Source organism: Dromiciops gliroides, chromosome X (assembly GCF_019393635.1).
Source record: "Dromiciops gliroides isolate mDroGli1 chromosome X, mDroGli1.pri, whole genome shotgun sequence".
Classification (NCBI taxonomy): Eukaryota; Metazoa; Chordata; class Mammalia; order Microbiotheria; family Microbiotheriidae; genus Dromiciops; species Dromiciops gliroides.
The window spans coordinates 17,850,204-17,922,292 of record NC_057867.1 but is presented as its reverse complement, the minus strand read 5'-3'; the positions used below and the strand labels follow the sequence as shown (position 1 = coordinate 17,922,292).

The 72,089-nt window shown below is 39.2% G+C and overlaps 1 protein-coding gene and 1 pseudogene across 1 annotated transcript; one reads left to right on the top strand and one right to left on the bottom strand.

Moving 5' to 3' along the window:
• Nucleotides 1-12,749: 12,749 nt before the first annotated feature.
• Nucleotides 12,750-13,156, top strand: LOC122733783 (annotated as a pseudogene).
• Nucleotides 13,157-18,607: 5,451 nt separating this feature from the next.
• On the bottom strand, nt 18,608-47,392 carry LOC122733856 (E3 ubiquitin-protein ligase DTX3L-like). Its single transcript, XM_043974583.1, has 2 exons — nt 47,265-47,392; nt 18,608-23,138 (listed from the first exon to the last, which is right to left on the bottom strand). The coding sequence occupies exon 2, from the start codon at nt 23,066-23,068 to the stop codon at nt 20,693-20,695; it is 2,376 nt and encodes a 791-aa protein (XP_043830518.1). The 5' UTR covers nt 23,069-23,138; nt 47,265-47,392; the 3' UTR covers nt 18,608-20,692.
• Nucleotides 47,393-72,089: the final 24,697 nt, after the last annotated feature.

Below are 72,089 nucleotides of genomic sequence, written 5' to 3'. Positions count from 1 at the left end.
CACCAATTTTAATGGCAGTAGGAGTTGTCAATAATACCTGAAAAGGTCCTTCCCAGGCAGGTTGGGTTCCACTGGTTCTCTGAAAATTCTTTACATATATTTTATCTCCTGGGTTGAAGTTATGCAATGAAAAGTCTAATGGGCCTGCCTGGACCACAGCTCCTGCCTCATGGAGTTCATGTAGCCTGGTTTGTAATTCCTGTATATAGGAGGCAACAGAAGTATCACCTCCCACCAGTGATGTATAAACTGGGGAAAAAGTTTTAGCTTGGATAGGAGGGTGACCAAAAAGCATTTCATAAGGAGATATATGAAGTTCTCCCCTTGGTCTACTTTGTAGATAGAATAATGCCAATGGTAGAACATCAGGCCATTTCAAATGGGTTTCAGTACATAATTTGCCAATCATGCTCTTAAGCTCTTTATTCATACGTTCAACTTGGCCTGAACTTTGTGGATGGTAGGGCGTGTGGAATTTTGGAGTCACTCCCAAGAAAGAGTAGATTTGGGATAAAATTGAATCAGTGAAATGTGTGCCTTTGTCAGAATCGATGCGGGCTGGTGGGCCAAAACAAGGTACTATCTCTTTAAGAAGAATTTTGGCAACAAATGCAGCTGTGGCCCGGGGGCTGGGAAAGGCCTCCACCCACGAGTGAGCTGATCAACTATAACAAAGCAAAATTTATAATGTCCTGCTTTTGGCATAGTAATATAATCAATTTGTAAGTGCTCAAAAGGTGTATATGCTAGGGGATGCCCTCCATAAGCTTTGGCCTTAAAAGCATACTGATTATAAGATTGACATGTCGAACAGCCCGAGCAGATTCGAGATGCTGTATTAGTTACACCTGGTGCTATCCAGGTTCTCTTAATAGAGTCTACAATGCCTTGTGTACCAAAATGGCCTTTTCTGTGAACAGAGAGGCATACCTGGTGGTAGAATTTCCAGGGAAGAAATGGCTTACCTTCCGGAGACACCCAGATGCCATTGATCTGTTTCGCCTTAAATTTCTTTTTCCACTTTTCTACTTCAGAATCGTCATAGGTTAGATTGGAAGGAATATCCTCAGAAGGTGAAAGGTTAAATAACATGTTCAGGAGCTTCTAATGCAGCAAGCCTGGCTGCAGAATCGGCTTGTGCATTTCCCTTTGAAACAGGATCACTATTCCCTGTGTGGGCAGGGCAATGTACAACGGCTAGGGAAGAAGGTAGTTTCAGGGCATCTAAGAGGTCCTTAATAAGGTTCCCATTGGCAATAGCCTTGCCCGAGGATGTTAGGAAGCCTCGTTGATGCCAAATCATACCAATAAAGTGGCATATGCCAAAGCCATATTTCGAGTCAGTAAAAATAGTGGCACTCTTACCTTTGGCTATATTACAGGCCTGTGTAAGAGCCACAAGTTCAGCAGCCTGTGCACTAAAATGGGAAGGCAGAGAAGCTGCCCAGAGGGTGTCATAATCAGAAACTACAGCAGCTCCAGTAAAACGGGTTCCCTCTCTCATAAATGAGGAACCATCTGTATAGAGGACAAGATCAGGATTTTCTAAAGGTGTATCAAAAAGATCATCACGGGGTTTTTCAGCCATATCAACTAAACTGTGTAATTTAAGATTCTAAATGTGGATTCTAATCTGTTCCCCTAGTTTTGGGGGAAACTGACTAAAAATCACTGATAAAACGAGTTTAGGTTTTTAAGGGTTTATTGGAAAATAGAAAGAAAAAGATTGAGAACAGAATTCTAACAGCCTGGCATTCCTATCTTTCCTCAAATTTCCTGTGAAGTCCTCTGCCGCCACCACCATCAAGTCAGGAAGCCAAAAAGCCCCAGCGCTCTCTGCGCAGGCTCCCTTTCCTCCTTCCTGTCTCCTTCCAGACCATAGGAGGCTCCTCAAGTTGATTGGCTGGTAGCCTTGATAGACAGCACCCATGAGCAAACGTCATTTCCTGACGCCAAGGAAAAGCCACAATGCCTCTGAGGCATTTTCCTCATGGTGGAGCTTTCCCACAGTAAGTCTCCAGTAGGTGGCATCATTCCAGTCATTATACCTGGTATGCTTTAATAAATGCTTAATGCCGAAAGACTGGTGCTAAAACTTCTAATTTAAGGCAAACACACAATTTAGATTTTAAACATCACACTAGATATGTCCCAGCCTCCATGTCAATAACTTCCATATTGAGAGAAAGACAATTCAGATATATCCATATCAGCCCAAAGGGATAGGACCTTGCATCTTAGCTCCACCCAAGTTGTCAGTAGATGCTGGCTAGCAGATAGTAGGTGATCTATTACTTGAGGGATAGCAGGAAATACAAAATCTACAGACTAGGTGATACCTCCCCAAACAGAGCTTTCATTAAAAGAGCCTCCCCAGTAGTGACTGATGAAGCAGGAGTATAAACATAAGGAAAAATACTCTAAATCATTATTGATTAGGGAAATGCAAATTAAAAGAACTCTGAAGAACCTTACATCTATCAGATTGGCTAATATGACAGCAAAGGGAAATGACAAAAGTTGGAAAGGATGTGGGAAAATAGAGACACTAAAGCACTGATGGTGGAGTTGTGAACCTATCCAACCATTCTGGAGAACTATTTGGAACTATGCCCAAATTGCTATAAAGCTATTTATGAACAGCTATGAACTATGGTCGTTGACACAGTAATACCACTGCTAAGTTCATATCCCAAAGACATTTTTAAAAAGGTGAAGAAATGAATGATTTGTACAAAAATATTTATAGCAGTTCTTTTTGTGGTGCCAAAGAATTGGAAATTGATGGAATGTCCATCAAGTGGGAGAGGCTAAACAATTTGAGATATGATTGTAAAGGAATCCTACTGTGCCATAAGAAATCTAAAATATGATGCTATCAGAAAAACCTGGATATTGTTGAAGGGTCCTTGAAGCCTACCTCAGCCACATTCTATTCATTACATCTTTGAAAACCCTGACGGCCTTACTTCCCTAACTTGTCTGATTAAGAGGTTTTCAAGCAAAGGGCGCCTGAAAAAGATCTAGATTTATAGCTATTTGTACAATGAATTTCAGGGTAATGTAAGATGGCAAGAATGTATATGTGATAGATGGGGAAGAAGAAATGGCTGACCAATAGGGGCCCTAGTCTCTAAGAGGCAATATCATGAACTGCATGATCAGGAAGCCTTCACTTCCCATCTCAACTCATCCACTTACTAGATATGTCAAGAGGACCAAGTTACATGACCTCACTCCTCCTTAGCTCCCTGACCTGCAAAATCAGAGCAAAAAAACCACCAATCTGACAGTTGGCTCTGAGGCTCAAAAGGCACACAAAATGTAGACTTTGTTACATACAAGCAAGTGCTCCTTTTTTGTCACTGATGCACATGAGCATTTCGAAGGCAAGATATGTTAGGAGTGCAAGGCAACTGTTTCAAAGGTCCACCAGAAGGTCAACTCCCTGGCTTTGCCTGACTTTGGCCCCCAGATCTTCCAATTTCTGAAACAAAAGTAAATCTGGAAACTCAACTTTGAAAAGAACCAGTGAGCTCATCAAACAGTAAGTTTGTTCAAAAGAGGAAGATTGATCAGCTCTTTTGGGGAATAAACCTAGAACAAATCAATAGAGAAATGGGGTTAACTGAAAGGCATCAAGAGACCAAAAGTAAAAGAAACTAGCTCTGTGGGAGGCCCCAGAGTTTTATCCCAACTTGCAAAAAAATTTGCCCTAGGAAACATCCTCCAATTTTGCCATCCTTGAGTATACATAGAATGAAGTAACATTAAATGGCATCAGGAAAATACAAAATGGATAGGAAAAACCATATGCACATGTCCATCCCTTTGGTGTCAATAGATGAAGACCTGGGGTCTTGGGGAAGATGAACACCCAAGCAAGCCAAGGATGATGGCATGGGGAAAGGAAATGAAATATGGGAACAAAAATGATGGCAGAAAGCCAAAGTTAGTAGAGCTTTGGACTCAGAGCCAGGAAAGTCCAACTAGCAATCCTGCCTCAGCCTCATATGAAGTATTTACTCTTACTCATCACCTGAGTAAATTCCCAGTCACTTAATTCTCTAATTGAATCAAAAAGACCATGGAATCAAAGGTCTGCTGCTGGGTCAAAGGAGATAACACACACACTGTACTCCTTCAATGATATTTGCTGTTCTTGTTTCTGATTTTGTTGTTGGAATTATTATTATGGCTGTTTTTTGTTGCTGATGATATTGTGATTAATCTTGAATAGAAAGAAAAAGACAAGGCACAATGTATTGAGGACAACAAGAAAGAATAAAACATGACTGGAGTAGAAGTACATTCAAGGCAGTAGCCAGTGGAAAGCATCTGGAGTCAGCCAAGCGGGGGAGCCAATCATATGTTAGATACATTCTTTCAATACTTATGGAAATGCTTGTTTTATTCCATGAATTTATAATATATACATACATACATTTATTTATTTATTAAAGTCTTCTATTTCAGAAGGAATAGTTTACCTCTCAGATCTATGGAGAGGAAAACAATTTATGTCCAAAGAAGAGCTAGAAAATATTATGAAATGCAAGATGGAAGACTTTGATTACATTAAATTAGAAGGTTTTTGTACAAACAGAAGCAATGCAGCCAAAATTAGAAGGGATGCAGAGAACTGGGAAACAACCTTTACAGCCAGTATTTCTCATAAATGCCTCATTTCTAAAATATATTGAGAACTAAATCAAATTTATAAGAATGTAAGTCATTCCCCAATTGAGAAATGGTCAAAGAATAGGAACAGGAAGTTTTCTGATGAACAAATCAAAGCTATCTATTGCCATATGAAAATATGCTCTAAATCACTATTGATCAAAGAAATGCAAGCTAAAACAACTCTGAGGTACCACCTGACACCTATCAGATTGGCTAATATGACAAAAAAGGAAAATAATAAATGTCGGAGAAGCTGTGGAAAAATTGGAACACTAATGCATTGTTGGTGGAGCTATGAACTGATCTAACCATTCTGGAGAGCAATTTGGAACTATGCTCAAAGGGATATGGGACTGTTCATACCCTTTGACTCAGTGGTACCACTGCTAGGTCTGTATCTCAAAGAGATTATAGAAGAGGGAAAAGGACCCACATGTACAAAAATATTTGGTGGCAAAGAATTGGAAATCGGGGGAATGCCCATCTACTGGGGAATGGCTAAATAAGTTGTGGTATATGAATGTAATGGAATACTGTTGTGCTGTAAGAAATGATGACCAAGAGGAGTTCAGAGAAACCTGGAAGGACTTGCATGAACTGATGCTGACTGAGAGGAGCAGAACCAGGAAAACATTGTACACTGTAACAGCAACATTGTGTGAAGAACAAAGGTGATAGACTTGACTCTTATCAGCAGTGAAATGATACAAAACAGTTTCAAGGAAATAAAGATAGAAAATGTTCTCAACATCCAGAAAAAAGAACTGTGTATCATGAATGCAGATTGAACCATACTGTTTCTACCTTTGGGCTGTGTTTTCCCTTCTTTTCTGAGGTTTATCCCTTGTGCTCAGATTCTTCTTTCACAAGATGACTAATGCAGAAATATGTTTAATGTGATCATACATATATAACCTATATCATACTGCTTTCCATTTGGGGAGGAGGGAGGGAAGAAAAAATTGGAACTAAAAATCCTATGGAAACAAATGTTGAAAACTATCCTTACATGTAAATGGAAATAATAAAATATTTTTAAAAGGCCTCTATTTGTAGCTGGGTGGATCATGAATTTTTAAGGAACTGAACAATGGCAAGAATAAATACATAAGGGGCAGCTAGGTGGCACAGTGGAGTTTACTTGCATTTCCTTTCATCCTAAATCATTTCCTCTCCCACTCCTTCCATATATAGGTTATTAATGAAGCCTTGATACTCCCAGATGACACTCTCCCTTGTCACCCATCCCATTACTGACTTTTCCTTCTCTCACTCTCAGTTCAAGGATTGAAATAGAGTTAAAATACTCCTTGTTCCTCATTGCTACTTCCAAAGTTTTCCCTTACCTCCATCACTCAGCAACCTTTCTTCCCCTGATGCTATTCATATCTACCACCCAATAAAACCCTGGTAGCTGTTGTCTTCAGATTCCCAGATAACTCCCCTTTCATCCTCAATCAGGTTGGTACATGGCTCACATTTATTATTTCCTCTTCAACTCCTGCCCTCATTCTAAGGCACCTCAACACACATATTGATTCTTTCTCCCTAACCACTCAGTTCCTCAATCTACTTTGTTCTCATGCCACCACACCTCAGCCACATACAAACTTGATCTTACCCCTTGATCTTGTCATCACTCACAAATGTACCACTTCCAAAATTAAGAATGCCAAAGTCCCCTTATCCAACCATAACTTTTTGGATTTTCACCTCATCTTCTGACGTTGCTTACTGAATTCTATTTTTCAACACCATTTGTATCCACTCCCTTGATGCCTCAATTCTGTTCTGGGCCTTCACCCCTAAGCTAGCCACCCTTTCCCCCATTCATTTTATTTTGCAGGGCAATGGGGGTTAAGTGACTTGCCCAGGGTCACACAGCTGGTAAGTATGAAGTGCCTGAGGCCAGATTTGAACTCAGGTCCTCCTGAATCCAGGGCCGGTGCTTTATCCACTGTGCCACCTAGCCGCCCCCTCCCCCATTCATCTTGACCCCTTGTTGAGCCAATTCAATTCTACCCTGTTCTCCACTCTTGAATGCCTAGATCTCTTATATTTCCAATTTTATCCTACCCAAGTCTCAGCCTTGGAATACTCACACAAAGAATTGCCTTAACTCCTCCACTTGTGCTGCTCAATTAAGGTAGAGAAAATCATACAACTGTTCTGACTTGGTCGCGAAGTTCCACAGCCTGAAGTGGGCCTTCTCTGCTGCTAGGCAGTCTGTTTATGGCTCCTATCAACTCCCTATTCCCCCTCCATGGCAGGTCATCCAAACCTTTTCACCTCTCCTCAAACCTCTCATGGCACCTCCTTCTACCACCCTCTCGACTGACTTTCTTCCTCATCTGTAATCACTCAGATTGCTTCTTCCACTCTCTCCTCCTTCACTGAAGTATTGGGTGGCTTTACCCCTTACCAAGGTTACTTACCCTTTACCATTGCTCTAGCAATACCCATGTCCTTCCCATGTACTCCAACAGACTGCTACCTGTAGTCCCTCTGCTTTCATTTATTTTCAATCTCTCCCTGTTTATTGCGTATAAATAGGCTCATGTCTCCCCCATTCTCAAAAAACTCTCATTTGACCTTTCCATTGCTACTATTACCTATATCTCTTCTGAATTTTGTAGCTAAACTCCTCATAAAAGCCCTCTTCTACAAAAATATTTATAGCTGCTCTTTACGTGGTAGCAAGGAATTGGAAGTTGAGGGGGTGCCCATCAATTGGGGAATGGCTGGACAAGTTGTGGTATATGAATACAATGGAATACTATTGTGCTGTAAGAAATGATGAGCAGGAGGAGTTCAGAGAAACCTGGAGGGTCTTACGTGAGCTGATGATGAGTGAGATGAGCAGAACCAGAAGAACGTTGTACACAGTATCATCAACATTGAGTGTTGACCTACTGTGATGGACTATATTTTTCTCACCAATGCAATGGCACAGAAGAGTTCCAGGGAACTCGTGATAGAAGAGGATCTCCAAATCCAAGAAAAAAAAAAAAGAACTGTGGAGTATAGATGCTGATTGAACCATACTATTTCTTTTGTTTTGGGCGCTGTTGGTTTTTTTTTCTATTTTGAGGTTTTGCATTACTGCTCTGATTTTTTCTCTTATAACAGGATTAATGCAGAAATAGGATTAATGTTATTGTGTGTATATATATGTTTGTGTGTATATATATATATATGTCTATGTATATAGATATATAGATATATAGATATAACCTATATCAGATTACCTGCTGTCTAGGGGAGGGGGGAGGGAGGGGAGGGAGGGAGAAAAATCTGAAATTGTAAAGCTTGTATAAACAAAAGTTGAGAACTATCTTTACATGTAACGGAAAAAATAAAATACCTTATATGTTAAAAAAAAAGCCCTCTTCAATAAGTGCCTCCTCTTTCTATCCTTTAACTCTCTTAACCCCTTACATTCCAGCTTTAAAACTTATTCCACTAAAACTGCTCTCTCCAAAGTTACCAATGATCTCTTAATTGCAAAATTTAATGACCTTTTTTCAATCCTTATTCTTCTTCTCCTCTCTGCAGTCTTTGACACTGATGATTTCCCTCACCTCCTTGATACTCTCTTCTCTCTAGGTTTTTCAGATAGCATTCTCTCCTGACCACTCCTTCTTAGTATCTTTTCCTGGATCATCCTCCAAATCTCCTCTAACTGTAGTGGTGCCTAAGGATTCTATCCTGGACCCTCTTCTTTTCTCCCTCTATACTCATCAGCTCTCATGGATTTAATTACCATCTCTATGCTGATGATTCTCAATCTACCTTTCCTGCCCCAAGCTCTGCTGACTTCCAATCTTGCATTTCTAACTGATTTCAGACATCTTGAATAGGATGTCCTGTAGATATTTGAAATTTAATATGTCTTAAACAGAACCCATCATTTCCCCCCTGAAACCAACCCGCTCTCTCTTACCTTCCCTTTTACTATAGGAGGCAAACACCATCCTCCCAGTCCCTCAGGCTCCCAAACTAAGGGATATACTCAATCCCTTACAATCTCTCACCCCTCATCTCCAATCTGTTGCCCAGGCCTGTTGACTTCACCTCTATAATATCTCTTGAATATGCCCACTTCTCTTCTCTGACACTGTGATCACTCTGGTGCAAGCCTTCATCACCCCATGCCTGTGTGTGAGACAATTATGGATTTGAGTCAGATTAAACTCTGAGGATGGAGTCTGAAAGATACCTAGCCCCCCCCAGAATAGCCATCCTCTTGCTTTGCCTAAAAGTTAATTGCTTGTCAAATTCTCACTGTCTCCTTTAAGTTTTATTGTTGAGATAATGGACTTGGGACAGTTCTGTAAACTTTGGGGATGGGGTCTGGGAGATATCCAGTCCCCCAGTAAGTTTTATTACTTGTCACAGTTCTACCAATTAGCACTATTTACTTTACTTCTGCTTAGTTCCCACATGCCAGCTACACCTTAGTTTATGGCCTGTAATAAAAAACTCCCCTGTCACATGTCAGAATCCCAGTCCCTGTCATGATAAATTGCAGTCAGATAAGGGAGTGATTTCTGCCTCCCTCTTTCTTTGACATTCCTCAGACTTATACCCCTTCCCCTTCTCCCCTTTTTACTATGGATCATGAGCTGGGTACGCATCTTGGGTGAGACAGGATTGGATGTTAGATTGTGAGCTCATCCACCCCAGGTGTACGTGGGGATAGTCCTTTTCAAGATTACTATAAAAACCTAGAGGATTGGGCATATCTTTGCAAGACTTTCAATGTGTAATTGGGTTTTGCCCGTCCTCATGAGGATATAATAAATCTGTCTCTGCTTGACTTGGTGGTCTCCTAGAGTTATTTGGATAAACTGAGGCAGTTTGTCCCAAACACCTGGAAAACTGCAAGTCTCTCCCAACTCCAATCTATCCTCCTGAGAAAGTGGGTACCTTGATTTGCTTTAGTCTCCCAATTATCCAGGAAACCTGGACTGTATAAAGGACTGGATTCATTGGTTAACACACCAACAATTTTTTCCTTGATTGAGAGTAAACCTAGCTGGACATGCAAGGAATCAGTAATCCTGAAACCAATCAAATACTTATTTGACTGCAGGTTATATGACTATGGATATGGACCTTATCTTTAGCTATTCCCCAACTTTGGAATAATCTTTTTTTTTTTCCTTTTGAAGAGATGTCCTCATGAAGACCTTGAAAAGAACTGTCTTATCACCAAGAATGCCTTCTAATTTGTGTATCAAAGGCCATATCCTCCACCCCTGAAATTCCTCACAAACACACCCTCCTTTTGGAGTGGACCTTTCTAAACCCATCTTTCTTCCAAATTACTTACTTGCCTTTATTTAAACTGTATATAAACTCTTATCTATTGCATGGTGTCCTATTAGGCAATAGGCTGAATAGCACCCATGATCATGCTAGATTTTCTTCCCTTTATTTTAATTTTACAGGCATTGTCTTTCCCTGGTTTCCTTCCCTTTTAGAAAGAAGGGAATTTGAATCTCAAGAAGTGGTCTTTGCATTCTCTAGGAGAACTGGCCTGAATGTTCTCCAGTCTTCCCCTTTGGGGAAAGAGAGACCGAAATTCCATTAAGAGAGGATTTGCCTCAGTTTACATTCTATTCATCCACTAAATTAATTTTTCTAAAGAGTAGGTCCTATTGTAGTGGGATGCGAGACCCTAAGAAACCCAAAGACCCTAATCCCTAAGGAATCCTTAAACTTTAGACACTAAAACCAAAGATTCCAGAAATGAAAAACAACTGTTTCCCACCTCAGGAATGTGATATTGCCAGGGCATGCAGACCCTGGGATATTTAGAGATAGTTCCATCTATGATGTAAGCACTGATAAGCATATCAATGTCTGCAAAGATGATATGCAAATTCTATACATTTGAGATTTGGATTTCTTGTACATCAACAGGATGTGTGACTAATAGCTCATCACTCATCCCCTCCCCCAAACACCGCTTCCACAGTTATTTTGCATTTTCCTCACTTGGCATGAAGCCTTCTTTGTCTGAAACTGTATAGGTCAACTATTCAGAGAGGCAGTCTTCATCTTAACTGTCTCCTGACCATGTATTCCTCTTTCCTAATAAGTCTCTCTATTTTACAAGATTTGTAGTGAGCTCCAAATTCTTTGGATGAGATAGGTCCATTCCACCCCTCTACCCCCAACCTGCTCCCACATTTGGTGCCAAAACTTGGGATGAGTATATGTAAGGTGGGCTGTTCTTTTAGGGTCCCAGATTCCCTGGGTGTGGTGTGCACTGTGCTTTCTCCTCTGTCAGGAGCCTCAGTCATGTTGGGTAGGCGCCCAAGGTCTGAGGTTGGATTAGGCAGACTATTATCATGGGGTGCAGAGCACCCCAGAAGTTCTCTGGGGCACATCAAGGAACCTTCTCCTTGAGAAACTAAACCAGAAGACAGATAACGCCTAGAGAGATAAGCTGAACCAAATCGGACTGAGCTAGTTTGGGATTCCTACCCTTCATTCTGGTCTCCCTTACCCTGGGGAGATAAATTTGGGTGTGGCTGCGGCCTTTGTGTTCTGAAGAGGGATCCTTAGCCACCCCTCACCCAATTCCCCCAGCTACCACCAGTGGGGGATGGTCCTCCCTCACTAAAGGAACTTTTCACGGGCAGATGGTCCACCCCCATCAGTCCTCTATAAAAGTACCTTCCAGTCTCCTGTTCGAGGAGATTTGGTACCTCTGAGCCATGTGCTTTATGCCAATCTCCCCATGAAAAGTCCAAGGATTTCTTTCATGGTTTCCGTTCCCCCACCCTTCCCTTCCCTTGTTCCTAAATAAACTACCACCTTATTCTAACCACTTTTTGTGTGCAAGAGGGTGTAATTCTTTAAAGAGGAATTCCCAAGAACCCCAAACCCGTACCCCATTCCCCCCATATCACTATGTTCATATTAATGTTTCTCTACAGCCAGGAGATGTCCTGACTTGACAAATGCTCATTTTTTTTTCAGTACCCACTTGGACGCATGTGTGATCATCTCTCAGTGCAGTCTAGCTCAACTCATCAAGGAGAAAACATTCGGTGTGATTCCTTGGGTGTGTCCTTAAAAATTGAACCAAATTTGACTTAGGCAAAAAGAAACAAATGATTTTCTATTGTAACACCAAATGCCATTATACAATTTAGAGGATCAGGAGAAATGACCTATGAATGGTACTTTAAATTATATCTCTGTCTTCAACTCCTCTCTCTCTCCTCACTCCCTCTTCTCCTCCTCTTCACTCAGCTGGAGAGAGCTCTAGTAAGGTAGGCAGGAAGAAGTAATCTTTAATATCGGGAATGCTATTTCACAGTTGGTTTGTTTGTGTGCCTTATGTGCATTCATGTGTCTGCCAAATGTTGTACTTGCATGTATGAGCTACAAGAAATTTTTGATTGCAACTCATAAAGCTGTGGCCAGGCTGGGATTGTGGGGGGAGGGAAGACTCTGTAGAATATCTTTACATTGTGAACTATTCAGAATTTGATTTTGGAATAAGATTAACAACTTATACTATTAACTAAGCTATTTAGAGTTATTGTTTTACTCAGGTACTTACAGAAATGTTTTATTTTATTTTAAAAAAATTTTTTTGGTGAAGCAATTGGGGTTAAGTGACTTGCCCAGGGTCACACAAGTAGTAAGTGTCAAGTGTCTGAGGCTGGATTTGAACTCAGGTCCTCCTGAATCCAGGGCTCTATCGATTGAGCCACCTAGCTGCCCCCAGAAATATTTTTAAAAGGGAGTCTTTTTCTTTCTCTTTCTCTCCCGCCTTCCCTCCCTGATACCAACTGCAGTGTCAGTGGGTGGTGGGAGGATGAGAGAGATATTAGAAAAGTGAGATATGATTGGTAAAAGGGCATAAAAAAGTTGTAACCTGTTTGTACTGACATTGTGAACAGAGAATTTGAGAGGAAACAGTTTTTAAAATTTTGAGGGAGAAAAAAAAAAGGACCTTACTGTCACTTTTAAAGCTAAGTTGTCTTTTTCCCTCCCTAGGTGGGAGGGAGGGCTCGCGTGCGCCGTTGCTGCCAGGAGGAAAGATGAATGGAAGGACTGATTTTGGGACAGAGCAGAATGCAGAAGTCTCACCACCACTCTCTAACATAGGAATGGATTATACTCCAACGGTTGTATAATGGGATACTTTGCTGGAAAAATTTCCTATGTGAAAACCTGCCAAGAGAAGTTTAAACGGCTTGAAAATTCTCCTCTTGGAGAAGCTCTGCGTCTGGCTCAGGGACGTCGACTTGCATCACCTGGATATTTTTCATAAAAGCCAGGATTTGAGTCAAAAATCTCTGAGCATTCATCTTTTGGAACATCTCCCACATCTGAAAGCAGTACAAAAGAAGGGCCTTTTCCTCGTTACGAACCAATCCCCTTCAGTGCTTCCATGAATGAATCAACTCCTACTGGTATTACTGATCATATTGCCCAAGGGCAATGAGGATTAAGTGACTCGCCCAGGGTCACACAGCTAGACCTGATACATCTTTGGAAGACAGTCCTAAGAGAAAAGCCGTTACATATGAAGAATTAAGGAATAAGAACAGAGAAACATATGAAGTAAACTTGTCACAAAAAGGTGACAGCCCACTCAGATCTATGCAGGAAAGAACACCAAAAAAATAAGGGAAAGTAAACCAATATGGAGATAGTTGGGATGAGTGAAAAACTTTGTCATCTACTGAAGAGAGTTTGTGTTGAGTCTTCTGAAGAGAATTTCAGCTAACCAGCATCATCTAGGTGGTCATGAGCATCTGAAGGGAAGTGCAGAAGCATCCTCCACAAGCATATTTAAAAGAAGAAACTTGGGTTTTAGTAGTGTGGCTTAACAGAAGGTTTGAAATTAAGTATGGACTTTAAGGTTAATATTGTATCAGTGTACACTGCTTGGGAAACTAGATGAATGAAGGTACTGGATTGTGATTTAGAGAGTTTATAAAATTGTTTAGAAAAATTGGTTAAACTACTTTTAAAGAATCGTCAAAAGACTCTGATGCACTGGAATGGGCATAGAGGAAGTACTATATCTTTGTGCACATATGGGCAAAGCGACCAAAATGTTAAGTATTAAAACCCCATGTGAAAAATTTGGTTTCCTCCCCCCCCCAAAAGGTTTTCCATGTCTTCATATATATATCTTGTCAATTAAAGTTGAAAGCAATATGCAACAACAACAACAAAAAAAAGCTAAGTTGTATATTATGTAGAAGCGGGTTTGGGAACTATACCAGTACAAGGTTTTTTGTTTTGTTTTGTTTTTGTTTGTTTGTTTGTTGTTGTTTTTGGGGGGGCAATGGGGGTTAAGTGACTTGACCAGGGTCACACAGCTAGTAAGTGTCAAGTGTCTGAGGCTGGATTTGAACTCAGATACTCATGAATCCAGGGCCAGTGCTTTATCCACTGTGCCACCTAGCTGCCCCCCAGTACAAGTTTTAAAGATGAAGAGAAAAAAGCTTGCACTTTGGAGAAGTGGTACTTAACCCTTTCTTGGGTCACAAAGTAAGAAAAGATCTGTGTGAATCTAGGGAGAACCAAAAGTAATTGAGTTTGATTGGAACATCTAGTTAAATATTTATGGAGTCTTACAAACTCAGTTTAAGTACTGGTCAATTTTAAGGTAACTTTTAAATTGATGTGACAGTTAACAAACTGTCATGTTTCCTTCCTTAAAAAAAGGAAAGTACTGGAAAAATTATGGAAATGAGAGGAAAGTTGGTAATTACTGCATGGGAAAAGACCTAGAAAAAGAGCCCTTGTAGAGTCCCCTTAATTTGTAAACTTGCCAAGGTTTTTTGAAACCCTCTGTGTGGGCAAGATCATCTGCCCTGAGTTATGGAATTCCTAAACAAGGAATGGTCTTGCTGAGAATTTATAAGAATACTTATCATATAGAATTAATTTCTTAATGATTAATCTTTATACCAGGAAAAGTTTAAACTCAAGAAGAAAAAAAAATGAATGAAAGATGTTGTATGAAACCTCTTATGTGTGTGTGTGTTTCCTGGTCAATTTTTATTGCTCGATGCAGCTTCATTCAAGTAGAAAATAACTATCTAGTCCCAAACTGTGATGGGTGAAACTTGCTATTTAAGATAAAATCTCTTGGGACTGTAGTTGATAATATTTTGAGTTTTTAATTCAGGTATATTTATCTGATGGAACATTAAGTCGGTAATCCAGCATCTGAGAGAAATGCTAGAAGTTACTTAGAGAGAATGTGATCCTGAACTGTTACAGATGGAAGTCTGCATCTGGGGGAAAAAAGCTGAGGGGATGATCTTGGTCTCGTCTAAGATAGGATTCTTCTTGCTCAGTTTCCCCATTGTGTTCCTCTTAAACGGGATTATTTCCCACCTACCTATTCCTGTGTCTGGCTATGAGATGGAATTATTATTGCATGACTGGTTGTCATTTGAGACTCTTACCTGAAGTCAAACAGAGTGAAGGATGCTTTATCCTGCTGTATATATGCCCTTAGGTTGAAGCCTGAAGGACCTATGTGATACTGTTATAATCATGTCCCTGCTTTTTCTTTTATAGCAAATTTCTATAATCAGAGCCAAGTGGTCAGTAAAAGATACGAGCACAATGCAAGCATATAAGATCTTACTGTTTTCTGTGTAAATGTGTAGAAATTCCATGTCACAAGTAACTAAGCAAATTAATACTTGTGTTTTTCATCTGCCTGTTACTATTTACAACTATAACTAGAGTAAAGTCAGCCTCTTTTAAGTAAATTCACAGTGTGTAAAGCCTTTATCTGTGGAATCCTTAATCACATCTGATCCTCCTAAAGCAATTTGAATCAGAGTGGAAATTTTTAAGGATGCAACAACATCAGACAATATTGCATGTCAAATGTCAATTGTTCTAATGGGACATTAAATTCTCTGAAGTTCCAAGTGAAACATGGGTTAATACAGTGAGATGCAGATAATATGATATTTGTTCTTGTCCTTTTGATTTTTGGCCCTGGCCTCTTTAAACTCTTGGTAAAGTTTGTTTTGTCCAGGCTCAAGGCTTTCAACCTTATGGTAGGTAGCAACAGCTCCTGCCTCCTCAACATGCTTGTTGAGTTTATGTCTTTCAAGATCAAAGCTTTCCCTGAAGCCACAGCGATTCCCCTTTGACCCCAGGATTGTGCCTACAAGACCTTTTGCTCCCTCTCTCTCCTTAATTGATAGGGACATCCCTATGCCCATTTTTCAGTCTTGAGGAAGCTATGAAAGACAATCATCTCTTTCTCCCCAGAAATAACAGGGAGGAATGTAGTGGGATGTGAGACCCTAAGAAACCCAAAGACCCTAACCCCTAAGGAATCCTTAAACTTTAGATACTAAAACCCATGATTCCAGAAATGAAAAAAAAACCTCTGTTTCCCAACTCAGGAATGTATGCCCAACCCAGGGCATACAGACCCTGGGATATTAAGAGATAGTTCCATCTATGATGTAAGCACTGATAAGCATATCAAGGTCTGCAAAGATGATATGCAAGTTCCATATATTTGAGATATGGATTTCTTACACATCAATAGGATTTGTGACTAATAGCTCCTCATTTACTGCCCCCCCAACACCCCTTCCTCAACTCTTCTATTCAGAGAGGCAGCCTCCATTTTAGCCATCCCCTGGCCATGCATTCCTCTTTCCTAATAAATTTCTCTATTTTACAAGATCTGCAGTGAGCTTCCAATTCTTTGGGTGATCTAGCCCCCTGAAACAGCTCTCACAACACTATCATGTCACTTCCCAAGCCCCTACTCCCTCAGTAACTTCCAATGGCTCTGTATTGTTCCCAGAAACAAATACATAATGTTCTCTTTGGCATTAAAAGCCCTTCATTTCCTATCCACCTTCGACCTTTCCAGTCTTCTTGCACCTTAATCCCCACCATGTACTCTTTGATCTGCGAACATTAATCTCCCAAACGTTCCACAAATGGGAGATGTCATTTGTAGGCATTTTTTCTGGCTGTCCCTCATGCCAGGACTTCTTCAAATCCACCTACTGATTTCCTTTAGGTCTTAAAGATAATTCCATCCTTTACAGTAAGATTTTCCAAGCCCCTCTTAATTCTATTCTTTTTAGTCTTAAGTGGTTCCTATTTATTCTGTTTATATTTTGCTTATGTTTGTTTTGCACGTTGTGTCGTCTCTCCTTTTAGATTGTAAGTTCTTTGAGGACAATGATTGTCTTTTGCTTTTTATTGTATTCCCAGTACTCAACACAATGCTTGGCACAGAGTAGATGCATAATGTTGATTGAGTAATAGCAGACTGCCTATACGAATATATTCTGGATGATACTATTTTCCTCTTTTCAGACATTTTCTTTCAAGAATTGTCTTCACATAGGTTCACTTTAACCTGCAAGAATTCTCTTGCACTGAAGGAGTGGTGAGTGAACTCCCTGTGGGTATTCATGGCCACTTTCTAGCAGGAGTGTGACCCTGACTTTCTAATAAGTCTCCATCCAAGGACTCCACTGACCTATGCTTTGGGAAGTGAAGAGCTGTGAAGAAATTGGAGACTAGGTATTGTCAATTAGAAAAATATGTAGTGCATACTCTGTAAAGATCCTGTCTGAATCTCTACTGGCTAAAATGGTGGAGAAAAATGGGGAAGTGCTGTACATTACTAGCATGTCTCTATCTTAAGAAATTAATATCTTTCTGTCATGTATGCAATGTTTCTATTTATGAAATGTTATATTTGCAGTGTCTAGAGGAAGGTTTATTTGAAGTGGATAAGTTCACTCAGTGGGATTTTGAGAAACACTATCCAAAGCAAATGAATTACTAGTATAATTGAAGTGGGTATTATGTCTCTAACAAACTTAAAAATGATTTGGATAGTCAGAAAGAAGAAAAAATATAAGTAAATGGAAGAAGAGGTGAGAGTTAAAAGCTCTCTCACTGTCTCCAAACCCTCTGTTAAAATAGGACTTATAACTGAAAAATTGTGCTTTCTTCTTATCGTGTAATTCACCTGTTTATATGGTGGGAAGAGAGCATTGGTATCAATTATGATATATATTGGTATCAATTATGATATATATCCTATATGTTCTGTACCCCTGTATTTCACAAGGGGTGTTTTTGGAACTCCAATAGCAAAAGACTAATTTAGGTACTATGTGGCTTCAGGTTCGGGAAGAAGATGAGAGAAAGTGGCAGTTTCACCTTAAAGCACTCTGAAATTTAGGAAACAGTGTGTGTTGTGGGCTCAGTCTAGTCATGAATCTGGCTTGATAAAAGGAATTGAACCTATTAGAAAATGTTATTCTAAGGATAATCCATGGCCATACATTAAGCAATACCCATTGTCTAAAGTTAAAATTGAGGACTTACCAAAAAGAGGCAGTGCCCATATGTAGTACCCAATTTTACTGGTAAGAAAAAAAAGAAAATTAGATAAAGTTAACCAGGGAAGTGGAGATCTGTGAAGAAATTGGAGACTAGGTATTGTCAATTAGAAAATATGTAGTGCATACTCTGAAAATATCCTGTCTGGATCTCTACTGGCTAAAATGGTGGAGAAAAATGGGAAGCACTGTACATTACTGGCATGTCTCTATCTTAAGAAATTAATATCTTTCTGTCATGTATCCAAATTTAAGTATTCCTGTGTTTCACCAACTTTCTTTTCTAGACATATGAAGGAACCTGAAAGTTGTTTATTCTACTCAAAGGTCCACCTTAATTCATTATGCCTTCCCAAACATCACCCTGTGCTTTGGTCTCCCAAAATTTTGGCTGCTGCATTCTCCACACGGGAGACTCAAGTACCCTTCTGGTTCACAAGAGGAAATTGCTGATTTGTACCTCATAAGAAGATAAATGTATAGATAAATTTCTTTACATACTAAATCATCAGTCTCTCTCAGTTTGGAATGATTTTAATAGGAATATAAACAAAAAGAAAAATAAGGAACTGAACAAATTACTGGAGAAACTAGAAAGACTTCTGCCGTCTTGTGCAGAAGATGGCACTGCAAAAGAATATGCACATTTCACAGTAGCACATATAACTTTTACAAAAATTGACCATGTCAATTTAGGGCACAGAGAAATTGCAAATAAATAAAAAAACACAGAAATAATTAAGAAATACTTTACAGATCATAACTATTTTTTCTGATCATTACACACTTTTCACTTTAATAGAAGCATCTGACATGGCCATGAACACATTAATCCACTAACATAAGCACTGAGAACCAGATAATTTAATGATTTAGAGAAGAATCAACTGAAGATCATTTGAGCTACATTACTTAACCTTCTGTCCTGGGGCAATAAGGTGTTGCATTGTCACCAGTAAGTTATTGGTAATTGGGAAAGGAACCTCTCCTGTATCGAGTTATCTTTCATTTTCCAAGCAATACCACAGCATCAAGTATGTAAGTTCCCAATGAATATCTCTGCTTAGTTGTAGCAAATAGAAAAGGTGGACTCATTCAAAGAGGAATGGGAATTTCATCTGTTACCCTACAACTAGACTTTTCTTTCTTTCTTTTTTTTTTTTTAGTGAGGCAATTGGGGTTAAGTGACTTGCCCAGAGTCACACAGCTAGTAAGTGTTAAGTGTCTGAGGCTGGATTTGAACTTAGGTCCTTCTGATTCCAGGGCCAGTGCTCTATCCACTGCACCATCTAGCTGCCCCACAACTAGACTTTTGAGGGGGCAATTGAGCAGACAATTTTGTGGAGGTTCAAAGTCAGAAAATATTTGGATATGAATGTGATTGCACTAATACTAGTCAGAGGGATTTCCAGTAGGCGCACACCAAAAGGTGAGCTAAGATTTCAGAGAATCAGGGCAGCACACAAGCCAATGCCAGTTGCCTACTAATCTCCAAACTCTCATTCTCAGCTGGGTTAATGAGCCTGCTCGTAGTCAATCAGTTAGTCAACAAGTATTAAGTACCTACTATATTCTAGGCCCTGTGCTAAGTGCTGGGGATACAAAAGAAGGTAAAAGACCATCTCTGCTCTCAAGTAGCTCAAAATCTAATAGGAAGTACAATATGCAAACAACTTTTTACAAACAAGTTACATCCAAGATAAATTGGAGATAATCCACAAAGGAAAAGTACTAGTAACAAGAGGGTTTGGGAAAAGCTTCATGTAAAAGGTGGTATTTTAGGAAGGACTTGAAAGAAGTCAGGGAAGTCAGTAAGTGGAAATGAAGAGAGAAAGAATTCCAGGCATGAGGAATATACAATGAAAATCCACAATCCAGAGAGATGGAGTTTCTTGTACAGGGAATATCAAGGAGGCCACAATCACTGAATCACAGAGTACATAGTGTGGGAGTGAAGGAGGGACAAGGTCATGAAGGGCTCTGAATGACAAACAGAGGCTTTTTGATCTGTTTTTGAAGATTATTGGACGTTGCTGAAATTGATTAAAGACAGAAATATTTCCCCTACTCTTCAATTCATAGTAAATTTGACAGAGCCCTAAGGATGGATAGTTTCTGATGTGAAGAATAATCTTGTAAGTATTTGAAGATAATGATCTTCTTGAAGATGAGTTACAATCTTTTCAATGTTCCTGGCTACCATACCAGCTAGCAGAGAGCTAGCTCTGGTGAGTTCTGAGGCCACAAACAGCTAACCACAAATAATGTGAATGGATCTGAGGGTAAGTCATCACCTTGTGTAAGTGGTACAATGGAAGAATCCTTAACTACAGTATCCCTGGTGATAGAAAAATGGAAACAGGCAGGAAAGCACGGAGAGATACACTTTGGGTTTTGTTGAATAGAAAGTAAAACACTCCAAGAAATTAGACATGTTAGCAGATAGCAGTTTATCCCGTTCAGTCTTAAACAACTCAGTTTCTTCTCAAATTCTTTTATATTTCTCTAAATGGTGCCTAGATACACAAATACTTTAATGGTTGCTTTGATTACTGTCCACAGCTGCAGCTCTTGCAAGCCCAGCTCTCAAGGCATCCTTGAAGTCAGCACTCTTACTCAATTCCTTTTGCCTTCAGCTCCATCTTGACTCGTGGCAGATAATTGGGATCAGGGTAACCAAAGTTTTCTGGCCCGCCAAACTGCAGAGTTTTGTGGTGAATATCATTCCAAGTGATCACATCCTTGACTCCTGAGGTCCGGGACTGTCCTATGGTGAAAATCAGCCTTTGGTCAAAAGCTCTTCTGAGGAGGTGCAAGACCTGGCGTCCTTCTTCATTATTTGGCAAGTACGCCACCCGCCTTGTTCCTTCAAAGCGTTTTCCTGGGTTGGGATGCTCTTCTGTCTGTATGCCTCCCCGCATGTCGTAATGAATCACAATGGTGCCATAGGAATTATAACCAGGAAGTGAAGAGGTTCTGTAAGAGGTCGTCATCGTTCCATCTGGCTGATTCCCTTTCATGACGCCATAGGAAGTCTGGCATACAGGGCACACTGGCTTATGTTTCATGGCCTCTCTGATACAGGAACTACAGAACCCATGCTTGCACTTTGTGAGGACTTCTTTCTGGCGAATGACTTCCATACAGATGACACACTCCTCTTCCTCCTCCTCCTCCTCCTCCTCCTCCTCCTCTTCCTCCTCCTCTTCTTCCTCCTCTTCCTCCTCCTCTTCTTCCTCCTCCTCCTCCTCTTCTTCCTCCTCTTCTTTCTCCTCCTCTTTTCTTATGTCCCCACTAGTAGGCAATCCATTGAAGGGAGGTAAAGTCAAATTGAAGCCATCACCGTATTTGTCCAAGGGTGATCTGGACTCTCTATTCCAATTTGCTCCAAAGGAGAGAGCTGGCCCTTGTCTCTGCTGAGCAGTATCTTCAATATTAAAATATCTCTTGACATATTTCATTGCTTCTTCAAGGTACTTGGGCAAACCAGTCAGTGTCAGTTCTTGTCCATTCCACTCCAAGTTTACACAGGGGTGCTTTCTGTCAAAGTCCTCAAAGAAGGTCTTTTCTGGCCACAACTTTTTCTCTTGGTCTAATGATTTCAGGATCACTACCTCTTTGGCAATCTGAGGTATGAGCATCTGAAAGATGTCAATGAAAACTTCACAAGCATGTGTAGAAAGGTCTAAGCCTTTGTCTTTTGGTTTAAACACAATGAGGGTTTTCTCAGTTTGGGGATTGTGCAACAATTCCACCACAGTGTGATATTTTTTCTCTATTTCTCTGATTTCTTGGTACAGAAGACGCAAGTGAGCAGTGTCAATCTCAAATTGATTCTGCATCATGTTTTGGGAAACCATCATTTCCACAGGTTCTTTGCGGGAGAAGTTTGATTCGATGAAATGTTGAGCTCCTGAAATATCCTGTGGATTTCCCCAGAGCATTAAGACTTTTCCTTCAGCTTTAATATGGAGGTTTTGAAACATATCAGTCAGTGTTTTTTGGACATCAAGTGCCAGCTGATTATCTGTGAAATAAACATCCTGACGGCTCACATTCTCTATTTCCCTCTGAAATGCTCTGGTAAAAGCTTCTTGAGCTGCTATCCTATCAGATGACTTTCTTGTCTCAAACTCTATAAAAACATTGCCAGTAGGATATGCCAGGGTACTTTTGATACGTACTTGATGCTCACTTTCTATTCTGTCCAGAGTTTCAGCAAAGAAATATTTGAAATATTCATACAGATGTGAAGGAATTGAGATAAGGTCTGCCTCTTCTTCTGTTCCTTGATCTGTATTTGAGTGAAGAATAGAACTGTTGTAGTCATTTGGCATAATGTGCTCAATTTCTCTTGCAGAAACTGAGGTGGGAAAATCCTCTTTCCGGACATTTCCCAGTATCTTCTCACTTAAGAATAGATAAATTTTTTCAATATCTTCATAGTCACCAATCACTTTCTCTGGTCCATTGTGGTCTTCTTTTATTTTAAGATTTGGGCAGAGATTAATAATTGTCTCCCTTAGCTCTTTGGAAAGCTTGAAGTTCAGTTGGGCCTCCACATGGAGAAATATCTTTTGAATGAAAGACTTAGAGGAGCTAGGAGTACCTCCTTCATCTGGGTGCTTCTCATCTGGAAATTCCTTTGAGAGTGACTTAGTCTGAGAGGAAAGCTGGCTTGCTTCCAAAGTGTTGTTCTCTTCTGGGCCTTCACTTGCTTCTATGAAGATTTTCACCTCTAACATATCACTGACTGCCAAAGAGTGATCCCTCTTTGCTATTACACCATCTTTGGCTTGTCTTTTATAAAACTCTACCCAGAAAGTATCTTCTGTGGGACCAAATTTGACCTTGCACTTGCCTCCCCCAGACTTCCATGAGTTTTGGAAATACTTTTGCAGTTTCCTCTCCATTCTGGGGTAGGTCTCAGACACCCGGATCAAGACCCGGTACATCGGGCTGTAGGCAGTGGTGCCAGTGGCCATCATGTCAGGGTAGGGATTCGTGAGTTGAAGAGCCAGGCTGCGACCTTTGTTCACTGGGCTCTGCAGGGGGAAACTGGGGAGCAGAGAGGGGAGATGAAAAGGTGCTGACAGCTCCCTACCCCCACCTCTCTGCCCAGCCCATAATTTAATAAAAATAGTAATTGGTTCACACAGCACAAACACAAGACAGAACCATAAGGCAACTAAAAATGACATCCTGAATAATGACAAGTTCAAAGAATATTTTTATATAAGTAATTATTTGAGATGATGATGATGATGATGATGAATCAATATAAAAATGTTTCCAGGAAGTAGAAAAAGTAGTACTAAGGAGAGAAAAAAAGACAACCATATCCTTGCAAGTTTATATTAACAACATATAAAATAAGAGGAAAGGGGCAGCTAGGTGGCACAGTGGATAGAGCACCGGCCTTGGAGTCAGGAGGACCTGAGTTCAAATCCGACCTCAGACTCTTGACAGTTACTAGCTGTGTGACCCTGGGCAAGTCACTTAACCCCAATTGCCTCACCCCCCCAAAAAATAAAAGAGAAAATAAGAGGAATAATGAACTGAATATTCATTGAAAAAAACAGAATGTCAACAAATAAAGAAGCTTAAAATCAGCACATGTTAAAAGATAGAGGAGAAACTAAAAAATTGAAGACAAAATACTTCAAAGAAATTATACCTAAAATACAGGCTGGTTCTTTGAAAATACTAATGAAATTGATTTTCCTTTAGCTATTCTGATCAAAAAGGTGAGGGGAGAAAATCAAATCAATAAAATAGCTAATAAACAAAGCAAAATATGAGTAGAAACAGAAAAAAAATAATCATTATATCACAGTGTTAACCACTTACAACATTACAAGTCCATGAGACAGGTGTTGCAAATGGATTTATTAAAGAGAAAGGCACCTGCATGTGGGAACTCCCTATACTAAGGAGCCTAGTAGTGCAGGGAAATCCTTGGTATTTAAGTTACAGGGAAAAGAGGAAGTCATAGGAAAGGGGAAAATGACTGATCCCCTCCTAAAGGGCAAGAAAAAAAGAAAGTATGAATAAGTAAACTGATAAAAGTAGCATTCTTTTCCCTTGGGAATTGCTAGACCATGGAGATATGATGGTCTGCTTTTTGACAAGGGTCCCAGCTGCAGACACAGTTTCTCAGTCTGATGCAGACTGACTGGCACCTGTCTTGACTCCCAAGGACATCCAGGGAATCTAGCTTGGGGTACAAACAACAAATTGTGTCATCTAGGTGGGGTTTCATATTTGACATTTTCAGGGCCTCTTGGATACTCCAGATCCAGTGTTTCTGAAAAATATGGCAAATCAAAAAGACAAGTTGAGGGAACTCCTTAAGATTTCCCCTCCTGCAGCCATAGGTCAAAGGCAACCCCTGGATATGCCAAAGACCACATAGAGTGGACCCATGGATACTAGCTGGGAAGGGTCTCTGAAGGCAAGAGAAACATTTCACAAGGATTAAGGACAACAGACAGAAAACTAACAAGAAACCTTGGGAACATTTACATCTCAAGGCTGATACAGTATAGTTCCAATTACAAAGTGAGATCAGAATGATAAAGCACAGTATAAGCCATAGTAAGATTATTCAAAATCAGGGATTAATCTAGAGGAGAAAATCAAACAACATTAAGAAAAGTGAGAGACTTAGTATACAGATACAGTAAGTAAAAGCCAAAGGAGTATAATAATGGACATCACTATTAATAAATATTCATTCTCACTGTAATTTAGTAACCATCCTCAATATCCATTCAATCAATATAATTCATCCTTGATCTCAGTCAAACCATACAGTAGTCTGCTTCCTGGCAGCATATCGCTTGGGGCAGTGTGAAAAATATTTTGTCCTCAGGAGAACCACTTCAGTGAACCAAATTAATTGTAAAGATTCAGATATTTTTGCTAAAATCTTGTACAAAACAGATTTTAATACTTCAATACTAGTTACAAAGTTAACTTCTTTAACAACTAGTACATATGGTAGAAACCAGCTAGACATTCATGGTTCTGATCAAATCAGTAATAGAGCTATAAGGAGAACATCAAATTAGGAACCCATAATTCACTTGAAACTTTAGAGAATTTAGGTTATAAGCAACCCATGATGTTTCTATCTTTATCTAAACTCTGAGCCTTACACAAAAATTGTTATAACAAGGATTACTTTTACATTGATATATGTAAAACATGCAAATAGAAACTAAATATTTTAAATACCACAGAAGGCAGAACTCTCAAAAGCTTCCACATTGCACACATGCATACATACACATCCATTTGGTCTCTTTTGCTGAACATTTTTACTCAACTTCATTTTTTATTTTACAATATTTACTTAACTGTTAAATATTTTACAAGTCAAATTTTAAATACCACTTAATTTAATTCCAGTTCAATTCAATTATTCATCCCCTCTCTTAGGAGGAGCATAAACAAATAAGATATTACTCCTCAAGTAAAAACACATATTACAGAACACTTTTTATAAGAAGATGACCTATGATACAAAACTAAATTTACATAAATTTTACCAAGTTAACTTCAATTGTAGAAAAAGACTGGTGATAGGATATGGAGATAAACTTAAGTAAGCAATTTCCAAACAGTGATTATCAAAGAAGTTGTTGATAAAAAAAAACATTTGTACTATAGGAAATAACAAATGTTATTTCCACATTTAATAATAATGTTCCATAAAAGTGATGTTCCCATTGGTATAAAACAAATTATTCCATAATTTACTCTTCTCTAAGAGAACTGAAGCATTGCAATTCATTTCATTAAAACAAACTGAAGATGTTTCTGATTTCATTTTAATTATTAATAGAATAAAAACTTGGTCCCATAAAACTGTTGCATCAATACTTAATTATTCTGACATCATTCTGAATCACTTAAGGACCTTATTTTCTACAACTATATATATATATGAATATATATATATATACACACACATATGTATAGTAACAGGAAGATGATTAGACAAAATACTAATTTACTAAATTATTTAGCATATAGAAAGGACTATAATTCTCGACTGAATAGCTTAGATCTTACACACATGCATTTTATTACAGTAGTTCAAATGTGTTTCAGCTTTTAGCCTATGGAATACTGATTTGATAATGTGTTTGTATTTTTATTTCACAAACTTCTTTTATATTTTTCCCTTAGCATTCGTAATGAGATATTCGAGGGACATAATCTTACACATGCCTATTAGCAGGCAGATGACAAGCCCAAGTACTAAGTTAGTTATTATTTGTTATTTGGAATATGGAATGACTTCACATTTAGACTTAAAACAGTAAGTTCTTACATACTTGCATTGTGTGCCTATCTTCTACTGACTACTTGCTCTGATTATAGAACTTTGTAATAAAAGGAAAAAGCAGGGACATAATCCTAAAATCATCACAACTGCTCCTTAATGATTCAACACATACATGGCAGGATAAAGCATCTTTAGCTCTCTTTGACTTAAGGTAAGAGTTGACAACCAATCACGCAGTAACAATTCCGCATCATACCCAGGCTCAAGAAAAACCAGGTAGGAAATATTCCTGTTCAAAAGCATGTAAAACAATGGGGAAACTGAGCCAGAAGGATCATACCTTAGGCTATGTCAAGGTCCTCTTTGCTTTTATACAGACCTCCACACTTAAGGCTGAGGATCACATTCCCTCTGAATAACTTGAGCATTTCTGTGAAATAGCAGATTACTGACTTAATGATCCATCAGACAATTATACCTGAATTCAAAACTCCACACAATATCAGTTATAGTCCCATGGGCTTTTACCTCAAATTACAAGTCTCACTAATCACAACTTTGGGCTAGATATAGTTATTTTTACTCTCATGGTGTTTCAATAAACAATAAAAATTTACCAGGGCTCACACATATATGAGAGATTTCACTAAGTATTCTTTATTTGTTTTTGTTTTCTTCTTTTCCTTGAATTTAGACTCATGCTGGTGTAAGGATCAATTATTAGCAATCACTTCTATATTACACAGAAGCTTATAAATCTCATTAAGCCAACTTTATTGTATAGGAACTCCACAACCCATATAACAAGCTCTTTTCCAAGGGCTGATGACCTTGACCACAGAGATGGTTTCCAGGAACCTTTGAAATTTATAATATAAGGGGAGTCTATAAGTTCTTTTCTTTGTACCATTTCTCACAGAGTAACCAATGACCAATTTTCCCTTTTAAAATACATATGTTAACACTTGATAGGTTTTAACATTATGACAATAATCCCAAACATCAATCTTACAATTTATATAAGTGATACTGAAATAGTTTTAACTATAGGCAAAGATGAAAATTTCCAATTTCCTAAACTGAAGTTATAAAGCATTATAAAAAAGGGTTAGCAGGTTATGAAAACATAACAGTTTTTAAAAAAGTCTTTCTACCTTCTTTTAGTTATTCAGTTCATACTCTAATAATATACAAGTTATGATGTAATATATCCAAGTTCTTCCAATGACATAATTGATACAATAGGTTACCAATTTCACAATATAAGAACTTTCAGAAACATAATAATGGCATAAGCAATAGTATGTATTTCAGATTTGAAACAACCCCTTTAAAGATCAGGTGACCTCAATTCAGTTGAATGCATTTCCAAATTACCTTACATAGAAAACCCTTTTATCACCATTGGCACTGTATGCTGATCACATCTGAAACCTGTATAAGGTCATCATATATGAAGTAATTTTATCTAATTAAAGAAATAATAATAACAGTTGGCATTCTTATAGTGCTTGCCTTATGCCAGGCATTGTTTTAAGTGCTTTACAATCATGTGATCTTTCAAAAAACCATGGGAGGTGAATGCTATTATTATCCCTTTATAGATCAGTAAACTAAGGTAAACAGATGTGAGGGAATTTGCTTATTGTCACCCAGTTAACAAAATTTCATATCCATTCATTTTCTTTTTTTAAAAATTTTTACAGGGCAATGAGGGTTAAGTGTCTTGCCCAGGGTCACACAACTAACAAGTGTCAAGTGTCTGAGGCCCGATTTTAACTTAGATCCTCCTGACTCCAGGGCTGGTGCTTTATCTACTGCGCCACCCAGCTGCCCCAGATCCATTCATTTTCCCAATTTTTCTTAATGCCAAATAGTATAAAAAGTTCTGATGGATCATTGTTGTTTGTGCTTCATTCTCAAGGAGGACCATGACATTAGGATGATGTCATGACTTGCAGTCAATTGGATTTAAGCGAGGGAGGGCTATGTAAGGTCATCAATCTCACTCTTTCCTCCAGAGCCATTTTGGTCCAGTGGAAAAATATACATCAGAACAACTGGAAATAGCCCAGATCTTTAAGGCAATTGGGGGTAAGTGACTTGCCCAGGGTCACACATCTAGTAAATGTGTGAGGTGAGATTTTAACTCAGGTGCCCCCAACTTCAAGGCATCTTTGTCTTTGACAAACCCTTTTTGAATCATATAATCTTATCATAGTGGTTGCTTTAAGTAGAATTATCAAACTGATTGGCATTTCTTACATTTTTGTTATAGTTGAAATTGTTAAATTGATTTGTATATCATATATTCTTGTCAAAGTGTTTGCTTTTAAGTTGAATTGTGTCATGCTGATACAATCATCGAGCTCCTTTGGAAGGCTTGTTCTTTGGACAAATAAATTAATACTTTTTTTCCTGTCTGTCTCTGCTATAGTTTTTCCCATAGGAGACATTATAAAAATAATAATAATTTCTCTGGAGGGTATTTTGATCTTATTAATACAGGGTTTCATAAAATTATTTTGGATAATAAGGCAGCTTCATCAAAACCAGGTGGTTTATATATTCAGTATAACACAAGTAAAGAGGAGATCAAACTATCCTTTTGCTGATTGCATAATGGTTTAAATAGAACAATCTAGGGAATCAGCAAAGATACTAACACAGACAATAGCTCTAACCAAGTTGAAAATATAAGCATCAAAACACCATCCGACAGAGGTTAAATTGTAATATAGCACATTTTTAGTAAGTAGTCTTCCATAATTTCCTAATTCGTTCCAAGAACAGGTACATGTCCACACACTGGAAACAAACCAGAACAGATTTTTCTGCCAATTTTCTGCCTATGTTATCAATGCCCCTAGGTCATGATAAACTTACCAATGAAGAAATAAAGGGATGACAGTTCTGTAAAATTGTTGTACTGAAATAAATTCTGAAAAATGATTACATTGAAAGAACTTTTGAGAAACAAATGTACCACACCTGAAATATTTTCAAATAACTATAGAAGTCACTACTTTGCTATCTGTATAAAAAAGAGTGCTGTGGATTACTCTTGTAGTTTCTCTTATAGTCTCCCTACCTAGATACATATACGCTGGATATTCCTATTTTCTTCTTTTCAATCAACTATTTATTATATCAACGATTGTTTCCATATAGGTTCATTTCAACTTAACAATTTGGTGTAGTTGGCAGGATGCTTGGACACTGAGCAAACTCCCTGTGGGTATTTGTAGCCACTCTCTAGTAGGTAAGAGACCCTAACTTTCTGAAAAGTCTCCCTGCTGGGCCTCTGTACACTGACCAGTGCCTCAGTCAGCAAAAAATCTGTGAAGAAACTAGGGACTAAGTCCTGTAGATTGGAAAAAATAGCAGCGTGGCCTCTAAAGAGAAACCACCTGGGTCTTCACTGGCTCAAATGATGGAGAAAGATGTTGCAGGCAGTTCTCTCTCTGTCTCTGTCTCTGTCTCTGTCTCTGTCTCTTAGCTAATAACTTTCTGTCATGTTTGGAATGTTTATACTTAAGAAAGGCTAGTGGCCTTTGCAGTGGCCAAAAAGTATTCATTTGCAGAATGCATGCTGATTTATATATGGGGATTTTTAGAAACCCTGCATCTAAAGTAAATAGTATCTTTGGGATGAGTATTAGGTCCTCCCCCCACCAAAAAAAAATAACTGTAATTACTAGAAGAAGCGAGAAGATGAAAAAAATCTATGAAGAAACTGGAAGGAGTAGAGAGACAACTAAAAGCTCTCTCACTTTCCCCAAACCTTCTGTTGAATTGAAAATCATGGATTTTGGGGGGTTAATTTGTTGGGAATAGACCTGATGTGTAAATTGTAGGTTACCATATCCTATACCATGATTGGGAGTTTTTAGACCTCCCAGAGAAAATTCACCCAAGTTGGTTACTATGTGCCTTCTGGTTCAGGAGGGGGGATGGGGGTGGGGAGTGGAAGTTTCACTCCTCACTGGAAAAGCAGCATGGACAAAAGGAAATTGATTTTGTATTGTGAGTCCACTCTAGTAATGATAATGTCTCAATCAAAGGAAACTAACCAGTTATAATCAATTATTACAAGGATAAGTTATAGCCATGAATTAAGAAAAGTCCTTTGTTTAAAGCTCAAATTAAAGGCTATAACTAGTAATAGGAAATTGAGAGAAACAGTTATTACAAGGGGGCAGTTCCAATGTAATACCCCATTTTACCTGTAAGAAAAGGAAATTAAAGAAATCCAACTCGTTTATCACTTTGTCAAATATTTAAGAACTGTAAATAAATGGACTCCTCTTGTTGCTAATTCTGCTACTATTATTACTTCTGTACCTCTGACCACAGTTCTTTTCAGCAATTAAGTTATGGTCAGCTTTCTTTTCTACTGGCTGAAAAATCAATTTCTTGTTTGCCTTTACTTGTAGGGTATCTCACTATGTATGGCAAAAAATTTCCCAAGTGTTTCCTGATTCAACTACTATATTTTCTAGGCACTTGCAGGAAAATTTAAATCCCTATTGTCCTAGGGACAGGTAAGAAAAGAATGTAAACTTTTTATGCTGATAATTTCAAAGCTTTCAAAAGATAAAATCTCACCTTTGTGTTAATAACTCTGGCCAGGGTGAGAATGCAAAGAGAAAAAGATATGAGGGAATGAGAACTTTTCCCTATTTGCAGAAATTTATAGCATTGCAAACTAATTGGATGCTGAATTTGAGAAGGAAAAGGAAATTTGTTTATTAGATTGTGGTAAAAGTCTGAAAGATTAGGGGAAGGTAGGTGGTGCAGTGGATAGAGCACCGGCCCTGGAGTCAGGAGGACCTGAGTTCAAATCCAGCCTCAGACACTTAACACTTACTAGCTGTGTGACCCTGGGCAAGTCACTTAACCCCAATTGCCTCACCAAAAAAAAAGTCTGAAAGATTTTAGTGGATGTGAGATCTGTAGACCCCAAGGGACTAAGGTATATATAAAGAGCAGAACCCTCTATCACTCTCTCTTCCCTGGAGATTGACAGATTTATTGTTTTAGTGTAAGGAAAAAACGTGATTTCACTGATTATAGAATAAACATAACTGAAGTCATTTTAAAGTTTTATTTTCAGTGAAGTCCAAAAGAAGATAAAGAAAAAAAGAAAAACAACAACAATGAGTCTTTTGTTTTGTTTTGTTTTCAGGGCAATGAGGGTTAAGTGACTTGCCCAGGGTCACACAGCTAGTTAAGTGTCAAGTGTCTGAGGCTGGATTTGAACTCAGGTCCTCCTGAATCCAGGGCAGTGCTTTAGCTACTGCACCTCCTAGCTGCCCCAACAACAATGAGTTTTGCAGTTTTCAAGCTTTCCCTTTTGCTGGCTCAGGTACTTACTAGCTGTGTGACCCTGGACAAGACACTTAACCCTGTTTGCCTCTGTTTCCTCATCTATAAAATGATCTGGAGAAGGAAATGGCAAGCCAATCCAATATCTTTGACAAAAACAAACACAAATAGGGTCAAAGAGAGGTGGGCATAACTGAAATGACTGAACAACAACAAAAGCTTAGCCAATAAATTGATTGTGCCTGGGAGTGGGGGTAGTTCTGAGGTGTCAGTGAAAATAAAGATGAAGAAGTCAAGTAAAGATGATGGTCCTAAATGATATATCTTAAAATTTACCCTTGGGTTAATAAGGAACTACTAAATTCCTTTCAGATCTATTTGAAGATCCACACATGTCCACCCATACAAATACCCAAATATACATGCTTTAGATATGTTTTAGTCATTGTCTTTAATGATTGTAAGATCTCAAGTTGAAGTAAGGATTTCATATATTAAACTGTTTTAATTAGTTATCAATAAACTTTTAAAGTATTATTTGTTTTCAAATGCAAAGATAAAAGAGGAAATAAATGCTACCTGTGCTGGCACCCTCTGCTGGGAAAGAGATTGCAGGGAAGCTCTGCCATGAGGAGAAAGCATGTAATTTAGCATCTGGAAGTTAACCGGCATCTGGAAGTTACATCTATAGACCTGTGGGACTTGTCAGTTAGAGCTACCAGCTTGGAGCTCTGTGTGTGTGTGTGTGTGTGTGTGTGTAGATGGCCCTGTTTCCTGTTGGAGAGGAGGCAGGAGTGAGCGAGGTGAGGTTTTTTGGGCTCCTGACCTCAGCTTGGAGGGGTTGGATGCTGGGGTCATTTTAGATAGAGAAAGTTTGTCTTTTACCTCTTTCTCTCTTCTCCAACTTCTGACTGCACCTTAATAAATATTTAAAAATCTAAACTTCTAATTTGGGGCAACCACTCATTTGATTTTAGACATCATAACTAGAATTTTAGCCTCTTACATACCCATCTCCTTCACAAAAATAATTAAAGTTGTATGCCTGGAGATGCATAAATTACATGTACATACACTCAGAAAATAAAAGGGAAATACTTGTGGTCCTCAGGATGACCAGAAATAGAGATCTTTTCTAAACCACTTAATATGTTGGGAAGTATTCAATGAGATTATTCATTCATTCATTTATTCATTCATTCATTCATCCATCCATCCATCCATCCATCCATCCATTCATTCATTCATTCATTTATTTATTTAGAATTTTCCCCAAGTTACATGTATAAAGAAATTTTCACATTGATTTTTAAAACTTTGTGTTCCAAATTCTCTTCCTCCCTTCCTCCCCAACCCCCTTAGGGAACTCAAGCAATTCAATATAACTTATATATGTGCAGTCATGCAAAACATTTCTACATTATTCAACTTGTGAAAGAAAACAGACAAAAATACTTTAGAAAGAGGAACTAGCAAAAACAATATTCTTCAATCTGTATTTAGATACCTTTCTCTGTAGATGGATTGCATTTTTCATAAGTCCTTCTGATAGCATCCTGCTCATCATTTCATATAGCACAATAGTGTTCCATCCTAATCTCATCCCACAATTTGTTCAGCCTTTCCCCAAGTGAAGGGTATCACCCCAATTTTGAATTCAACTTTTAAAAAAAATATCTTTTAGGATACCAACCTAGTAGTGGTATTGTCAGGTCAAAGAGTATGCATGGTTTTATAGCCTCTTGACAAAAGTTCCAAATTGCTCTACAGAATGTTTGAATCAGTTTACAACTTTACCAAGAGTGTATTAATGTCTCATTTTCTCCATATACCCCACAACATTAGTCATTTTCCTCTGCTGTCCTATCATCCAGTCCAATAGGTATGAGGTAGTACCCAAAATTGTTTTGACCTGAATCTCTCTAATGAGAGCATTTTTTTCCATATGGCTATAGGTGCAATGAGATTTTTAAAGCATCAACTTGACACTCTGGAAAACAAAGGATGGCTCAGTGAAATACTGTCACTCTATATAAGCAATATAGGTTTTTTGGTGGTTTTACAAATGAAAACTAAAAATCCAGTTCCTTACCTGTCCAAGAAGACACGGACAGTAAATGCAGAATTCAGTATTCTCTGTGATGGACTCAGTAGAAATTTCTGCTTTCTCTAAGCCGATGCTTAAAGATCACTTCCTGTCCATCCCTTAGTACATGTGACTAGACTTCATACAAAATATTTACGTATTGGCTCATTAAAAATATCAGGTCTTTACAATCAACCTATGCTAAAACACTTAGCTTTCAAAGATGGTTTGTCTCAATTTGTTGAAGCTCATATATTTCATGGACGGATGTCTAAAGCATTTCAGGATGTGCAAGAAGGTTAAAATGGATGAAACATTTTCAAATGTCTACAGAGTCTAATTGCTTGCTTAAAAGGCCAGTTTTCAAATTTGGACAAAACTAGAGAGTTCTTTTTTTTTTATAAAACTAAAGAGTTCTTAATAATAAATGGATATTAATAGTATAGTTCATTTTTCCTAAAATTTTAAACCATTTTTTAAAGAATTCTCTCTCCTCCTCCTAACTCTTTCCCAGGACCCTTTCTCTGTCACTCCCTCTCCCTCTTTCTCTTTTGTTATATCCTTCGCTCCCTATTACCCTCTCCATCTTCACTTTTCTCTATATTTTCTACCTGTCTCTTCCTCCCCATCCTTCTTTCTGCCTCTCCAGTCTTTATCACACTGTTTCTATATCACTTTCTCTCATTTGCTCTAAATCACTCTTTCTAGGTTTCTCTCTCCCTCCTTTGTCTCTCTCTCTCTCTCTGCCCCCTCAATCCCTTTCCTCTCTCTCCTTCCTCCCTTTTCTTTCATCTTTATTCTCTCTCCCTCCATTCCTCTCCCTCCATCCATCCTCCCTCCCTATCTCCTCTCCACCCTCACTCTGTCACTCTCTCCATTTTCTTATTATCCTTCCCCATCCTTTTTCTTCTACTCCCACCTCTGCTCTTTTCTCCCTACCTGTCTCATTCTATTTCTGTATCTCTCTCTCACTATATATTCTTTTATTCATCTGTCTCTTTCTCTTCCCCCTTTTTTGCCCCCTCTCTTGCTCCCTCTATCTTTTCCTTTCTCCCTCTCCTTCAACCCCTACTCTCTCTTTGTGTATCTATTTCTATCATTCTCTCTCTCCATCATCCTTTCTGTCTCTCCCCCTTTCCCTCTCTTCCTCTCCATTTCTCTTTCTTGTCTCTATCTTTCTTCTCCCATCTCTCTCTCGCTCTCTCTCTCTCTTTCTCTCTCTCTCTCTCCCCCTCTCCCTCTCCCTCCCTCCTTCCTTACTTCCCCCTCCATCCCCTACTTTCTCCCACTTTCCCTCTCTTTACTCCTACCTTCACTCACCCTCCCTGAATGCATTCTTTATTTCTGTCTCTCTCTCCCCCTTTCTTCTCCATCCTTACTCTTTCTCTCCTGTCTCTATTTCTTTTCCCTTTCCCTGTTTCTCTTCCATTTCTCACTCATCTTTCTTCTGTCACTTTCTCTCTCCTTTTCCCCACTTTGTTTCTCTTTCTGTCTCTTTCTTTGTCTCAACTCCTCTTGCTCCATCGTCTCTATCACTCTCCTTCTCTTTCTATTCATCTCTCTGTCGCTTCTCTTAATCTGTTTCATTTCTTTGACCTCCATCCATCTTCCTCTCTCAACCAACACTTCCTTTGTTTCTTTTCTGTCTTTCTCTCTCTTCCCCTTCTGTCTTCATTTTGTATTTTTCTCCTTTCTCTGTCCATTCCTCTCCATCCTTTATTTCCCCTTCTTCCTTTTATCGTGCTCTATCTCTCTATCCTGTCCATCTATCCTTCTCCAGCTTGTTCTTTCTCTATTTTCTCTCGCAATTTCCCTTTATCTCCCTCTCAAACTTTTGCTCTTTCCCTTGCTCCTTCCATGTCTCATTCTTTCTTTATGTATCTGTCTCTCTCTCCAACAATCTCTCCCTTGTTCCTTCTTCCCTCTTCCTTCTCTCTCTCACTCTCTTTTTCTATCCCTCCCTCCCTCTCTCCCTGACTCTCTTATTCTCTCTGTAACTATTTTCTACCTCTTTCAATCTCCCCCTCCATGATTCTCAATGTCTCTATCTCTCTTCCTCTGTGTGTTTTTCTCTTTTTGCTCTCACCCTTTTCTCACATCTCCCTTTTATTTTTCCCTCTCTGACCCTTCATCTCCTTCTCTCTGTCCCTGTTTCAGCTTCCATGTTGCCTCTTCCTCCACTCTGTCTCTCTCTTCCTCCCTCAACTCCTCCCTTTCTCCATTCCTCTGTCTTATTCCCCTTCCATACTTCTCTCTCTCCTCTCTTTCTGTCTCTCCATTTTATCCTTCTCTTTCTCCCTCTCCATCATTTTATCAATATCTTTCTCATAACTGTCTCCCTTTTTCTCTCCCTCTTCCTCCATCCTTCTTTCTCTCCTCCTTCCACTTTCCTCTCTCTACCTTACTCTCCATCCCTCTTTATCTCCCTATATTTTCTGCCTCTCTCTCCCTCTTTCTCTGTTTCCTTTCTCTCTTCTGTCTTTCTCTTTCCATTTCCTTCTCCATCCTTATGTCTCTATCTTTTTCTCTCCAGCACCATCCTTCTCTCTCTCCCTTCTGTCCACCCTTCTGTCTATATCTCCTTCCTCTCCATCTTTTTGTATTTCCCTCTCACTCCCACTCTCTCTTTGTCTTTCCTCTACAGGTCTCTCTTTCTTTCTCTTCTTTTCTTTCTCCCTTTTCCATTTCTCTACCTCAATCTTCCTTCTCTCCCAATGAAAATATACCTGGATGAAAATCCTTAATATTGAAACAAATTTTATTTTTAAGTGATCTGAAAAATAGTTGTATTTAAGTTAATTTTAGATACCTAGAGAAATTGTTGCCTGAATTTAAAAAAAAAGACTCTTATTGTGGATTTCTCTCATAGTCTTTCCAGGCTACCTACGTGTTTAAACTCTGAATGCTTCTATTTTCCTCTTTTCAATAAACTATCTATTATTTCTTTTCTTTTCTCTTTTTTTTTTGGTGACGCAATTGGGGTTAAATGACTTGCCCAGGGTTACACAGCTAATAAGTGTTAAGTGTCTGAGGCCAGATTTGAACTCAGGTGCTCCTGGCTCCAGGGCTGGTGCTCTATCCACTGTGCCACCCAGCTGCCCCTAAACTATCTATTATTTCAAGGATTTGGCTTCACATAGGTTGATTTTAACCTAAGACAAACCACAATATCAATCCTAAAAGATCAACTGCATTTCAATGCAATAATCACAAAATTCAATAGGCAATAATAATAGAAAGGAAAATCTCATTCCAAATAAGAAAAGGCTTAAAATATCTGTGGATCAATCTACAAATACCACAAAACACTTATAGAGATTCAATTACAAAGTGTCTTTTCAAGAAATAAAGGACAATTTCAAAAACAGTGTTCATAGCTGGGCTGTGCCAATAGAATTAAAATGGCAAGATTACCAAAGTTAATTTAGCCTTTTAATGTCATGCCAGCCAAATTATTTGGGGGATGCTTTACATAATTTTATAAAATAACAACAAAATTCATTTGGAAAAACCAAAGATCTAAAATATCACGTGAAATTATCAAATGAAGTAGGACTGAAGAATGAACACCTCAAAACTCTAGGATTGGTTATAGGCAGAGATAGAGTGATGGAAAAGACTATACAAGGGAGAATCAACAACAATGGAACATAATAAGCCAGTGTTCAATAAGGTAGAAAACATATGTTACTCTTAGGAAAGAACTCCCAATTTGATTTTTAAAAACTGCTGGGAAACTGGAAAGCAATTAGGCTAAGTTTCAAATTAATTTTAAATGGATACATGATTTTACTATTAAAGATCATACAATAAAATTATTAGAACAGACCATATATCTCTCACAATTATGCATAGGAGATGTATTTTTTGGTTTATTTGGCATTTTAGTTTCCCCAATTACATGTAAAAACAATTCTAACATCCAGTCAGGTTGTGAAAGAAAACAGACAAAAAAAATCCATAAAAAAATCATTCTTCAATCTGTATTCAGACACTATCAGTTCTTTCTCTGAGGATGGATAACATTTTTTCATTATAAGTACTTTAGAACTGTCTTGGGTGATTGTGTTGTAGAGAATAGCCAAGTCATTCACAGATGATCATCTTACAATACTGCTGTTACTTTGTACACTTTACATTTCACTGTGCTCATGCAAGTCTGTCCAGGTTTTCCTGAGAGCATCCTGCTCATCATTTCTTATAGCACAAATCCTTGAAATCATAATCACATACCACAATTTGTTCAGCCCTTTCCCAATCGATGGACAACCCCTCAATTTCAAGTTCTTTGCCACCAGAAAAGAATTGCTATAAATATTTTTGTGCATATAGGTCCGTTTCCTTTTTTAAAATCTCTTTTTGAATACAACCTAGTCATGGTATTGCTAAAGAGCATGCATAGATTTATAGCCCTTTGGTCATAGTTCCAAATTGTTCTACAGAACGGTTGAATCAGTTTCCAACTCCACCATTAATGTCTCATTCCCTACACATCCCCTACAATATTTGTCATTTTCCTCTTTTGTCTTATTATCCAATAGGTGTGATGTAGTACCTCAGAATTGTTTTGACTTTCATCTTTCTAATCAATAGTGTTAGAGCATTTTTTTTCATATGGCTATAGATAGTTTTGATTATTTCATCTGAAAACTATCTTTTGATCATTTATCAATTAAGTAATGACTTTTATTTTAATAAATTTAACTCAGTTCTCTCTATATTTGATAAATAAGACTTTTTTCACACAAGCTTGCTTCAAAGTTTTTTTCAGTTACTATTGCTAACTGTATTTCCCTCCATCCTATTCCCTCCCTATGCCATTTATTCTATTCTCAATCTCTTCCCACCCTGTCCCTCCTCAAAAGTATTTTGCTTCTGACTGTCCTCTCCTCGAATCTGCTCTCCCTTCTATCACACACACCCCTTTTATCACCTTTCCCTCCAACTTTTCTGCATGGTAAGATTGATTTCTATACCCACTTGAGTGTGTATGTTAATCCGTCATTGAGCCAATTCTTATGAGAGTAAGGTTCAATCACTCCCCAGAACCTCCCCCCATCTTTCCCTCCACAGTATAAGTTTTTCTTGATTTAGGAGATGTGTTCTTAACCAAACAAGGCATAGAAGCAATTAAGAAAGGTAAAATACATACCTTAGATTACATACAACAGAAAAGCTTTTGCATAAACAAACTGAACACAACCAAGAATCAACTACCCAACAAAACTGATCATGTTCTCTCAGAGGAAAAGGTGGACATTCAATGAAATAGGGAATTTTCAAGGTTTCCTGATGAAAGGAAGAACTGCAAAGCATTTACAACCACATGAAAAAAAGCTTTGAAACACTCTTAAGAGAAATGCAAATCGAAACAACCTTGAGGTTCCACCTCACACCTTGAAAATTGGCAAAATGAGAAAATATGGGAATAGTCAGTGATGGAGGGATTGTTTGAAATTAAGCACACTGATGAATTACTGGTGGAGTTGTGAACTGGTACAACCATTTTGTAAAGGAATTTGGAATTATGCAAAGAAAGTGAATAAAATGGCCATACCCTTTGATCCAGAAACTCCACTATTAGATTTCTTCCTCAAGGAGGCTACTTATGAGAAGAAAAACACATATACAAAAAATATTTATAGCACCACTTGTGGAATTAGTAAAAAATAAAAAAGTAGATGCCCACCAACTTGGGAATGGATAAGCCAATTGTGATGCATGAATGCAATAGAATATTATTGCAGTACAAGAAAGGATGAACATGAATTCAGAGAACTACAGAAAGATCCAAATGAACTGATTCAGAGTCAAGTAAGGAGTGCCAAAAAAGCAATATACACAATGATATTAATAATGTAAATATATGTAAATAAATGTAAAATATTATGTAAATAAATGTAAATATAATTTAAATAAACCTAAGTAGAATGTAAAATAAATATAAAAAGATCAACTAGAAACACAAAAAATAATATATAAAAATATATTACAAAATTATAAAGAAATATGTTGAAAGAAGAGGTATTAGAATATGCTCATAATCCAAGCTTTGGCAGAGGTGCGAGGTCCATAGAGATTGCATGATGCACATATTTTGAAACTTTTCCATTTGTACTCATTGTTGTCATTTTTAAACAAAAATTATCAATCTCACCACTGTTGAAGAAAGAGATAAAAGGTTGACAGCAAAATAGGTTAAAGGGTACAGGTTTGCAAATTACATGTTTTCTCTGTCCCAATAACTAACTTGCCAAGTGTGCATTTCTGTGTGTGTGAGGAAGATAATTACAACAATCAGACAACACACCAAAATTCAAGAAATTCATCCGAAGCAGTGGTTAGGAGAAATTTTATATCTCTAAAAACTTACATCAATAAACAAGACAAAAAGTGAATCAATGAACAGGCATGCAACTAAAAACCAAAATAAATGAACAATTTCCAATTGAACAATAAAATGAAAATCCTTTTAAAAATCACAGGAGAGATTAATAAAACTACAAGTTAAGGGGGCAGCTAGATGGCGCAGTGGATAGAGCACTGGCCCTGGAGTCAGGAGGACCTGAGTTCAAATCTGGCCTCAGACACTTAACACTTACTAGCTGTGTGACCCTGGGCAAGTCACTTAACCCCAATTGCCTCACAAAAAAAAAAAAAAGAAAAGAAAAAAAAAGAAAAGAAAAGAAAACCAAATTACCCGTATCAAAAATGAAAAAAAAAAAAGGGGGGCAGCTAGGTGGCGCAGTGGATAGAGCACCAGCCCTGGAGTCAGGAGTACCTGAGTTCAAATTCGGCCTCAGATACTTAACACTTACTAGCTGTGTGACCCTGGGCAAGTCACTTAACCCCAATTGCCTCACTACAAAATTTTTTTAAATGAAAAAAAAAGATGAATACACTAAAAAGGATTATGAAATTAAACCAATTATTAGAAGCTATTTTGCCCAATTATATGCCAATAAAACTGACAATCCAGGTGAAATAGAAGAAAACTTACAAAATATAAATTGCACAGATTAATAGAAAAGGAAATAGAATCTTTGAATAACCCTAACTTAGAAAAAGAAATTGAACTAGAAACAAATTAGCTCCCTAAGAAAAATCTCCAGGACCACATCAATTTACAAGTGAATTCTACAAAACATTTATCTATTTGATGAAATAGACAAAGGTGTCTTATGAAATTCCTTCTTTCACGCAAATAGGTAGGTGTGATTCGATATTGAGAAAACAATAAGTATAATTGTTATTTATTTAAAACGTAGAACAAGCATTATCTCTGGGGAAAGTACAACCCTTCCCAGTAACATCAAGGGTGAAGCAAGGATACCCATTATCACCACCATCATTCAATATTGTGCTAGAAATTCTGCTGCTACTGCTGTTGTTGTTGTTTGTCCTTCATTCTCAAAGAAGACCATGACATCAGTAGGTGATGTCATGACTTGCAGTGAATTGGATTTAAGTGAGGGAGGTTTGTGCAAAGTCACCAACTTCACTCTCTCCTCCTGAGCCTTCTGGGTCCAGTGGCAAGATATTCATCAGGATGATTGGAGATGACCCAAAATGTTTGAGGCAATCAGGGTTAAGTGATTTGCCCAGGATCACATAGCTAGTATGTGTCTGAGGTAAGATTTGAACTCAGGTCCTCCTAACTCCAGGGCCAGTGTCCTATTCACTATGCCACCTAGTTGCCCCCCACTGGAAATGCTAGTTATAGCAATAAGAAAAGAACAATAAATTGAATAGAAGTATATAATGAGAAAACAAAACATGATGGCATAGTTAGAGAACCCTAAAAAATGAACTCAAAAACTAGCTACAACAATGAAAAACTTAAGAAAGATTTTACAATATAAAATAAACCCATATAAATCAACTTCATTTCTACATATTGTGCCCCCAAAAAAATAAGTAGGAAAAACTAGAAAGAAAACTTCCATATAAAATAACAGTTCAATATAAACTATTTGGGAGACTATCTGAAAGACAAACTTAGGAACTATATGAACATAATTACAAAACACTTTTCACATAAAGACAAATCTAAACAATTTGAAAAATTAATAGACCAAGCCAATATAATAAAAATTCCAATTCTGCCAAAATTAATTTAGCTATTCAATATCATACCAATCAAACTACCAAAGAATTATTTTATAGAGGTAGAAACAATAAGAATAACAATATTCACCTGGAAGAACAAGAGGTCAAGAATATCAAGGAAAACAATGAAAAAATGTGAAGGAAGGTTTTCAAGCAGTGCCAGATCTCAAACTGTATTACAAAGTAGTAATCAACAGAACAGAATGGTGGATCAACAGTATAGATTAGGTACACAAGACATAGTAGTAAATGACCATAGTAATCTAGTGTTTGAGAAACTGAAAGATCTAGGTTTGGGGGGAAAAACTCAGTATCTTACAAAAATTTCTGGAAAAAACTAGAAAACAGTTTGGCAGAAACTACATAGAGACCAAAAACTCACACTGTATACCAAGATAAGATCAAAAGGGGTAAAGGATTTAGACAATTTAAGGGAGCATGTAAAAATTTACCTGTTTGACATATGGATAATGAAACTGGGTCAAAATGGTGAAAATACAAACCATTCCCCAAATGAACAAGTTGTATTCAGAAGAAGAAATCAAAGCTATCAATAGGCATATGAAAAAAAATGGTCTAAATTGCTCTTCATAACATCCAGAGAAAGAGAACTGATCAACTTTAAGTATAGATGGAAGCATATTTTTTTTTCATTTTCTTTATTTTTGTTTTGCTTTTTATTTTGCAACATGGCTAATATGGAAATATGTTATGTAACATGGATATCATAACATTTTCCTGCTTAATGAATAAGAGAAGGGATGGAGGGAGTACTTGGAATACAAAAAGGAAAAAAAAAGAATTTTTTTTTTGTGAGGCAATTGGGGTTAAGTGACTTGCCCAGGGTCACACAGCTAGTAAGTGTCAAGTGTCTCAGGCCAGGTTTGAACTCAGGTCCTCCTGACTCCAGGGCCGGTGCTCTATCCACTCCACCATCTAGCTGCCCCAAGAATGTTTTTTAATTTGGCAAAAAAGAAACCTGAATTCTTCAAACATTTAAAACAACAATTAATTTGAATACTATATAAACTGAAAAAAGTGGTAAACATGGGATCCTATAACATCCCTTTTATGACAAAAACTTGGTAACTAAATACCAAAGTCAAAAGAAGAAAGAAGGGGCAGCTAGCCCTGGCCCTGGAGTCAGGAGGACCTGAGTTCAAACCTGGCCTCAGACACTTGACATTTACTAGCTGTGTGACCCTGGGCAAGTCACTTAACCCCAACTGCCTCACAAAAAAACCAAAAACAACCACAACAAAAAACAAAAAAAAAAAGAAGAAAGAAAACTATAGACCAATTTTGATAATGATTATTGATAAGAAAATTTTAAATAAAATATTAGTAAGTAGGCTACATTAATACAGACTTGAATCAGACTCCCTTTATGCCAGTAATGCAGGTCTAGTTCAATATCAGGAAAACTGCTAACATAATTGACCATATTACCATCAAAATTCACAAAATCTTATAATTATTTCAATAGATGCAGAAAAATGTTTTTATAAAATAACAATTCCTGGTTTTTTTTAAGCATAGTAATAATTGGGGAGTTCATTAAAATGCTAAGAAGTGTCTATCTAAAACTAAGAGTAAGCAATACCTTTAATGGGGTTAGCCAGAAGTCTTCCCAGTAAAAGCAGGGATGAAACAGGATGCCCATTATTACCATTGCTAATTGATATTTTACTACAAATTCAAGGCATAGAAATAAGACAATAAAAACATTTTGAACAAATAAGCAAAGAAAAAACCAAACTACTACTTTACGTGTGTGATATGATGGTTTACTTTAAAAATCAATTAAAAAGTAATCAAAACCATGAACAACTTCAGTAGTGTAGCATAATATATAATAAACCTAGACAAATATTCAGCATTTCTGAATATCATCAATACTCCATCAGGCAGGCTGGCTTTTTGAGGGAGATAAGAATTATCTTTTACCTTTCTTTCGAACTATTCTATCCAAGAGGTTCCAGGTGTTTGGAGTAACTATATAGTTTCTCACAGCCCCCCCCCCCATGAGGGTTAAGTGACTTGCCCAGGGTAACACAGATAGTACCTGTCAAGTGTTTGAGGCCGAATTTGAACTCAGGTCCTCCCAAATCAAGGGCAGGTGCGTTATCCACTTCACCACTTAGCTCCCAAAAACTATATCATTCTGTTCTGTTTTGTTTTGTTTTTGCTTTTGCTTTTGCAGAGCAATGAGGGTTAAAGTGACTTGCCCAGAGTCACACAGCTAGTGTCAAGTGTCTGAGGCCAGATTTGAACTCAAGTCCTCCTGAATCCAGGGCTGGTGTTTTATCCACTGCACCACCTAACTGCCCCCAAATATATCATTATTAAAACAAAAAAGAAATACAGGGTATCATAGTGGTATTCACTTCATGTAATTTGTACCAAGTTGCTGAATTCACCCTACCCACTAGGTACAAATCTGATGCTATAATGTGTATACAGTGTAGAACCCCCTAGGGATTCTGAGGTCCAGGTGAGTGTCCTTGATTTTTTTTTTTTTGGCTATCAATAATTTTATACATTTTGTCCCACTAAGATACAGCTAAGGGGGTGTCCACCTCTGGTGAAATAACTAAATTGTGGTCTGTGAATGTAATGACAGGACAATATTTTATTGTGCCAACATTGTTCACATTGTATAACATTTCAAAAACAGAGTCTGTGGTGCCATCCACTCTGGCCAAAAGCACACATTATAGGCTATGGAGAAATTAGAGGAGCAAGGGGGGAAAATTACCTTTCACATCTACAGATAAGGGAAGAGGTCATGAGCAAAGAAGTTATACAAAAGATCAGAGAAAGTCAAATGAAAAATTTTGATTGTGTCAAATTGAAAAGCATTAAATCTAATGGCATTAAAATGAGAAGGGAAACAGGTTAATGGGGGAAATTTGTAACAAATTTCTCTATTAAAGGATTTGTATAATATATATGCATGATATATTCCATAATATATTTATATACAATATAAAAGAATTTATATACTATATGTATATATCTATATAATATATGTATATATACATGCATACACATATATGGAATTGATTCAAATTTATCAGACTAAGAATCATGCAACAATAGATAAATGATCAAAGGCTTTGTAGAGGTAGGCTTCAAAGGAAGAAATCCCAGCAATCAACAACCATATGATAAAATGCTCCAAGTTCCTAATAATTGGAGAAATGGAAATTAAAGTCACTTTGAGGTCTCACTGTTAAAAATGAAAAATGAATACACACACACAACTTTCGTTTGTGTGTTATCTTCCTCCATTAGACTGTGAATCCCTTGAGAAGGGGGCTGTGTTTTTTGGTATTTCTATCTCCAGTGCTTAGCACAGTGGCTGGCACATAGTAGGTGCTTAATAAATGTTTATTGACTATAAATGATAAAAGCTGCAGTCTACAGGAAAACAGGCACACTGAAAGCATTGCTAGTAGAGATGAAAATGAGTCCAAACATACTGGGAAGCAATTTATAATTATGCCCAAAAGTTACTAAATCATGGTCCGACTGTACTACCACTAGGCTTATACCACAAAGGGATCAAAGAAAAAGGAAAAGGACCCATCCATACAAAAATATTTATAGGAGGGCTTTTTGAAGCAGCCCCAAACTGGAAACTAAGGGGGTGTCCACCTCTGGTGAGATAACTAAATTGTGGTCTGTGAATGTAATGACAGGACAATATTTTATTGTGCCATAAGAAATGGGTAGTTTTAGAGCAACCTGGGAAGAACTCTTAAGATCTGATACAAATTTAAGTGAGCAGAACTAGAACTTACACAATGACAACAAACATAACACTGGGGGAGATACTTAAAAAGCTTTTACAACCCTGATTAATGCTTTCCAGAGGATTGTAGATGAATCAGGCTCCTGCCAGAGAGGTGATGGACTGAAAATCCAGAATGACTCCTGCCTATTTGAACATGACCATGATAGGAATTGGTTTTGGTAGAATATACATATATACTGTAAGGGTTTTGTTGTAATTGTTGTGGGGATAGTGGGGTGCCCCTGAGAGGAAATAAATGCTTATAGAAATAATTTAGGGGCAGCTAGGTGGCGCAGTAGATAGAGCACCGGCCCTGGAGTCAGGAGTACCTGAGTTCAAATCCGGCCTCAGACTATTAACACTAGCTGTGTGACCCTGGGCAAGTCATTTAACCCCAATTGCCTTACAAAAATTAAAAAAAAAAAGAAATAATTAAAAAAAAACACTTTAAAATAAAAGAATTACTCTTCCAAGTCCAATTAAATTGGTTAGATGTCCTATAAAGGAATCCTCCTTTTGTTGATTTTTAAGTATTTATTATAGGGAAGTATCCATACTTAGCAGGCTATATTGGCTCTGCATCCAGTTCAGTGAGCCTAAAAGAGGTGAATTTTACCCTTGTGAAAAGCTGCACGACTCTGAACCAATTAAGATCCTAGAAGACTGATGATGAAGCACAGGACCCACATCTTGACAGGTGAAGAAATCTAGATGCAGAATACGACACGTTTTCAGACACAGCTAAAGTGGGGATTTCTTTGGCTTGACTATGAATATTTGTTATGAAGGATTTGTTGTTGTTGTTAATGAGATAGCGTGTGGGAGGTAGGAAAGACAGAGATGGAGGAAAAAGGGGAAAAAAGACGGTCACCAAGGCATTAAAAACAAACCAAAACAAACCAAAACAAACAAACAAAAACCCTGACCAGACTAGAACAGAAGGAGGACTCGCTGTTTTGAAAAAATACAGACTGAATTTATTATATACTAAAAAAGAAAACGAAACCAAAAAAGACACCAAAAGCTAAGCCATAGATGACAGAGATCAACAGGTGCATGGACCATCCCTTTTTTTTCTGTTGTGTGATGTACATAGAAATGTTCATTTGATCCGGCGTTTGTTGGGTCCAGAAGAATGAGTGAATGAATGAATGAATGAATGAATGAATAAAACGAAAAGGTATAAAATAAGAGGTATTTCACAGATTGGCTCTCTTCCCCCAACCTCCCCCCCCCCCCACCCACCAGTCCCACCTTCTGGGCCGCGCTCCGAAGAGGGGCTGGGGAAAAGGGCGGGCAAGGTGGAGGGGCTGCCATGGGGAGGGGGGCGCTGAAGGTAGAGGGTAGGTGGAAAATCCCTGGGTGCCTTCCCTGAAGGACCCCTATCCCTCCCCACACCTCACCAGAGGTCTGGGCACATCCAGCTGCGGATCCACCCATGATCCAAGTCTGAAAGGAGAGGAAGGGGGTGGGGGTGAGGGCGGGGTGTGGGGCGCGAACACCTTCGTCCCCCAGGGGTTCTGGCGAGGGAGTAAAAGGAACAACCCCCCCGGGGTCCTTACTTACCTCCCCCACACAGGGGGCTCCCGCGGAGGATCGAGCGGGCCAGGGGTCCGGGACGTGGGTGGGATTGCGCTGGAGCCGGTGCTGCGGGTAGCCACTCTTTGCAGAATGCGCAACACCCCAGCCCAGGTGAAAACCGCAGAAAGGAGGAGACTCTGACGTCACAATCGGAGACGGGGCTTGACTCAGCCAATGGAAGCAGGCCGAGACACCACAGGGGCGGGACTCTGCCCCGTTCCCCCCCCCCCCCCCCATCAATCAGGCAAATCAATCAAGATTCGGTAAGCTCCTACTATGTGTCAGTTCTATGACCAGAGCTGGAAATGACAAAGGTAAAAAGGAGAAATCCGACAAAGAGGTCATCTCATACAACAAATTGACTAAATGACATAACATACTGAATTTTGCAGGCCAAAAAATAAAATGTACATTAGGTACAATTCATCTAAAATACATTCTTGAATAAAAAAGAAAATAGAAAAACGAAAAGGAAAAAGGAAAAAAAAACTAGAAAAGAAATATATATATAAACCTACTGCACATAAAGAAAAAATCAGAAAATAAATGAATAAAATCTGGACTAAATAAATAAATAGACAACCAGCTAATTATTTTTTAAAGAACAGCCAAGTTGCCAGGATGGTGTGTTTTTTTTTAATAGAAAAAAAAATAGGAGATGAAGACCAGTCAGTCAATTAACTTAACAAGTGCTGACTATGTGCCAGGTACTGTGCTGAGCACTGGGGTGTAGAAAAAGAGGCTAGAGATAGCCCCTGACCTCAAAGAGCTCACAATCTAAGGGAGGAAAGGGAGAGCAAACAAATATATACCTGTTGTGGGCTCAAAGTACCCCAGAAGTTCTCGGGGCACATCAAGGAATCTTCTCCTTGAGAAACTAAACCAGAGGACAGATATGCCTAGAGAGATAAGCGGAACCAGATCAGACTGAGCTAACTTCTGGACCTCCACCCTTCATTCTGATCTCCCTTACCCCTGGGGAGATAACTTTGGGTGTGGCTGCGGCCTTTGTGTCCTGAAGAGAGAGATGGCTTGAGAGATCCAGTTACCCCTCACTCAATTCCTCCAGTCACCACCAGTGGAGGATTGATCCTCCCTCACTAAAGGAACTTTCCACAAGCAGATGGTCACCCCCATCAGTCCCCTATAAAAGTACCTGCCAGCCTCCTGCTCGAGGAGATTGGTACCTCAGAGCCACATGCTTTGTTCCATACCTCTCTCCCCATGAGAAGTCCAAGGATTTCTTTCATGGTTTCCCTTCCCCTCCCTTCCCTTGCCCCTAAATAAATTACCATCTTATTCTAATTGCCTTTGTGTGCAAGAGGGTGTAATTCTTTAAAGAGGAATTCCTAAGAACCCCAACCCCGTACCCCAAAACCCGTTCCTCAATTTTCCCCCATAACATACCCCAAAAGGTACATACAGGATAAATAGTAAACGATTAATAGAGTTGAAGTGTCTTGTTGGTGGAATAGCCTGGAGGCCAGTGTCACTGGATTGTAGAGACTGGGAAGGTAGCAGGGGGCTAAATTAGGAAGGGTTTTGAACTCCAAAATAGGATTGGGGGGCAGGAGTGGTATAATCACACCTGTGCTTTAGAATAATCACTTTGGTGCTTGTTGTTGTTTCTCCTTGTTCTCTAAGGTAAACATGGCAAGGGGTTAAATGACTTGGCCAGGGTCACACAGCTAAGTAAGTGTCTGAGGTGAGATTTTAATTCAGATCCTGGCAACGTCAGGGCCAGTGCTCTTTCCACTGCACCACCTAGCTGCCTGATCCATTGGTGGTTGAATGATGGATGGATTGGGCTGGGTAAAGAGGCAGTTGAAATAAAGGAAAGTATCAGTAGAAACTCCTTTGCCCAATTTGATGTCAACAAAACTGATAAAGGCATGAATATTTACAAAAACATAAAGGAACTAGATTAACAGAGCAAAAAGAAATTGAACAAACCATAAAAGAACTTGCAACGGTTGGGAGAGGGAGAGAACTAACCCAAGGAGCAGATGGATTTTCCAGTTAATTCTAGTAAATCTTTAAAGAACAGTTAACTTCAGTTTTACATAACTTTCTTCTTACAATAAGGAAACTCCTGTGAGAAAAAAAAATGGTATTTTAAATACCAAAAACCAAGGCAAGAAAAGTCAAAGAAAGACCATTCTCTGATGAATATCAATACAAGAATACTGAATAAAATCTTAGCAAAGAAGCTACCAAAATATATTACAAAGATTTTACTGTGGCCAGACTGTTTATACTAGGAATGCTGGTCTGGTTCAATATTGAGAAAAATTACAAATATGATAAGCCACATTAATTTTTTTAAAAAGGAAAATACACAATTATATCAATAGACACTGTATCTATCTTGATTTTAGATAAATACGGTTGACTATTAATGAAAGGCATTCAGCCTTTATTCCTACCTTTTTATTTTTTTACACAAACAATGGTATATTTTCTCAAAAGCTTTATCTATCATGGGGAATCACAGGAGGCCTTTCCAATAAGACTAGGGATAGAGCAAATATATATGCATGTATATACATACACACATGCACTTATGTTTTGCAGTGCAATGGATGTTAAGTGACTTGCCCAGGGTCACTCAGTTAGTGTCACGTGTCTAAGGCTGGATTTGAACTCAGATCCTCCTGAATCCAGGGTCGGTGCTTTATCCACTGAGCCACCTAGCTGCTCCCAGAAGCAGGAATATTTAATGGTAACACTATTATTTAATAGAGTCATGGAAATGGTATGTGTATAAATTAAGTGTAGGAGAAAAAAAGAGGGAATGACTATAGGTAAAGAAGAAACAAAACGATCACTTTTTACAGGTGATGTGATATTTTAGGGAACCCTAGAATCCACTAAATTAGTAAAAGAAATAAGTAAAACCACAAAAGTATTCAACTTTTCTGTATATCACTAAGAAAACCAAACAGAGATGTAACAAGAATGTCCATTCAAAACAACAACAGAATTTATAAAATATATGGAAGTCTTCCTGCAAAGCCATATTCAGGAATTATATGAATCCAACACCAAAACATGCTTTACAAAAATAAAGGATGACTCAATTTTAGACAAATCAATTGTTCAAAGTTGTGAAAGGCTAGGGATAGTCTAGAGAATGGACCTGTGATTTCACTCTTATAGGGAAATCCCCAAAGATGAAGCTCCTTCTAGTTCTGGCCCCTTCTCTGCAACTTAGACTCTTATTGAGTTGCCTGGGGTCCTGAGAATTTCAGTGACTTGCCCAGGGTCATACAACCAATGTGTGTAAGAAGAAGAATCTGAACCTGACTAGGTCTTCAGAACTTTAAAGCTAACTTTTTGTTTGTTTGTTTGTTTTTTGTTTTTTTAGTGAGGAAATTGGGGTTAAGTGACTTGCCCAGGGTCACACAGCTAGTAAGTGTTAAGTATCTGAGGCCAAATTTGAACTCAGGTACTCCTGACTCCAGGGCCGGTGCTCTATCCACTGTGCCATCTAGCTGCCCCAAAGCTAACTTTTTACTCATTAAGCTATATGGCTTCTCATGAACTAAGCCCATCTAATAAAAATGACACCATACCAATAAAACTATCAAAGGTCTATTAAAATTCATCTACAGATAAACATGATAAAAAATCTCAAGGAAAAATATGAAAAAATGGGAAGTGGGGTAGCCATATCAAATCTCAAAATAAACTACAAAGCAATAATTATGCAAATAATTTAGTACTAGCTTTAAAAATTAGAAAAGTTGATCAGCACAACAGATTAATTATACAAGATCCAAAAGTCATTGAATGTAATAAAATTAGTTTTGAAAAACTGAAGAATACCAAATACTAGGATAAAGGCTATGTAGGTAATAACATATTATAGTACTTGAAAAATTGGAAAACAACATAGGAGAAATTAAGCTTGGACTAATAGCTCACATGATATAAAATAATAAGCTTCAAATTGTTGTGTCCCAAATTGAAAGGCCACGTATTTAAAAAATTAGAGGAACAAAGAAAATACCTTTCATGCTATGATGGAGGGAAGAATATTTTATTTTTTTTTAACTTAAAGGATGATAAGCTTACAGAAGATAGACAGTTTTGATTATATAAAATTGAAAAAAACTTTTGTACAAACAATATCAAAGGGGTAGGAGGGAATTTCTGCAGTAAATTTCAAGTATCCAACATATATAGTCAAATATGACACAAATATATAAGAACAAGAGCCCAATAGGTAAATGGCCAAAGGAAAGGAACAAGCAGTTCTCAAAGGAAAAAGAAATGCAAACCCTCAATATTCATATGAAAATATTCTTGAAATCACTAATTGTGAAAGAAATACAAATTAAAACTTCTCTGCATTTTGGCCTCATAACCTGAAGATTGGCAAAAAGGACAAAAAAAGAAAAAAAGAACAATTGGTTAAGTTGCTATGGGAGGGACAGAACCTTTGAGAGAAATGAAAATTTATCCAACCTTTCTGGAAAGCAATTTGAAACTATGACCCAAAAGTCACTTGGGCATACCCTTTGATCCAACAGTACAACTACTAGGTGAATATTCCAAAAAGAGGAAATATAGAAGAAAAAGACCCATCTGAACATTTTGTTATAACAAGGTTCTGGGAAAAAGTTGGTACCCTGCATTTGGGGAATGCCTAAATACATTTTAAGACAAGAATGTTATGGCATGTTATGGTGCTATAAGAAAGAAAGGACTGATTCAGAGACTCAAATGAACTGATTCAAAGAAAGGTGAACAAGACCAGGAGAACAATTTATATAATGCAATATTTGAATGAAAAAAAATAATTTGGGCTTTTTGAAAAACCAGTGAGGGTGGGGGGGCTGAACCAAGATGGCAGAGGAAAGGCAGCAACTCCCCTGAGCTCACCCCCCAAAACTCCCACCCTCATAACCACTTCACTTCCTCATTCTGAGCTGGTTTCCTTCCTGGGAGACCGACGTCTTACTGGGTCAGAATGGCTCATCTAGGGCAAATGGAATATCTACTTCTCCTCAATTACAAGCTGACTGGTTATGTGGGGTCTATTGGAATACACAGAATCCCCAAAATACACCTATTTTGTCAGTAAAAAAAAATATTTTCATTATTAATCAATTAAACGATAAACAGGCACTGTGCTAAGTGCTGAAGATAAAAAAGAGGCAAAAGACAGTCACTGTCCGAGGAGAGGAAGGGGAGAGAGAGAGAGAGAGACAGAGACAGAGACAGAGAGAGAGAGACAGAGAGAGAGAGACAGAGAGAGAGAGAGACAGAGAGACAGAGAGAGAGAGACAGAGAGAGAGTAAAAAAAGGAGACAGGCAGAGAGCCAGGTGTCCATAAGTCTGTCCATGGTCCTGAAATCTTGCCTGAAATCTTGAATTTTCCAAGAGAATATTTGAATGTTAAGAAATGTTCTGCAGATCACAAATTCTTTCAGGATTACAATTGACCTTCTACATGCCGCAGTCAATCTTCATACACCTCTGGGAAGGTTCTGATCCAAATTCCGAGGAAGATAGTGCAAGTACTATGATGTTCATTGTCTAGATGAAGCCATAGAGGTCCAGAGAAGGGAAATGACCTTCCTGGAAAGAATGCTGGTTTCAGGATGGCCATGGGGCTAAGGTTAGGCCACATGGCTAGTAGATGCTTCATCTGACACCTATCTCAGCCCTCACCCTCCTGATCTGCAGAAGCCATGATGCTGGTGACTTAATCCTTGCAGTTAATCCTGCCCCCAGGGGCAGCTAGATGGCACAGTGGTTAAAGCTCTGGCCCTGGATTCAGGAGTACCTGAGTTCAAATCCGGCCTCAGACACTTGACACTTACTAGCTGTGTGACCCTGGGCAAGTCACTTAACCCCCCTTGCCCCACAAAAAAAAAATCATATCAAATCCTGCCCCCATCCCATCACCCCCAGCTGCCCTCCTAGGTGAGTAAGCACACATTCACTTTGACCACTCTATCTTGCTAGCCCTATACCAAGCCATGCTTCTGCTCCTCTTACTCTACAAATTTCATTCAATCTGGTTTGGACTTCAATCAATTAATAAACATTTCTTAAACACCTAATATGTACTAGGCTTTGTCCTAAGCACTTTGGTGGGGAAACAACAAGCATGGCCTCCTCCCCAGGTCCTTTTCCCCCATTCTGTGTCTTTGTTAAATGAACATCTACTATATGTTTTGGCTCAGAGTGGGAAAGGTCAAAATTATAACCAGAACAGAGTCTGCAATCCTGGGACTCTCTAACCTAGGCCTGGCTCCACATAAAAAGTAGTCTGTTTTCAATACCCACCTCCCACCTTTTCTTTCTGAAGTGACCATGTAGAAGTTCTGTATACTGCTAATTAAAGGGAGATGTGATAAAGTCTCTACAGCAAGAAGAGGCTTCAATCAGTTACCCACAGGTCAGATGGTACATCTCTCCCTCCTGGGAATGTGGAGGCTAGTGGGGGACCAGTGCTAAGGGAATAATGTGCTCTTCTTGTGATATTTCAACATATCCTAATTATTTTTTCTTTGTCCTGTGGACTCTATGCTGCATGCAGCCCCACCCTTTAGCTGTGAGGTCCTGCTGAGGAAGAACTATGGTGTTGAAATCTGTACCAGCTAGGCCCTACCTCTGGTTGTCATGGTGACTTGTGTGTTACCAAAGAAATCTTATATCCTGAATTACTGGCTCTGATAATAGCTCCTTATTAGGCTGGAATATTGACAATTTCTCAAGCAATAGAGAAGGGGGCTTCTTTCCCATTGAACTGAGTAGCCACTTGGGCAGAGATACTGCAATCTTTTTTTTCTTTCTTTCTTTTTTCTTTTTTTCTTTTTCTTTTTTTCTTTTTCTTTTTTTGCAGGGCAATGAGGGTTAAGTGACTTGCCCAGGGTCACACAGCTAGTAAGTGTCAAGTGTCTGAGGCTGGATTTGAACTCAGGTACTCCTGAATCCAGGGCCAGTGCTTTACCACTGCACCATCTAGCTGCCCGATACTGAAATCTAATGGGAGATAACAAACATGTCCCAAATCTCATACATACATACACGTATAATGTATATATGTATCTCTCACGTATATGTATATATATATATATATATACACACACACACAGAGAAAGATAGATGAAAACTATCTGAAAAACAGTATTTTGAAAATATATAAAAATCATCTATAGCTACAAGAATTGAGTCAGGAGAAGGAACAGATGTGGAATGCATGATTTCACTGGTAGGACTCAGTGATCACTTACTAGGCAGATACCCATAAGTCTGTCCCTAGGCCAAATACATGCCTGAAATCTTGGGTTTCCCAAGAGAATTGAGGAATGTTAAGGAATGCTCTGCACATCACAGGTGCTTTAAAGATTACAAACAACCTTTCACATGCCCCTTTACATACTCACAAGACCCCTGTAAGAGCTCTCACCCTTGTTCCAAACTGGAAAATGCAAGAATTATGATGACCATTGTTGAGATGAAGGAAAAGAGGCCCAGAGAAGGGAAATGACCTGGCTGAAAAGGGAGTTGCTATGGGGATGGCCATGGGGGTAAAGTTGAGTCACACAGTTAATAAGTGCTTTACTTCACCCATCTCAGCATTCACTCCCCTAACTTCCAGCGAAAATACCTTTGGGGACTTTATCCTTACTGTATTGGAATCCTTCTCCCTGCCCAGCATACTTGGTGAGGAAGCACAAATTCACCTAGCCCACTACATTTCACTAGCTCCATGCCAAGCCATGTTTCCCTTCCTCTCCAGATAAACAATGAGGCTATCAAAAAAATCAGACTAAGCTTCGGACCTTTCCCCTGATATCCTTATACACTTCTCTGCCACCTAAGTACTCAGAGGAAATGCTAAAATTCTGGGTTACTTTTATTGTTTTGTTAATTTCCTAGACTAAATAAATGGGTGTAGAAATGTTCATAAAGAGTATTAAACTTAAGCATATATGACAGCTTTTTCCACCAAAAGAGCCAGTTGATAAACATTTACCAGCACATCCCAGAAGTCACTTCTCTCCTCTTTCTAAACTGTAAAATGGGCTAATGATAAGTGCACTACCTCCCTTGTGAGGCTGTTGTGAGCCAAGTGGTTCTCAATCTTTACACCAGATGATATAACCTAGAAGTTTAAGGCTAGTAAAGCATCCTCTATGTGTAACACTGCCTATAGCTTAAGACAATCAATCCATCTCCCTTTCCTCTACAGTCCATTCCTACCATGGTTTTACCTCCATCAGGTAGGAATCTGTGTAAATAGAATGAGAAATCCAGAAGTGTGAAATAGATGTGAACCAGAGCTGGGCATCATCTATGGTATTTTTACTAAGTGTGACAGGAACTCTATTCAGATTGTTTGAGGATGTGGCCAAGTCCCTGGCAGGTCTGAGAAACCCAGAGCCAGTTGGGAATCAGGGCATCTCAGTTTCTAGCAGTTCATTGGTAGAAGCCTCCAGCCAAGTCCTTCAGAAGGAATCACTTGGGGAGGGGGTAGGAGGTGCATTCTCTCAGTCTCCTCTCCCTCCTCCTCTTAGCAAACTAGAACCTTGTGGACTAGATAGGCCCAGAGGCTTTGGACTTTTCATCAATGTCCTAGCAGTGTCCCAACAGGTATCAGTAAGTGTCTGCATCAGGAGGACAGGGCAGATTCCACACAAGGACAAGCAGAGTTAAGGCTCTACAAGGAGCCCAGCGGGAAAGCCAAGCCATAAGTGAGGAGAATATCTTGAGGACTCCAGAAAAAGACTTCAAGGAACTGGGTCATAACTCTTTGCCCCCTGTGTTCTCTACTCTTCAGCCCACTTTCTCCTGGACTCTGTGTGACCTAAAGGGCGACTCTAGAAATTGGAGTTTCTTTTGTGCTAACTCCACCACTACATTAAATCCACATTTCTGAACATTAAGCAGGTCAGGTAGACTAAATGATATCACCTGATGTTTATGGGGAAAGGCATTAGTGGAATCTCATGAGTCATGACATATCTCAAGCCCTTACAGCGGTGTGTAGTACACTGAAGGAGAGATATAAGCAGATGCCCCCTGGGACCTGCCCTGCCTCATTGTGAGAGAGGGTTGGGCTAACACCTTCAAGTCGGGGCTACTCATGCATAACTCACTTGACTCTCACAACCTCCCTGATATGTATTTTTATCTCTATTTTAAAGGTGAGGAAACTGAGGGTCAGAAAATCCAGTGACATACCCTTGGTTCCCAAGCTGGTTACTGTCAGATTATAACCCACATTTCCTCAGACATTATATCTACATCCTTGTAGCACAGCTAGGTGGCACAGTGGATAGAGTACTGTCCCTGAAATCAAGAGTACTTGAGTTCAAATCTCACCTCCAGATACTTACTAGCTGTGTGACCCTGGACAAGTCACTTAACACCAATTGCCTTAAACATCCAGGGCCTTTTCCAGTAGTTCTGATATATATATCTCACCCCTGGACTCAGGCTCTGGAAGAAAGAGTGAGGTTGGTGACCTTGCACAGCCCTCTCTCACTTAAATCTAATTATGTGCAAGTCATGACATTACCCAAATGCCATGGACCTCTTTGAGAGCAGAGCACAAACAACAACAACATCCATATCTGTCATTCCTTCAATTAGAGCATCTTATTTTTTTCATTTTCCTTCAAAAAAATTTTTTTGATATCCATCATTTTGTAATATTCTTTTATCCAATTCAACTGTCACTTACAATAAATTTATAAATCTGCCACATCTGTGAAAGAGGAAGGAGAGAGTGTCTTCTTCCATCTCTTCTTTGGAACCATGCCAAGACAATACAATTTTTGTGTGTGTGAGGCAATTAGGGTTAAGTGACTTGCCCAAGGTCACACAGCTAGTAAGTGTCAAGTGTCTGAGGCCGGATTTGAACTCAGGTCCTCCTGAATCCAGGGCCGGTGCTTTATCCACTGTGCCACCTAGCTGCCCCACAGACAATACAATTTTGCAACATTCACTTGATTATTTTGTGGTTCTTTCCATTTGCATGATTGTTGTCACTTTACGTTCTTTTCTTTGTTGTGTTTGCTTCAAGCTTCACCTGATATGGTAAATATTTCTAAATTTCTATGTATTTATCAACTTTATTGTTTATTTCCACAGACTAATAATTTTATGACATGAACATCCTGAAATTTCTTTAGCCATTCTGAAATTGGTGCAGAAATATTTCATTTTGCTACTATAACTCATTGAGTTTTTACACATAAACATTTATTATCTAGGTATCTATACCTATCTGTTGTTTGCATATCTTCAAAACTAAATGCTCATCTGGGATATTTGATGTAAGGGATATTTCCCTGTTTGATCGCTTCCCTTCTGTGAGATGCATTGATTTTGTTTTTACAGAAGTATTTCAGTTTCACGTACTCAAAGTTATCTATTTTATCATTTATACTTGTCTCTATCCCTTCTTTGGTTAAGAATGCTTCGACGCATAACTGTGAAAGGTATATAATCTTTCCTTCTTGTATTTTTTTATTTGATGATATCCACTATTAAGGACATATCTATTTAGGACTTCTTGTTGAAGATAGTAGAAATTGTTGGTCTAAGCCTAATTTCTCTCAGAGTCCTTTCTAGTTTTCCCAGCAGTTTTTATCAAATAGGAAGGTTTTTCCTAAGGAATTTATTTCTTTGTATTTATTAAATGCTGAGTTATTGAATTTTCTTGTTTCTGATTCCTCCATCATCATTGACATTTTTTCATTATTTCTCTTGATTTCCCCAAGATGTCGTGCTGTTTTTAATTATTTATCTAAATTTAAAATCATTTAAAATATTTATCTAAGTTAAAAATTATTAAAAAGAAATGGTGTTGATTTTCTGGGCTTATTTTGTAGACTGTTATTACTAATGTTGGTTCCAAAATTCTTTATACACACAACCTTTACTAACACCAAACAAGTATTGGGAAAGCAATATATTTTCTTTGTTTATACTTGGAAATAGAACATAGATGATAATTCAGGAAAGAAGGGAAGAACCCTAACTGGAAGGAAAATGACCCATATGGAAAAACATTTCCACAACTGATCCTATCAATATATGCCACAAATGAGGGGCAGAGAGACACAAGAAGGAAAGTGATGCAATGGCAGCAGAGACTAGTGACCCAGGTCAGAGCACAAGGGACCCATGGACAAGTAAGGACAATAGCATCACTGTGCTTGGTCTGGATTTGCTCCTGATTCCACTAACCATGCTTTCTAATGGGGAGTTGTGTGGCCAGTCATGGTCAGAGCCAAAGGATCTTTCCAATCAGCAACAATTCTGAGGCTCTTATTAGTCTCTTATGTTTTCCCCCTCTAGGGACAACTAGGTGGTACAGTGGAGAGAGCACTGGGAACAGAGTCAGGAAGATCTGAGTTCAGATGCAGCCTGAGAGACTTGCTAGCAGTGTGACCCTGGACAAGTCACTTAACTCTTACTTGCCTCAGCTTCTCATCTGTCAATTGGAGACACACTGAAGTAGGAAATGGCAAACCACTCCAGTATCTTTGTCAAGAAAACTCCATGAACAAAGTCCATGAGGTCATGTGCAGTTGGACCCATCTCAACAACAATTATTCCCCTAACAACCAGACAAACCACCAAACCTCCTGAGTTCCTTGTTCCATTGGATCCCATGCTCCAGTTCTATACCAATAATGAACCTCAACCCTCACCCCAGAGCTCCTGGAGCTGTACCTGAAAACCAATCTTGAGGGATGGGAGTTGAGCATGTCCTGCAGAAATATTCTTATTTCACTCCTACTCAAGGGACTCAACCTGGGAATGTCCCAAATTCCTTAGTCAATGGGCCTTTATATAAGGGAATTCTGAGGTTTAGGAGAACAGAGAGCTTGCAACACTTTATTAACCATTGTATTCTAGTCATGAAAGATGTCTCATCTACCCCTCTCCATTTCCTTTTACTAAACTGAATGAAAATATTTACCTTCATCCCCACAGAAGAGGGAAATATGTCTCATCTCAACAGATTTACATATTGAATAATATAACTTCAAGGGGTAATGGGATTTACAATTCAAACTTTGTAAAACTTTGTTTAACTGTGTGAATGACTTTCTAATTTTATATTAAAAAAAAAAGATTTTAATCCAGAGGACTGATGTTTCCAGAAATGATATCCAGACTTTTGTAGACAAACTTTGGAAATGGGTTTGTTTCAAAACAGAGGAAATTGTTAAGAGAAACATTTTCTTAACATTAAAACAATGAAAATAAAGCAATTTTTACGGTGTTGGATCAAATCAAAGTATCTGTCCTGGGCATGCAACACTATACTTTCTGTCTTATACCAAAAAAGCTACCAAGGCAATGTAACCTCAGAAACCTTTACATAGCACTATTTTGCCCATTGTCAGCTGCTTTCTAATGCCTTTTGGGCAAATGTGCAGAAGTAAAAGATCCAAGAAACACAGAATACCTGTCAAAAATAAGTTAACATCAAAGACAATACATGTGCTGAGGTACATTCTCAGGTTGCAATTTCAGCATAATGTACATGCTGCAGCCAAACATAAAACCTTATGAAATATTGAGCTGTACCTTAAAAATATAACTAGAAACTTTATCATCTTACCTAATTTTGATAAGGTAGAAATATTACTCTTTACTCCTGTATATGACCTTTATAGGGGGAAAAGTGTGCATGTATATAAATATATATGTGTGTACATATACATATAAAATACCTTTTCAGAAATGATAAAGCTAGGGGCAGCTAGGTGGCACAGTGGATAAAGCACCGGCTCTGGATTCAGGAGGACCTGAGTTCAAATCCGGCTTCAGACACTTGACACTTACTAGCTGTGTGACCCTGGACAAGTCACTTAACCCTCATTGCCCACCAAAAAAAAAAAGAAATGATAAAGCTTTGGGGTGTGGGGACCAATTTTTAATTGGGGAGTGCTAGCTAAGCGGCTCGCCACAATATAGGGGCAAGGAAGGAGATCGGCAGCCTCCCTCAAAACAGAACAAGATTTATTTTAACAAGAACGAACTTAAAAACAAAACACAAACAGGATCAGTAGGATCAAGGGAAAGGAAATAAAATGGGGAAAGGGAAATTATTACACCTGAAAAAATACCACTGCCCAGGAATCAGCTGAAAATATGCAGCAGAATGTCTGTCGCTTTCCAGCTTCCACCTAGAATGCCCAATTCTCCTCCCCCAAAACTAGAAACACCCCATGCAGCCCCAGCCAATGGGATGGCTGCTCTGACAGTCACATGACTGCCCTCACTGGGATTCCAATCATTATAATTTTGCCAGGCCCATGTAGGCGTCAGTGAGTGGTGATGACGTGAGGTGCCAGAGCCCTGGCAAGGGCTACAACCAGTGGGTGGAGCACTGTGAGGTTTGCGGAGCCCCAGGCCAGTGCGCGCTGAGGCATAAAAACCTCAAATAACAATTAATTCTTTACAGGGGCAATTGACACTTTATAGTTCAAAAAACCCCAAAGATTAAAGGAACACCTCCACCATTGGCCCTTTCCTCACTACTCACACCCACACAAAATCCCGTGTAATTTCTATTCACATTTGTTGTAGACCTGTCAAGTGTCAAGATGCCTGGCCTCTTCAAACTGTCCTAAAACCCAAGCATGCATTCAAGCCTTCAAGTTTGATGGTTCACCTGGCCTGGAATTTAAACATTACTAAACTCACCCACTTTAGGGATAGGAAAACTGAGGCTTAGGTAGCAGAAGAAAGGGACTGGGATGACAGTATCCAGATCCAGCCTTTTCCACTATACCATATTAGGGTTATCCATGTTGTTGTTGAGTTGGTCAGTCTTGTATGACTCTTCCTGACCCCATAAACCATATCAGGCCAGACCATTCTGTCCTCTACTATCTCTGTAAGTCTGTTGAAGTTCTTGTTATGATCTGGGGCCAAATCTTCCCTGCCCTTTCTCCCATGCTGGTTGAAGGTCCTGGACTATGAGGAGGGGTCTTTTGTTTCACTATTGCATAAGAGGATTGTCTCTATCAGGAGCCCCTCCAAAATCAGCCATGCTGCTGGGGAGAGCCAGGGAGGCAGCAGGTCCCAGTGAAGTAGGTGCCCCAGGTGCTTCTCTCTGACAAACAGCTTATACCAAGCACCTCTGTAAGCTGGTCACTGACCTGCCCCTGTCCCTGGAAGGGAACTTGTGCTGACCTTTCACAGGCCCAAGATGCCCAAGGGCCCATGTGTCCCGGTGATGGTACAGTAAAAATTTAAGTCCAAGGTACATTACCCAAGGGAGAGTGAGAAGAGTATAGCCCTCAAAGGGGGCTGTGGTTGATGCACCTCCTGGGGCACCAACTCCCCTTCCTTCCCTAGGGCCTGAATCTGCCTCAACTGGCCTCTTGGCTGAACCCAGCAGCCCCAGGAGCAGCCCCAGTCTTGCCAATCCCAAGCACAATAACAGATGCCCCAATAACCTCATTTACAGCCTCAACCTCCCCAGAAGACCCATTCTCCACCACCTCCTCTGCCATTTATGCCTGTTGCCTAAGCCAAACTGATACCTGTGAAAGGCCTTAGATTTAACTGGCCAAGGGCTGCCCCAATATCCTGGCCTATCTTCAGTGCTCCCCTTGTATATCTTGTCACTGGAACCAGATGGCTCCAGAGGAGAGAGTGAGGTTGGTGACTTTGCACAGCCCTCCCTAACTTAAATACAAGTCACTGTAAGTCATGACATCACCTCCTGATGTCATGGTCCTCTTTGAGAATGAAGCATAAACAACAACAGCCACTGATGCGCCAACAGACAACTACAAGCACTACTAATGACACAGAGACACAGGGTCTGCCCAAGTCTCCTCTGCAGCCCAGGCACCACTTCCCCCAACTCCAGTAGCAACCTCAGCCACAGGAACCCCAGACCAGAGGTCTGTATTGTATTCAAAACAGTAAAGGGTTAATTGGAGAGGACATAAAAGGGCTTCCATTTCTCTTTGTAAACCACTGCATTGGGAAGACACATGAGCAGGTAATTTTCAATAAAAAGTATCTACTCAGAAGACCCCAAAGCCTGGCATGTCACAAGAGGGGGAGGCCTTAGAACATGGAATGTCAGGGCTTGTAGAGACCTGAGAACACACAGAGAATGCCTAGGCTAGGAGTTGCCATGGAGAAGAGAATGCTGGGAGGCACCTGTATGGAGGGCTATCAGAGGGAGAAGAGCCCTGATACCAGGGAAGTCAGAATGACCTCTAACATCCCAGAAGAGGATGGAAAAGCTCCTGTTATCCTCATCAGAAAGCAGTGAGCTGGCTGCCACTATCACTCCTCATGGTAGAGGAGAGGACAGTGAAGATCATAAAGCTCCAGGGAATGGCCCAGGGCCCCAAACCTAGCCTGTGTCTGAGGGTGAGTGTAAATGCAGCCCTTTCTGAGTGTAGGGCCAAGGCTCTAAGCTCTGAGACACTGATGTCTCTGCTATCAGGGCTGGGGGAGTATGGAGGTGAGTGAAGGGGAGTGTCCTAGAAAATTTTTAAAAATACTCGGGAAATTCTGATATTTTGACATTTATTTTTTTCTCTTAATTATCCCATTTTAAAAATAACTAAATTAGTGTATGATAAGCAGAATTTATTTTAAAAAAACTAATAACATACAGGTGACACTGTCAAACCTTAGAAACAAAAAGAGGAAACCCCAGAGGAAAGGTGAAAGGTCTGGCATATCTATCAGTCTACCAGAGGCAAAAGTGAGAACTATAAAAACTCCCAGTGACTTGAAATAAGGTAGGTCCAGTATTGATATTTCTTTTCCGGGCAGGGAATTCAGGGTATTTATTTTATTACAAATGGCTTCTTTTGACAACATTGGAAAGAACATGTCTCTGTGCTTTAAGTCACAGTATTGCTAAGAACCACAAAGAAAGAATTGTTGAGAAAATATATAGACTCCAAAGTCCCCAAATTGTAGCCAGTCACAAGAGGGTGGTACCCTAAACCAGTCCTGAGAACAGATTTTATCTAGGATGTTAAGTATCCAGGAGAAGAGACTGTCAGGGTAAACAGGGTATTGAAATAGAGCAGTGCCAATGCTAGAAAGACCCTTTCTGCTATGGAAGATTGAAATTCATAGTGGCCTTTTACTCAATGAATTTTAGGGATAGAAGGATCATCATGACATACCTAATAGGCAGCGGTTGGGCTTTAAGATTGGCAAAGCATTTTGAATTGTGAGCTCATTTGATCCTCACTCCAACCAGCTGAGCCAGTTGTTGTTATGATTCTTCCATTTAAAGCAGAGGTCAGTGAGGTCAAAAATTGCCCTAGGGTCACAAACCTGGTTAGGAGGCTATGGTAAGATTGGAATGCAACTTTTTCTGACTCTAGGCCCAGCTCTCTATGTCCAGAGGCCCCACTGAGAAGAATCAATGTGAGGTCCTAGAAAACCACAAAACAGTCAGGGGATGCACATTGTTTCAAGTTTTATTTCTTGGATAATTGTACTAATATCTAGGCAGTTATATGATAATTTTAAAAACAACAATGAGACATAATTACAATAAATAGCATTTATTTCAATAAAAGGTACATTGACACTATGAAGATCTTCTGAATTAAAACATGGGTTTGCAAACAGCAAAATGATAAAAAAGGATTGTAACATATGTGGATTCGACCACTTCATACTGAGGGTTCATAAATAATTTAATTCAGTGCCTTTGTCAAGTACCCAAGGAAATCATTTCTATTCTTGACCATGAATGAAGACTGTTCATTTTATTCTAAAAATTAAAGGGTGAATTGAAGAACATTTGAAATGGCATCCATTTGTCATTGGAAACCATTGCATTGCTAAGACATAATAAGAAGCTAATTCTCAATACAACACATTTATTTCAAAGACACCAAAATCTTGCATGTCACAAGAGGGTGAAGCCTTAGAACATGGAATGCCAGGTCTTAGAACCTGGAATGTCAGGGCTTGTAGAGGCCTGAGCACACACAGAGAATGTCTAGGCTAGGAGTTGCCATGGAGAAGAGAATGTCAGAGCTGGTAGGGCACTCAAATGGAGGGCTATCAGAAATAGAAGAGTCCTTACAACAGGGAAAGTAAGAGTGACATTTAACATCACAGGATTTAACCCACCGAATGGCTTCCATGATATAGTGTATAACTAGCATTTATAAAGTGTTGGAAGGTTGTAATTGAGACTGCAGAAGCACCATGGAGCAGGGAAACCAATCATATTGTTCACTCTTGGTTCTTGGAAAGGACCCGTAATCTCCCCCTGCCCCAGCCGAGCACAGCTCAGGCTGCATTGTGCACACTCCAAGCTCTGCTGCCTCCCTTCTTCTGCCTCCAAGATCTTCTACTGGGACCTCAGAAGCCTGGATGAGATGTTTTCTGACCTTTACAAGATCTGGGAGATAGCAAGCCAGCTGGGCCTAGAAATGGAGGGGAAGATGGTCAGCAGGTCAGAGGGTACCAGTGATGATTCACTTATCAGTGAAAATGGCTCTGCTGAAGATCCACAGGGTGAAGGAACAGATGCCACTTTAGTCACTGGAGTTGACATAGTAAAATAAGAAAACCATCATCTACAAGAAATGATTCTCACAAGAGAATCTACAAAAAGTACATCAAAGACTACATGAAATCAATCAAAGGCAGATAGAGTAAAACGTGCCCTTGTTAATTTAAAAAAAAACCTTACAGATTTTCATAGGCAGAAACATGAATGCAGATGGCATGGTGGCTCTGGCTCTGTCTCTGTTTCTCTCTGTCTCTCTGTCTCTCTGTCTCTCTCTCTGGCATTTTACTAAGTGTTACAGGAAATCATTGCATATTGGTTGAGAAATGTGCCTAAGTCCCTCACAGGTCAGAGAAACCCAGGGCCAGTTTGGGATCAGGGCATCTCAGTTTCTAGCAAGTCATTGGTAGAATGACATTGACCTCCAGCCAAGTCTTCAGAAGGAATCACTTGGGGAGGGGGGAGGAGGTGCATCCTCTCAGTCTCCTCTCCTCTCCCTCCTCTTCTTAGCAAAGTAGGGCCTTGTGGACTAGATAGGCTTTGGACTTTTCATCAATGTCCTAGCAGTGTCCCAACAGGCATCAGTGAGTGTCTGCATCAGGAAAAGAGGGTAATTTCCACTATTGTACCACAATAGTGGGCCTGCCACACCTGCAAAAGAGGAAGGAAGGGGAGAATGTCTTCTTGCATCTCTTCTTTGGAACCATGCCGGGACTATACAATTTTATAATATTCCATTTTGATTGTTTCCTGTTTCTTCTTTCCATTTACATTAGTGGAGTCACTTTATTTTTCTTTTTTCATTGAGTTTATTTACTTCAAGCTTCATCTGATATGGTAAATCTTTCTATGTTCCTATGTATTTATCATTGTTTGTGTCCACATAGTAGTAGTAGGCTTCTACCAGTCGCAGACGACTGTGGATCAGCGCCTTGAAGAGCCACAGGCCACAGTGTGGCTGTGCAGTCCCATACGGGAGCTGCAGCTCCTGCCGCAACAAGGACATCGGAAAGCTGTGCTCTCTGTTGCCCATCGGTTCCTGTGTCTCATTCATTTTTCTTCCTCCTGAGCCTGAAGGCCCATCTCAGCTGTGCGCAAGCTGCTCTTGAGTACTGAATTCCATCAGGCATGGTCCTTGGCCATCTCCTCCCAGCTGCCAGTGTCTATTCCCAGAGCTCTCAAATCTCGCTTGCATACATTTTTGTAGTGAAGCTGGGGACGTCCAGCAGGTATTTGGCCTGAGGCTAACTCAACATAGAGTAGGTCTTTAGGAATGCACCCATCTTGCATGCGGTGCACATGACCGAGCCAGCGCAGCCGTCTTTGTTTCAGTAGCATGTAGATGCTCGTAAGTTGCGCGTCTTGGAGCCCTTCTGTGTTGGTGATCCTATCTGACCAAGATATGCCAAGGATGCACCAAAGGCAGCGCATGTGGAAGCTGTTAAGCTTCTTCTCTTGTCTAACATACATAGTCCATGTTTCGCTGCCATACAGTAAGGTACTCAGGACACATGCTCTATAGATGGCAAATTTGGTTCGTCTTGTCAGTTTACTGTTTGCCCAGACACTCTTGGCAAGCTTAGCCATGGTTGAAGTAGCTTTCCCAATCCTCTGATTGATCTCAGAATCAAGTGACAAATTGTCACTGACAATAGAGCCAAGATATGAGAATTGGCTTATGACATCCAACTGGTAGCTACCGATGTGTATCAACGGAGGCGACACAGCACTCTGACACATGACTTTCATCTTTTTAAGATTTATGGTTAGGCCAAAGTTCGTGCAAGCTTGGGAGAAGCGATCCATCAGGGTCTGCAATTCATGCTCTGAGTAACAGGCAAGTGTGGTATCATCAGCGAAAAGCAGGTCTCTAAGGGTGCTACCTCTCACTTTGGTTTTGGATCTCAGACGTGAAATGTTGAACAGGCCTCCGTCCAACCAGGAATGCAGATAGATGCCATCAGTTGACGAACCAAAAGCATGACACAACAGCATGGAGAAGAAAATTCCAAACAGCGTGGGAGCAAGCACGCATCCTTGCTTGACTCCGCTGTTTATGCTGAATGCTTCAGAGGTGTTGCCTTCAAACTGTACAATACCCTGCATGTTGCAATGAAAGGAGCAAATGAGGCTATGGAGTTTAGGAGGGCAACCAATTCTCGAGAGAGAATTTCGAAAAGACCTTCTCTGTTAACCATATCAAACGCTTTGGTCAGGTCTATGAAGTCAATGAAGAGGGGTTTTCTTTGTTCTCTGCACTTTTCTTGTAGTTGGTGAAACAAAAAAACCATATCAATAGTTGACCTCCCTGCTCAAAAGCTACATTGCAATTCGGGGTAAACACAGTTGGCAAGTTTACGCAGTCTTAGCAAGATGACCTTGGCAAACATCTTCCCAATGACACTGAGAAGTGAAATTCCTCTGTAGTTGTTACAATCACTCCTGTCTCCACTGTTCTTATAAAGAGTGGGCATCACGCATATCCAGTGGCACTTCACCTCCTTTCCAACACAGGCACAACAATTCATGCAGGGGCTTTAATAGGACATTTTTAGAGCATTTGATCATTTCAGCTGCAATACCGTCTATACCCAGAGCTTTTCCACATCTTAGGGAGCTAATTACATTCTCAAGTTCCTCAAGTGTGGGTACATTGTCCAACTCCTGTAGTACAGGGAAGGACTCCATGATGTTTAAAGCTAATTCTGTGATAGAATTTCTGACGGTGTACAACTCAGAAAAGTGCTCTACCCATCTTTCCATTTGCTTAACTCTGTCCGTAATGTACTCTCCAGTGCTGGCCTTGAGGGGACCTGTCTTGCTCTGAGTGGGTCCGCAAGCCTTCTTGATGCCTTCATGCATTCCTCTGATGTTTCCCATGTCAGCAGCAACCTGTATTTCCTTACTGAGCTCAACCCAATATTCATTTGCACACCGCCTCACGATTTGCTGAGCATTTCTTCTTGCAGCACGTAGTTTCTGAAGAGCACTTTCATTCGGGGAGCATTTGTATTTAATGAGTGTGATGTGCTTAGCCAATGTTGCGATCTGGGATGTCTCCATGATACTTTGTGCTGTTGCTTGGACTTATAAAATGAGTTGGATACACACAAATCGTGGTAAGTGCAAAATTCCAACAGTCTTTGCTCATTTTCATTAATCTTTCAACGCCATATGGCCTGAGGCATGTTGGCCAAGACACATGGTCAGAGCCAACTCTTGCATTAAAATCACCCAGAAGAATGATGAATTCATATTCTAGTGTTGCTTTCAACTTATCATAGAACTCATCTTTGGTCTGTTGTGAAGCTGTTAATGTCAGAGTGTATACGCTGATAAGGTTCATAGGGCCTTCGATTGTGTTCAGACGAAGTGTGAGCAGTCTCTCAGTACCGTTGCTGATCAATGCAATTGTTTTCAGCAACGTGTTTTTCACAGAAAAGCCCACACCATGTTCTTGTGGTTCTGCCGAAGTTTTGCCTTTCTAGAAGAATGTGTAATCCTTTTCCTTCAGCCTTCCAGAGTCTGTGATTCACGTTTCCTGCAAAGCCGCAATGTCAACATTTAGTCTCTGTAGCTCATTGTTTATCACTGCTGTTTTCTGAAAGTCTCTGACTGCTTGTAGGTCATTTGAGAGTCCAGTCATCATAGTCCAGACATTCCAACTGCCCAATTTTAGGGCAGGTGGCTTGGAATGTGAGTTAACTTTATTGTTTGCGGGTGCAAATGCTTCAGTTCACCTGTCAGGCCGTAACCTTAATCCCCATGCACCCAATGAGGAAGATGAACCATGACGGGACAACACCTTACTGGCTGGGATGTGCCCAGCTTAAGGCGGGCAGTAGCTGTCCAGTGGAACTCAATCATTCCTCCCACCGTCGAATGTAGCCCCTGGCATCAAGCCCTACATCAATCAGGCAAGTAAATTATAACCAGTAACTGCTGCATCCCATATTGTATCTACCCCATGAGGAGTAGCTGGAGTGTCCTCTCCAGGGTGCTGGCCTGGGCAGATCAATATGAAAAACAAGCTGTTGCCCATGCAGTAGGTTTTCCCTCTCCGAGACATTGGTGGATCCAAAGGAGAGGCAGAGCCAGTACAGTTTGGCACCAGTGCTGCTGCAGGAGTTGCCAGAGGGATGTGATGTCCAACATCCAACTGCCTAAGGGACTCCAACTCCTGATTTTTCCTCAGGGTTAACTCCCGAAGCCTTTCCCATATATGGGTATAGCCGCAAGGCAGCAGAGGTTTAAAATCAGGGTTTTCCTTCCCCTAGGCGAGTTGCCTGCTGAGGCTGATGAGCCCCACCTGCTTGAAGCGACTGGTTTTAAGGCACCAGTGACTCACCTTCGCCCCTTCTCCTGTTAGTGGAAACAGTTCTGCCATGAGAAGGCCAGGAGTTGGGCTTCAGTTGTCAGAGGCTATTTGAGATGCACACCATTGGAGCATTTTATAGAGAGTGGGAGCTTATCCCCACTCCCACCCTGGACATGAACATCCTGAAGTTTCTTTAGCCATTCTGAAACTTCTAGGGAAAGATTTGCTTTTGCTACTATAAATATTTTGGTGTATATTTCCCCCATTTGATCACTTATTTTCTTATCTGAGATGCACTGATTTGTTTGCATAGAAGCATTGCAGTTTCATATAAAGTTATCTGTTTTAACTTTTATAATTGCCTTCATCCATTCTTCTACACATACTAAAAGGTATTCTTTCTTTCTTTTTATTTTTATTGTATGGTCTTCACTATTTTTAATTTTTTCCATAAAAGTATTTTATTATTTTCCAGTTACATGTAGAGATAGTTTGCAACATTTGTTTTTATAAGATTTCTAGTTTCAAATTTTTCTCTCTCCTTCCCCTCCCTTTCCCCTCCCCAAGACAACAAGCAATCTGATATAGGTTATATATGTACAATCACATTAAACATATTTCTGCATTATTCATGCTGTGAAAGAAGAATCAGAGCAAAAATGAAAAACTTCAAAAAACAAAAAAAAAAATTAGAAGTAGTATGGTTCAATCTGCATCTAGATTCCATAGTTTTGTTTTCTTTTCTGGAATTGGAGAGCATTTTCCATCATGAGTCCTTTGGAACTAGTATGACCTTCACTATTGAGGCCATGTATATATTTAGAACTTCTTGCTGAAGATGGTAGAAATTGTTGGTCTAAGCTTATTTTCCCCCAGACTCCTTTCCATTTTTCCTATCAGTTTTTATTTAATATGGAGTTATTTTCTAAGAAATTTATGTGTTGGTATTTATTAAACACAGGATTATTGAATTCCCTTGTTTCTGATTCCTCCTTCATCCCTGTTCTGTAAATTATTTCCCTCAATATTTCCTTGATATCTATATATTTCTCCAATTTTAATTATTTATTGATATTTAAAATTATTAAATAGAAATGGTGCTTATTTCTCTGGGTTTATTTTATTGACTCTTATTACTAATATTTGCTCCCAAAACCTTGATGCGCACGACCTCTATTCACACCAGAAAAGTTTTGGGAGGGAAATAGATTTATTTTATACTTAGAAATAGAACACAGATTACGATTCAGTGGAGAAGGGAAGTATCCTAATTGGAAGGAAGATGGCACATATGAATACATACTTCTTTATATCTAGTGGCTTCAGACCTGTTCTTCCTCTGAGAGTGCAGAAACCATGGTAGGTTCACCATAGCCAATGTTCCATCATTTCTGACTTCCATGGGGCAACCACTGTATCCCAAAAGAAGGCATTGATAGACCCCCTTCTAGGTCACTTTGTTTTTATTATTACACAGCCATTGGGAGGATTGAGCCAGCTCTGATTTCTACACAGGAGATTCTCCTGTTCTTTTTCTGTTTCTTTGTTTATTTAGCATTTCATTTATCCCCAATTACATGTAAAAACAATTTTAACATCCATTCTCTTCCTTCCTCCCTCTCCATACCCCTTTAAGAAGGCAAGGGATTCGTATAAGTTATAAATGTGTAGTCATGTAAAACATTTTCATATAAGGTTATGAAAGAAAATATCCAAAATAGTCAAGAAAAATAAAATTTAAAAAAATTGTTTCAATCTATATTCAGACACCATCAGTATTTTCTCTGGGGACAGATAGCAATTTTCATCAGAAGTCCCTTAGTGCTGTCTTAGATCATTATATTGCTGAGAATGTCCAAGTCATTCACAGCTGATCGTTTTACAATATTGCTGTTACTTTGTACACTGTACATTTCACTTTGCATGGAGAAGAGCCACAATGGTGGAGGAAAGGCAGTGACTTCCCAGGGCTTCTCCCCAAAACCCCTCCAAATTCCTTCAAGTAATGCCATAAGACAATTCCTGGAGCACCAAAACCCACAAAAGAACAGGGTGGGATCATTTTCCAGCCAAAGACAGCTTAGAAGGTTGATAGGAAAGGTCTGTTGTGCCGGGCGAGAGTGGAGCACAACTCAGCCTAGGTCAAACCAGCACATCTCCAGAGGATCCTCTTGGCTGTGGCTGCAGCTACTTCTGGAACTCAGCCCAGGGACAGTGAGGGGATCAAATTATTGACCACGGGATGATTACAGGGGTCTCTGTTGGCACTGAAGCTGGACTCTATTATTTTGCCCAAGTGAGGATCCAGGAAGCAGTCTTAAGTGGCGGCCCAGGTGAAGGAGGGGCACAGGCATGCCAGAGCTTGCAGACACAGTGGACCAGGATTCTCTTTGAGGTCAGAGGACAAAGAGTCCAGGGGAGTGATGGATGTGCCTCTCCTTAAGTCATACCATCTTGGATCCCCTAAAGCTTGGGACAGTGTATAATGGAAGCAGTGCCCCAATTTAAGGAGTTAAAAGTCAAGAAATAGGCTGACAAAATGAGCAGACAGAAAAGGATGCTGACCCTAGAAAATTAATTTGGTGACAAGGAAGATCAAAATACACCCTCAGAAGAAGAAAGCAAAGTGAAAGCTCTTACATCCAAAGCTTCCAAGAAAAAAGTGAATTGGTCTCAGGCCATGGAAGTGCTGAAAAAGGACATTAAGTACAATGTAAGAGACGTAGAGGGAAAAATGGAAAGACAAGTGAGAGTGATGCAGGTGGGTCATTAAAAAGTCAACAGCTTGAAAATCCAAATGGAAAAAGAGATACAAAAGTTCTCTGAAGAAAATAATTGCTTAAAAATTAAGATTGAGGAAATGGAAGCTAGTGACTTAATGAGAAATCAAGACACAATAAAGCAAAAACAAAAGAATGAAAAAATAGAGGGCAATGTGAACTATCTCCTTGGAAAAACAGCTGACCTGGAAAATAGATCCAGGAGT

Coding starts and splice junctions, on each gene's coding strand:
- LOC122733856 (XM_043974583.1), bottom strand. CDS start 23,068: ATGATGGCCACTGGCACCACTGCCTACAGCCCGATGTACCGGGTCTTG.